At 41.3% G+C, this 72089-nt stretch overlaps 2 protein-coding genes and 1 pseudogene across 3 annotated transcripts; 1 reads left to right on the forward strand and 2 right to left on the reverse strand.

Annotated features, from left to right (window-relative positions):
• Positions 1-1749: 1749 nt before the first annotated feature.
• Positions 1750-17736, forward strand: Mcts1 (MCTS1 re-initiation and release factor). 2 transcript variants are annotated; one of them, XM_004653927.3, is made up of 6 exons: positions 1750-2084; positions 3450-3602; positions 4249-4346; positions 10154-10287; positions 16391-16458; positions 17530-17736. In XM_004653927.3, the coding sequence occupies exons 1-6, from the start codon at positions 2074-2076 to the stop codon at positions 17609-17611; spliced, it is 546 nt and encodes a 181-aa protein (XP_004653984.1). In that variant the 5' UTR covers positions 1750-2073; the 3' UTR covers positions 17612-17736. The 2 variants fall into 2 exon arrangements, with proteins under 2 accessions (XP_004653984.1, XP_044996504.1); XM_045140569.1 differs by having other exon boundaries at positions 1750-1988.
• Positions 17737-33336: 15600 nt separating this feature from the next.
• C1galt1c1 (C1GALT1 specific chaperone 1) lies at positions 33337-37715 on the reverse strand. The gene is made up of 2 exons (XM_004653928.3): positions 37549-37715; positions 33337-34704 (listed from the first exon to the last, which is right to left on the reverse strand). Exon 2 carries the CDS (start codon positions 34697-34699, stop codon positions 33746-33748), a length of 954 nt encoding a protein of 317 aa, XP_004653985.1. The 5' UTR covers positions 34700-34704; positions 37549-37715; the 3' UTR covers positions 33337-33745.
• A 5721-nt stretch (positions 37716-43436) lies between these two features.
• Positions 43437-43829, reverse strand: LOC123456678 (annotated as a pseudogene).
• Positions 43830-72089: the final 28260 nt, after the last annotated feature.

The raw sequence follows: 72089 nt of genomic DNA on the forward strand, positions 1-72089 counted from the left end.
ACCTTTTGCATCTGGCTTTACATGGTTCCTGGGGAATTGAACCTGGGTCCTTTGGCTTTACAGGCAAGCATCTTAATCACTTAGCCATCTCTCCAGCCCCTTATTTTGTTTTTTTTCTGAGGTAGGGGTTTGCTGTAGCCCAGACTAACCTGGAATTCCCTATGTAGTCTCAGAGTGGCCTTGAACTCATGGCAATCCTCCTACTTCCCTACTGCTGGGATTAAAGGGGTGCACCACCACACCTGCCTTATTTTTGTTTGTTTTGTTTTGTTTTTCAAGGTAGGTTTTCACTCTAGTCCAGGCTGACCTAGAATTAACTATGTAGCCTCAGGGTAGCCTCAAACTCACGGTGATCCTCCTACCTCTGCCTCCTGAGTGCTGGGATTAAAGGCCATGCCTGGCTTTCATTTCATATTTTGAAGTAGTGTCTGTTCAGGCTTCTAAAAGTTTTCTTTAAAATGATTTCTTTAGGTCAGGCATGGTGGTGCATGCCTTTAATCCCAGCACTTGGAAGGCAGAAATAGGAGGATCATAGTGAATTCAAGACCAGCCTGAGACTATATAGTGAATATCAGGTCAGTCTGGACTAGAGTGAGACCCTACCTCAAAAGAATCAAAAAGAAAATAAAATGGTTTCAAAGCTGAAGAGATGGCTTAGCGGTCAAGGTGCTTGCCTGCAAGCCAAAGTACCCAGGTTGGATTCCCCAGGACCCACCTAAGCCAGATGCACAAGGTGGCGCATATGTCTGGAATTCATTTGTAGTGGCTAGAGGCTCTGGCACATCCATTCCTTCTCTCTCTCAAATAGCTAAATAAAAATTAAAAAAAATAAAATAAAATGGTTTGATGATAAAAACCTTTAAATGGATTAATTTTGTTTGCTAGCACCTCTCTTTTTAAGAATAAACTGCATAAGTAAAACATATTTAACTCGTCAGTCAGATTATGACTTAGTATTGCTTGTCCAGGGATTATTATATCTTTAAGGAATTTACGCCTGGTGCGGTGGTACACACCTTTAATCCCAGCCCTCAGGAGGCAGAGGTAGAAGGATCACCGTGAGTTCGAAGCCACCCTGAGATTACATAGTGAAGTCCAGGTCAGCCTGAGCTAGAGTAAGACCCTACCTCGAAAAACCGAAAAAAAAGTGGGGGGGAATTTACTTTCCTTTTTTTTAAAAAAAAGGTTTGGTTTTAGTCTCAAATCTTTTTCTTCAGCCTCACAGTGCTGTGATTACAGGCATGCACCACTAGGCCTGGCTGAAAATGACACTGTTGATTTATAGTTCAAGTTGCAAGTATCGCAATGAAGCAGAGGACTGAAACCTAGAGACTTATTTAAAAATCCCACAGGGTCACCTTATTATGGCCAATGAATAGTTACCAGATGAAAAACAGGACGCTCAATTAAATTCAAACAAATATGGTTTATTTTTTTAGCGCATGTATGCCCAAAATATTATTGAGGTATATTTAAACAGAAGTGTTTCACTTTATTTGAAATTCAAGTTTTACTGTCTTGGATTTTTATTTGCTGAGCCTGACAACTCGTTAGGACATTAACATGAAAATATGATGTTCTGTATGCATCAATTTACTCGGTTGCTTCATAGAAGAAACAAAGACCATTCCATAACAAACTATTTAGAATAATTGGTACAACAAAGACTGAATAATCTTGACCCTTTGAGGGACCCGTAACTGACGAAACTACCATATATATAGCTTTGATTGATACTCCGCCTTTCTATTCTTCCCATCCCGCAAATAGAAAGAACGGCTCTATCGCTTCTTCCTTCTGAAGTCCCGCCTTTTCGCTGCCCCCAACGGAGAGGAATCGGTTACGAAAAAGGAGCCGGCAGCAGCGGCGACGTGGAGTTCAGAGGAGCGGAAGTAGTCAGATTTCACCCAGGGCCGTAAAGTGCGGGTGGCTGTCTCACCTTCCGGATAACGACAACATCTCTGACTGTCAGTGCCGGCCTTCCTCGTGTAAGGGGACCTGCCTGACCCCTCTTAATTCACTTTCTTTCCCATTCTAGGCCCATCCCCATCGTCGCCCCCTTCACCTTGGATCATGTTCAAGAAGTAAGGACATGCTGTGGCCTCCCTTGGCTGCTCACAAAGGCGGTGGGGTGGGGGTGGGGCCGAGGGTGAGAGCAAAGATCCTCTTTCCTCTCTCCCCCGCCCCTGCCATCCTGACTCCCTAAGGTTTTCTATAGTACTATGCTCTCACTCGGAACTTGCAACACTTTTTAGAAAAAGTTTTCCATCCCTAATCTTTAAGCGGGTTCGATTCTCCCACTGCCGTTTCTTTTTTTGTTATCCTTTTCTTCTGCCCTGTTCCGCAATCCTGTATCTATTCCTAGGGTTCTACCAATCACGTCCTTGCACTGTGCTTTAGGGGTATATCCTCTTTAGCTGAGAGGGGAACCCTGCACTCGCTGCCATATGTTTATTACTTATGAACTGAGTAAGAGAAGGCTTGACTTCCTGGGTCATGGGAGTGAAGGCGTCTGGGTGACAGGAAGCAAGCGGCCTGTCATGCCTATTGCCTAGCTGCCAGATTAACCTTGTCTTGAAAATAACGTGATTGCCCCATATACTGTTGTAAGTGTAAGGAAAAACCTACTTAATGGGTTTACCTTCCAGGTTTGGTCGATGCAAAAAAAAAAAAAAAAAAAAAAAAAAAAAAAAGCAAAGGGGGAACATGGGCAAAGGAAGGAGGGTTTGTTCTTGAACATTTGAGTAAAACTGCATCTAGAGAAATGTCACCCCCATCTCTTAAAAATGACAGCAGGTTATATAGTCAGACAGGGGGCGATTATATTTCTTGCTATGCTTGTGTTGATCTTGTTGATGCTTGTTGCTTAAGTTTTTTTTAAAAAAATTGTTTATTTTTATTTATTTGAGAGCGACAGACAGAGAAAGAGACAGAGAGAGGGAGAGAATTGGCACGCCAGGGCCTCCAGTCACTGCGAACGAACTCCAGATGCATGTACCCCCTTGTGCATATGGCTAACATGGGTTCTGGGGAATCGAGCCTCGAACCGGGGTCTTTAGGCTTCACAAGGCAAGCCCTTAACCGCTAAGCCATCTCTCCAGCTTGAGGTTTTATTTTTTTTTAAACACACTTTATTATTGGTGGAAGTCTATTCTTTGAATAAGTTTTCAGGAGAGGCATTTGTGTAACTGATAACAAATTCTGTCATAGACTATAGCTTGTTTTTCTCCCCAATAATTGTTGTATACACAACAGTTTATTTTAGTATTATTTTGGAGTGTTCATCTTACATTGGGTAGGCTAGCAGAAAACTGGGATTTAAAAATCACAATTACTTTAAGCATTTAACTACTTTTTTGAGAATAGATGATAAATTAGAGCAATACTTTCGGGTTTTCAAATATTTCTGCTTAGTAATTCCTTTTTTCCTTGCAAAAATCACTTGACAGATTTGATGAAAAAGAAAATGTGTCTAACTGCATCCAGTTGAAAACCTCGGTTATTAAAGGTATTAAAAATCAGTTGATAGAGCAATTTCCAGGTATAGAACCATGGCTTAATCAGATCATGCCTAAGAAAGATCCTGTCAAAATTGTCCGATGGTAAGTACTTTTTTTCCATGTAAAGCTTAGGGTAGTTGAATATTAGAGATTAGATTACATTCATTCTAAATGAAATTATTTCCACATTAGTGATTGATAGGTTACTGATGGGGATAGACTGAATAGCTCTAAAACTTATCCATATTTGTATTTCAAACATTTATGTGCATGAAAATGTGGCCTTGAGTATTGTTTATTAAAGAGTTAAGTGATTTTTTTTCAGAATTTCAGTTATTTAGAGATTTGTTTTATTGTTATGTAACAATGGAATTAAAATGAAATGTAAAAGCCAGATGTGGTGGCACATAGCTTTAATCCCAGCACGTGGGTGGTAGAGGTGGGAGGATTTCTGGGACTTCAAGGCCACCTTGAGACTCCATAGTTCAGGTCTAGCAGAAGACCCTATCTTGGAAAAAAAAAGATCAATGAAATGAAATTGGTTGTAGTGGGTCACATCTCTCTTGTTCTCTGTTGAATTGGTGTGATAAGAAAACAAAATATAAACTAGGTTTTGGTCAGGATCTTTACTGGAAAAAAAGGTTAATGTATATGTATGCTTCGTATTATAAATTTAAAGGATATTTGGCTTATGTTCATTTCTGAAGGAAAATATCTAACTTGATACTTTGTGACATTTGTTTTACAGCCATGAACATATAGAAATCCTTACAGTAAATGGAGAATTACTATTTTTTAGACAAAGAGAAGGCCCTTTTTATCCAACTCTAAGATTACTTCACAAATGTAAGTCTTCTTAGAAATCTATTTTGGGTATATAAAAAGGAGTTAAAAACACAAAAAGAGTTTTATTTATTTATTTTTTTGGTTTTTCGAGGTAGGGTCTCACTCTAGCTCATACTAACCTGGAATTAACTATGTAGTCTCAGGGTGGCCACGAACTTATGGCGATCCTCCTACCTCTGCCTCCTAAGTGCTGGGATTAAAAGTGCACGCCACTACGCCCGGCCCCAAAAGGGTTTTAATTAACTTCTGATAGTTGTTATTTGTGAAAGATAATAAGGAATGTAAAACTTAAGTGAATGCCCATCTTGTGGTAAGTCTGAAAAATGCAAATTCTCTCATTATGCAATCCAGAAAGCTCAAGATTCATTTATTCAACAAAAGCTCATGCCTAAAATCTGAGCATTTAGGAAGTTGGAGAATTGCCACATGCTCAGTCAGCTGAGTTGCAGAGTGATACCCTGATTCAAAACAGAAACACACACAAAAAATCCATTCTGCCGGGCGTGGTGGCGCACGCCTTTAATCCCAGCACTCGGGAGGCAGAGGTAGGAGGATTGCCGTGAGTTCAAGGCCACCCTGAGACTACAGAGTTAATTCCAGGTCAGCCTGGACCAGAGTGAGACCCTACCTCGAAAAACCAAAAAAAAAAAAAAAAAAAAAAAAAAAAAATCCATTCTGAGGCTGGACAGATGGCTTGGCAGTTAAGGCATTTGCCTACAAAGCCAAAGGACCCAGTTTCAATTCCCCAAGACCCACATAAGTCAGATGCACAAGGTCGTGCATGGGTCTGGAGTCTGTTTTCAATGGCTGGAGGCCCTGGTCTCCAATTCGTTCTCTCTCTCTGTCTCTCTCCCTATCTGCCTCTTTTTCTCTCAAATAAATAAATTTAAAAAATAAAATATTAAAAACATCCATTCAGTAATTGTTTGGTAAGCATTATATGCCAGGCGCTGAACTGTGTACTGAAAATCTACTTGGAAACACAGACAGACATGGCCCCTGTCCTTTTTGAAGTCTGGCTGGGAGAATAGATAACAATTATGAAATATAAAAATATGTATTGACAGCCAGGCATGGTGGTGCACACCTTTGATCTCAGCACTCGGGAGGCAGAGGTAGGAGGATCAACGTGAGTTTGAGGCCACCCTGATACTACATAGTGAATTCCAGATCAGCCTGAGCTACAGTAAGACCCTACCTTGACCCCCCCCACCAAAAAAAATGTATTGTAGCTGGGCATGGTGTTGCACACCTTTAATTCCAGCACTGGGGAGGCAGAAGTAGGAGAATTGCCACAAGTTCAAGGCCACCCTGAGACTACAGAGTGAATTCCAGGTCAGCCTGAGCTAGAGTGAGATCCTACCTCAAAAAAAAATGTATTGATAAATTGATAAAGGATTTGAGTATTTTCAACTTTTAAATATTGTTTTTAAATTCAATTTTAGTTTTGTAAAGGTTATACTATTGTATTCCCTGTCTCTCACCCCCATTCCATTGAGGGTCCTCCTCACTGGGGTTATTGGTTTTCACTGGGGGATCCTGAAGGCCTCAGGCAATCTCTGTAGGGGAGGCTTAGAGGGGAACCTTGCCTCAGGAGACTCATACCCACACACCCTGTGGCTCTTACCATCTTTCCACTCCTTTTTCCTCAGTGTTCCTTGATCCTTGGTTGGCACATTAGAAATCTGATTTAGCGTTGAATTCTCTGTAGCCTTTGGATTTTGGTTTTGATATTATTTGAGTGACCACAGTGTCTGTTGCCATCTCTGTTGGACTGGTTCTCATGGTTAGTCTGAAAACTTTAAATTATTTTTATTTATTTATGAGAGAAAGAGACAGAATATGGCACTTATTTGTGAGGTAGAGAGTATGGTTGTACCAGGGTCTCTTGCTGCTGCAGGTGAACTCTAGATGGATGTGCCACTTTGTGCATCTGGCTTTATGTGGATGCTGGGCAAGCAGGCTTTGCAAGTAAGGGTCTTAAACTGCTGAGCCATATCCCCAGCCCTCGACTTTTAAATTTGTAAGTAGATTTCCCTAACAGAGATAATTCTGCATATGGTAAAAACATTGGTTAAATGTAAGAGTCCTTATGAGCCAGGCATGGGGGTTGCAAGCAGTTTGAGGACACCCTGAGACTCCATAGTGAATGCCAGGTCAGCCTGGGCTACAGTGAGACCTTATCCTGAAAAGCAAAACAAAACAAACAAAAAAGGGTCCCTTTTATTACTAACTGAGCGTTGAGGTCAAGATATTTATTGGTTTTTTTGAGGTAGGGTCTCACTCTAGTGCAGGCTGACCTGGCATTCACTATGGAGTCTCAGGGTGGCCTCAAACTCACAGGGATCCTCCTGCCTCTACCTCCCGAGTGCTGGGATTAAAGATGTGTGCTACCATGCCTGACCCTGTTGTCAGTTTATTTTTATTTATTTATTTTTAAGCAGAGAGAGAGGGAGGGAGGGAGGGAGGGAGATGGAGAAAGAGAGAATGGGAGTGTACCAGAGCCTTTAGCCAATGTAGGCGAACTCCAGATGTATGTACCACTTTGTACATCTGGCTTTATGTGGGTACTGGGGAATCAAACGCAGGTCATTAGGCTTTGTAGGCAAGCACTTTAACTGCTGAGCCATTTCTCCAGCTCCAGTTTTTGTAAAACCAAATGTTTCGTATATAAATTTATAGGTTGTTACATTAAATATATTACCAAACAATCTAAGGAAAGTATAATTCCAGTGGGTAAGAAAGTTTCAAATGAGAATAAAATTTATGCCTGTCTGTCTGGTATTTATTTATTTTTGCTTTTGCAAGGTAGTACCTCGCTCTACCTCAGGCTGACCTGGAATTCACTATGTAGTCTCAGGGTGGCCTCAAACTCTCTGCAATCCTCCTACCTCAGCCTCCCCAATGCTGATATTAAAGGCATGTGCCACCATGCCTGGCTGTCTGGTTTTCTTTCTTTTTTTAAATTTGTTTATTTATTTATTTGAGAGCAACAGACAGAGTGAGAAAGAGGCAGAGAGACAGAGAGAGAATGGGCGTGGCAGGGCCTCCAGCCACTGCAAATGAACTCCAGATGTGCGCGTCCCCTTGAGCATCTGGCTAACGTGGGTCCTGGGGAATCGAGCCTTGAACTGGGGTCCTTAGGCTTCACAGGCAAGTGCTTAACCGCTAAGCCATCTCTCCAGCCCCTGTCTGGTTTTCTTAAGAAGATGTTAGGTCTGATGCAATAAGAATAGTTTTTTAGGTTTTTGTAAACATACTCCCTATATAGCTGAAGCTGGCCTTGAATTTCTGCTCTTCTGTTTCTAGTGGTAGGATTATAGAAGTGTCCCACCTGGTTTGGGAGTAAGTCCTTTTTTTTTTTTTTGTTTTGTTTTTTGTTTTGTTTTGTTTTGTTTTGTTTTTCGAGGTAGGGTCTCCCTCTAGCCCAGGCTGACCTGGAATTCACTATGGAATCTCAGGGTGGCCTCGAACTCACGGCGATCCTCCTACCTCTGCTTCCCAAGTGCTGGGATTAAAGGTGTGCACCAACACGCCCGACTTGGGAGTAAGTCTTAAATGAAGTTTTGGTGACATTAAGACTTTTTTTTTTTCCTTCACTTTTTTTTTTCCTTCAAAGTAGAGTCTCATTTCTGCCAAGGCTGACCTGGAAGTCACTCAGTCTGTAGTCCCAGGCTGATCCTCTTACTTCTGCCTCTCTAGTTCTGGGATTAAAGATGTGTACTTCCATACCTGTCCCTTGTCATTATTTCTGCAGAGCCTCAAGAAGCTTCAAAAAGTTTATCCCAGAGTCATTGCTTGAAATACATTAGCATTCTTTGTTTTGAGTTTTTAGTATACACACACATGCTTCCTTTAATGATTACTAAAGGAGTATGTATATACATCTGGAAAATAACAGAAATAGGAAATTTATCACTTGTATTTCCAAGGCCAAGTTAAAAACGCTGTATTGGTATATATCATTATATATACATCCAGTTTTTTCTGTGAGATATATATATATATATATATATATATATATATATATATATATATATATATATATATACACATACATATATATATATATATATGATTTTTTTTTTGTTTTTTGAGATAAAGTCTCACTCTAGCCCAGGCTGACTTGGAATTTCCTATGTAGTCTCAAGCTGGCCTGGAACTCACAGCAGTCCTCCTTAGTGCTGGGATTAAAGGCATGCACCAACACGCCCAGCCCATAAATGATTTTTTTTTCAAGGTAGGGGCTCTTTCTAGCTCAGTCTGACCTGGAATTCACCATTTAGTCTCAGGGTGGCCTCAAACTCACGGTGCTCCTCCTACCTCTGTCTCCCTAGTGCTGGGATTTAAAGGCATACGCTACCACGACTGATCATAAATAATTTTTGTCTGGGTATTGACCCTGGATTTTGTATGCTAAATATGCACTGTGTAGCTAAGCTACACCCTAGCCTTTTTTTTGTCCTTTTGTAATTATGCAGTCTACTGGTATTATTAAAATACTACTACAGTTATTAAAATCTTGATTTGGAGACCAGGAAGACAGCTCAGTAGATGAAATACTTACCTTGCAAACATGGGGACCTGAGTTCCATCGTAGAAACCCATGTTCAAAACAATATGGGCTTAAGCCAGGCGTGGTGGTGCACGCCTTTAATCCTAGCACTGGAGAGGCAGAGGTAGGAGGATCGCTGTGAGTTTGATGAGGCCACCCTGAGACTACAGAGTGAATTCCAGGTCAGCCTGAGCTAGTGTGAGACCCTACCTCGAAAAACCAAAAAAGCAAACAAACAAAAAAGGGCTTGGTGGTGTGAGATTGTAATACCAGCTTTGGGGAGACCGACACAAACTTACCTCTTAGGTTCCCCGGCCAGCTAGTATAGCCTAATAAGGTGAGTGCCAGACTAATGAAGAGACCATCTCTCAAAAGAGGTGGGTAGCATCTGAAGGAACAACACTCAATGTTGTCCTTTGCCCTCTATATACATACACATACATGTGCACCCACACACATGAACATATACACACACAGTCTTGCATTGTTACTTGTTACAGTTGGTGAGCCAGTACTAGTATATTATTGTTCATGAAGGTTCCTGTTGTACACTTGTGTGGGCTTTCCCAGATACTTAGCATCAACTATCCGCTCTTACAGAATCATATGGAATAATTTTACTGCCTTCAAGTCCTCTGTGCTTTACCTGTTCACCCTTCCTCATGTGTTCCTGCCCTAGTAACTGCCTATCTTTTTGATAGTTGTTTCTGCTTTTTTTCACTTTGTGCTATCTTGTGAACATTTCCCAAGGCATTAAGTATTTTCTAAAAGCCTGGTTTTATTATGGACATGCTTAACTCATACAGACATACTTAGGGACATTTATCTCTTACATTATTTTTATTGATCTCAGTATATTTCCATCAGTAGTGTTTAGTGCTGCAATGAGTATTTTTCCTACCTGATGTACATGCCATTTTTCCTTAGGATAAAATCTTAAAAGTAGAGTTACTGAGTCAAAAAGTATACGCCTTTCCAAGGCTCTCCTTGTACATCACTTAGTAGTCCTAAAGAATGTTTATATTTTTGCAAGCCTTACAGAAGTATATAAGAATGTCAGTATCTACATAATTGTTAGCACCAGCAGTTATTTTTCTTAAAAATATTTACCAAGTTTCTTAGCACAAAATAGTGGTTTGGTTTTATTTGCAGTATTGTCAGAGTACTGTAGTTTTGGAAAATATTTGTTTAAGTTCTTTGCCTTTCTCTTTGAGGTGTCAGTAACTTACCTACTTTATTTCTTTTCTTCTAGATCCTTTTATCTTGCCACACCAGCAGGTTGATAAAGGAGCCATCAAATTTGTCCTAAGTGGAGCAAATATCATGTGTCCAGGCTTAACTTCTCCTGGGGCTAAGCTTTACCCTGCTGCAGCAGATACTATTGTTGTATCCTTCCCAGTGAAAAGTGTATTTACTGTATTCTTGTCATTACTAAACAACCTGTCATCCAGTAGAACATTAGGTGTGCTATTTCTGGAGGTCACTATTACTCCATACCTTTCTGGTTCAATTTCAGTTTTATTTTATTAATTTTTTGGAGTCTAAAGTCTCACTATGTAGCCCACACTGGCTTTGAACATTTTTTTTAGTATTTTTTTATAGTTTATGTATTTGAGAGAGAGAGAGAGGGAAAGAGAGGAAGAGAGGAAGAGGCAGATAGAGAGAAAGAGAGGATGGGCAAGCCAGGGCCTCTAGCTACTGCAAACGAACTCCAGGCGCATGCGCTCATTTGTGCATCTGGACTACATGGGTCTTGGGGAATCAAACTGGTGTCCTTAGGCTTTACAGACAAATGCCTTAACTGCTAAGCCATTTATTCAGCCCTGGGTTTGAATCTTTTTTTTTTTCTTCAAGGTAGGGTCTCACTCTAGCTCAGGCTGACCTGGAATTCACTCTGCATTCTCAGGGTGCCCTCAAACTCAGAGATCCTCCTACTTCTGCCTCCCGAGTGCTGGGATTAAAGGCGTGTGCCACCACGCCCAGCTTTGAAACTTTTTTTTTTCCTGTGGGAAAGAAGCTAATTTATGCAGTTTTTGTGGGAAATTATTATTATTATTTTGCTTTGAACTTTTGATTCCCCTGCTTCAGTCTCCTGAATAGTAGGATTCTAGGCATTTGCCACCATTCCCAGATGAAGGAGACTTGTATTATTTTTATTATATTTTAGTAATTTATTTATTAGAGAGAAGGAAGCAGGTAGAAAGATAGAATGGTGTTCCAGGGCCTCAGACTTAAAGCAATCTACCTGTTTCAGTCTCCCAAGTGCTAGGATTACAAGCATGTGCCTCTGCACCTGACTGAAGGAGACTTGCTTTGGGCCAACACTAGAAGTGAGAGAGAAAGTCACACCCAACCAACCATTTTCAGTTCTTTGTTTAGTTTTATATTTTTAAGGCTTCTAGAAACTTTATTAGATTAAGAGAAGGAAAACAGAGCAAGTATAGAGAGTTCCTGCCATAAGGGAGGCAGCAGGTGTGTGTGGGGGGATGGGGGTAAAGCCCCTGTTTTTTTTATTTATGAAACAAGGTGTTGTGTCACATAGCCCAGGATGGCTTCACATTTGGTATGCAGGCAAAGCTGGCCTTGACCTCATGATACTTCTGCAGACATGTTGCCAGCCTACCCAATTCGTGGTTTTTTTTTTTTTTCCTTTCTTGAGGATAAATTGTGTATGTTCCGAAATAGTTTCATAGAAAATTGTTGAAAAGTTATAAAACAATTCCAATTGCATTGCAGACTAGTTGGGACCTCAGGTTCTCAGACACAAGAAGCAATCTGAAATTTGATTACTAATAGGATAGGGATAACATGACTGGACCAAGTTTTTGTGCAGCAGTATACCGCTTTTGAGTTTAGTCTGACTTGCCCAGAAACAGTAGAGTAAAAGCACTCAGAAAGGAAAATAATTTAGGCAGCAAATGGTGGCTTATGCAACTGGTGTTTGTTCACAGTGGCTAGAGGCACATACCTTTAACCCCAGCACTTGGGAGGCAGAGGTAGGAGGATCACCATAGTTCTAGGTCAGCCTGAGACTACGTAGTGAATTACAGGTCATCCTGGGCTAATCTTGAAAAACCAAAACAAACAAATAACAACACCCCCCCCCCACAATTTTGTATTAGGAATGAGAGTTATTGGGAGTATCTCAAAATTATTTTTAAAATTCCCTTTTCATTTTTTCTTTTTTTTTTAGAAAAATAAATGTATTATTTATTTGAGAGAGAGAAAGAGACAGAAAGAGAATGGACATGTCAGGGCCTCCAGCCACTGCAAACAAACTCCAGACGCATGCTGCGCTCCCTTGTGCATCTGGCTTACATGGTTCTTGGGTAATCGAACCATGGTTCTTAGGCTTCACAGGCAAATGCCTTAACTGCTAAGCCATTTGTCAACCCCCCCCCTTCTTTTTTTTTGAGGTAGGTTTTCTCTGTAGCCAAGGCTGACTTGGAACTCCCTATGTAGTCTCAGGCTGGCCTCAAACTCACAGCAATCCTCCTATCTCTGCCTTTTTATTTATTTATTTATTTATTTATTTATTTATTTATTTTTAGATTTTTATTAACATTTTCCATGATTATAAAAAATATCCCATGTTAATTCCCTCCCTCCCCCCACACTTTCTCCTTTGAAATTCCATTCTCCATCATATTACCTTCCCATAACAATCATTGTACTTATATATATACAATATCAACCTATTAAGCACCCTCCTCCCTTCCTTTCTCTTCCCTTTAGGTCTCCTTTTTAACTTACTGGCTTCTGCTACTAAGTATTTTCATTCTCACGCAGAAGCCCAGTCATCTGTAGCTAGGATCCACATATGAGAGAGAACATGTGGAAATCATGTTTTATAAAGAGGTTTCATTATATAGTCCAGGCTGGCCTGAAACTCATCATATAGCCAAAGCTGGCTTCAAACTTGTGAAGATCTAACTCAGCCTCCCAATGTTCAGGTAACAAGTGTGCACCAACCATGCCCACCCTAAAATCTTACCTTTAAGGAAGTTATTTGGACCTCAGAATGTGTTTTCTCTAAAGGAAATGTATATTTCAATTTATTTGCATATGTATATTTGTTTTTTTGAGGTAGGGTTTTGCTCTAGCCCAGGCAGACCTAGGATTCACTATATAGTCTCAGGGTAGCCTCGAACTCAACAGCAATCTTCCTACCTCTGCCTTTCAAGTGCTGGTATTAAAGGCATGTGCTACCACACTCAGGTTATTTTAATATTTTTCTTTATTTATTTATTCTCAATTTTTATTAACATTTTCCATGATTATAAAAAAGATCCCATGGTAATACCCTCCCTCTCCCCCTCACTTTCCCCTTTGAAATTCCATTCTCTATCATATCCCCTCCCCATCTCAATCAGTCTCTCTTATTTTGATATCATGATCTTTTCCTCCTCTTATGATGGTCTTGTGTAGGTAGTGTCAGGCACGGTGAGGTCATGGATATGCAGGCCATTTTGTGTCTGGGGGAGCATGTTTTAAGGAGTCCTACCCTTCCTTTGGCTCTTACATTCTTTCTGCCACCTCTTCCGCATTAGACCCTGAGCCTTGGAAGGTGTGATCGAGATGTTTCTCAGTACTTCAGTCACTTCTTTCCAGCACTATGATACCTTATGAGTCATCCCAAGGTCACTGTCATCTGTAAAGAGAAGATTGTCTACCCAAAGTGAGAGTAGCATTAATATAAATATTAAGAGAAGTGCTTACTGGACAGTTTGATAAGCATAGTGTGTATATATATATATATATATATATATATATATGTATGTATGTATGTATGTATATTTACCCAGACATCAGAGGATGTTATACCGCTAGGGCTCATGACTACCCCTGTTTTAAGTTTTCAGTATCAGAGATGTATTCCCCCCCATGGAGCAGGCCTCCAGTCCAATTGGAGGGCAGTTGGTTTCCACCATGACAGACGTGCCACTATTGCACCCATTGGCTCATTTGGCCTGGTTGGCCAATTATAATGCTTGCATTGTCCACTGTTGAGTATCTTCATTGGTGGTATTTCTTTCTCCCATTGAACTACATGTAGAATGGCTTCTTCCAGCTTTCTGTCAGCTGGTCTACATGGAGGAGGTCATCAGCTCAGTTCCAGCAGGATTTTTCTGTGGGCTTGCAGCCCAAGTATGTGGAGTCTTCAGCAATATTTTTATTTATTTTTGAGCGAGATAGGGGAGAGAGAGAGGGAAAGAATGGGCATAACAGGGCCTCTAGCTACTGCATATGAACTCCAGACACATGTGCCACCCTGCACATCTGGCTTTACTTGGGTACTAAGGAAATGAACCTGGGTCCTTTGGCTTTGCAGGCAAGGGCATTAACTGCTAAGCTCTCCCTCCAACCTTGTTTTTGTTTGTTTGCTTGTTTTGCTGTTAAGACAGTGTGTCTGTGTATTAGTCTGGTTTCAAACTCAGTCTCATGAGTAGCTAAGTATTTGTGTATCCCACCATACCTGACTACTATATAAAATATTTTTTTTCCTATTTTGTAAAATATTTTTATTTATTTATTTGAAAGAGAGAGAGAGAGACAAAGAGGCAGTGAGAGAGAGAGAATGGGCACGCCAGGGCCTCCAGCCACTGAAAATGAACTCCACATGCATGTGCCACCTTGTGTATCTGGCTTGTGTGGGTACTGGGGAATTGAGCCTCGAACCCGGGTCCTTAGGCTTCACAGGCAGGCGCTTAACCACTAAGTCTCTCTCCAGCCCCATTTTTCCTATTTATTTATTTACTTTTGTTTTTCAAGATAGGGTTTCACTCTAGCTCAGGCTGACCTGGAATTCACTATGTATTCTCAAGGTGGCCTCGAACTCATGGTGATCCTCTTACCTCTGCCTACTAAGTACTGGGAATAAAGGCATGCACCACCATGCCCGGCCATTTTTCCCATTTTTAATGTTAATTTTATTTTTTGGTTTTATGAGGTTGGGTCTCAGTCTAGCCCAGGCTGACCTGAAATTCACTATCTAGTCTTAGGTTGGCCTTGAACTCTTTGCAATCCTCCTACCTCTGCCTCCTGCATGCTGGGATTAAAGGTGTGTGTCACCATGCCTGGCTCGTATTTGACCCTTTAAAAGTATACACTGTAGGGCTGGAGAGATGGCTTAGTGGTTAAGCACTTGCCTGTGAAGCCTAAGGACCCCATTCGAGGCTCAATTCCCCAGGACCCACGTTAGCCAGATGCACAAGGGGGCGCAATGCATCTGGAGTTCATTAGCAGTGGCTGGAAGCCCTGGTGCACCCATTCTCTCTCTCTGTCTCACACTCAAATAAATAAAAATGAACAAAAAAATTAAAAAAATAAAAGTATACACTGTAGCCAGATGTGGTAGCACGTGAGCATAAGATAGGAGGATCATTGTGATTTTGAGGCCAGCCTATGTCCACAGAGTGAGTTTCAGGTCAGCCTTGGCTAGAGTGAGGCCCTACCTTAAAAAAACTTTTGCCGAGTATGGTGGTGCACACCTTTACTCCCAGCACTTGGGAGGTAGAGGTAGGAGGATCGCCATGAGTTTGAGGCCACCCTGAGACTACATAGTGAATTCCAGGTCAGGCTAGGGTAGAGTGAAACCCTACCTCAAAAAAACAACACACACATATATATTTGAGAGAGAGACTGAAAGAGGCAGACTAAAAGAGAGTGAGTATATGGGTTCCAGGGCTTCCTGCCACTGTAAACGAACTCCAGATGCATGATCCTCTTTGTGCATCTGTCTGGGCACTGCAGAATTGAACCTGGGCCACCAGGCGTTGCAGGCAAGCACTTTTAACAGCTGAGCTATCTCTCTAGCACAATTCCTATTTTAATGTGTCTTGTACATAAAGTCACCATTTGTAGGTCAACATAGCTAAACAATTGGCATTTATTTCACAGCTTGTATTATTTTTTTGTTTTTTTTTTTATCTTGGTTTTTTGTGTATTATTTTTAATGTAAAATTTTAATGTAAAATTACTCTGCCCTGCCAGGTGTGGTGGCACACGCCTTTAATCCCAGCACTAGGAGGCAGAGGTAGGAGGATCACCGTGAGTTTGAGGCCACCCTGAGACTACGTAGTGAATTCTAGGTCAGCCTAGTCTAGAGTGAAACCCTACCTCAAAAAATAAAATAAATGCTCTGCCTACTTGCCAGATTGCTAAAATCACTTCATTAATTTATTGTTTTTGAGACAGTCTCATGTAACTCAGGGTGTAGCTGAGGATGTTTTTTTTTTTTTTCTTGTTTTGTTCATAAGGGATTATAATATTGACTTTTAGCTTGAAACTAAATTATTAGATTGGTTCATTTAGTAATTATGAAATAATGACAGTGTCCCCACAGACTGCTAGGCCTCTGCTCCTAAGGAGTCAGTAGTCTAGGATAGGACACAAGGTGGGTTCAAAGTGGTGCCACAGCCATTGTTTGATGCCTTTCCCTTTCCCCAAGCTATTTTGAACGAAATTGTTTTCTTAGCTATGTTTTCAGGCAATCATGGCAGAAGGAAAACGGCATGCTTTATGTGTTGGAGTCATGAAGATGTCTGCAGAAGATATGTAAGTCTCACGTTAGGGTCCCTTAAGTTTTGAAATAAGGGTAACAGCCCAGGAAGCATCAGAGTTACAGGTGAAGTTTGCTCTCATACCACATCTTATAAATACCTAAGCACCATTGGAACCTATTATGTCTTCTGGGTTACATTCTTTCTTAAGCATTTTCAAGTGAGACCTTGTGACAGCTATTTCATGTATGTATGTATGTATGTATGTATGTATGTATGTATGTATGTATGTATGTATGTAGTATTTCAGGAATTGTGTTTTTAGATTTAAATTGGGGATGGAGATATATTTTGCTCCTAGTTTTTAAAACCCTTGACATAGCTGAGTATGGTGGTATGTGCTTATAATCCTAGCCACTTGTGAGTTAAAGCAGGATTATGAGTTTGAGGTCAGCTGGGACTGTATAGCAAGATCCTCTCTCTCAGTAACATAGTTTACCACCATATAATATGCATATTATTATCTGGTGATATAAGAAATATAGAATACTGCCAAAATATAAATAAATATATATTACCAAATTAGTCCTGTTTGGGGGTTTAGTATGTTATTTATCTAGTCTATTGATACCATTACTCTGCCTGCTTGTCTGGTTGCTAAAATCACTTCTATTTATTGTTTTTGAGACAGGGTCTCATGTAATTCAGGCTAGCCAGGAACTCATTGTGTAGCTGGGGATGGCCTTACACTTTTGATCCTACACCTCTACCTCTCACATGCTGGAATTATAGGCATGTGTCATTATGGCCCAGCTTTAAAATTTAAAGCATGAATTGCAGGGGTCGAGATGTGCCTCAGAGGTAGGGTGCTTGGCTAGTATGCATGAGACCCTGGGTTTGATTGATCCCCAGCATCACAACCACAAACCAAACAAACAAAAATACCATGAAGTGCAGCAGAGTACTGTAATCCAATATAAACAATAATATAACTATGATAACAATAAATTCCCTACATGTAGCTCAATAATTACAAAATAACAAGTTACTTTGAATTGTTTACCATGAATAAGTAAAACTATAAAATCCATAAAAAAACATGTTTATGTATTTTTCCCTTCTACAGTGAGAAAGTCAACAAAGGAATTGGCATTGAAAATATCCATTATTTAAATGATGGGCTGTGGCATATGAAGACATATAAATGAGCCTCAGAAGGAATGTGCTTGGGCTAACTATGGATATTGTGCTGTATCTGTGTTTGTGTCTGTGTGTGACAGCATGAAGACAATGCCTCTGTGGTTATGCCGAATAAATTCTGCAGATGCTAAAATTCTGTTAGCTTCAAAAATTATTTTAAGTTTTAAATGCAAGTTATAATTGGGTGGCAAACTTGGACATTAAAAGGTATCTGGTAAGTAACTAAACAGAAAATTTTTATGTCCTATTTAGGCAGTGATATAAGATGACTTGGTAAATGTGCTTGCCAGTTTATGGTGACTCTTAAGATCATTTGTCTAAGTATGAGGCTGGAAGATAGACTTAGAACTTTATTCCATTATCCAACGGCACCCAGTAGTGCCCCTTTTCTTTTGTGTGTGTGTGTGTGTGTGTGTGTTTCAAAAGTTTTCATTATGGAAAGTTCCAAATATATTCACAAGGATGGGGACTAGTATAATGGACCTTCCTTTATTTATCACCTACTTTCAATGTATGGCCAATCTTCTTTCATGCACACCTCAGTTTTCTTCTCCATACCTACAGTGTTTTGAAACAAATTTCAGACATCCTATTACCTCATCTGTAACTACTTGAATGTCTATCTTTCAAAGATAAATGTTCTTTAAAAAATAACCATAATACTATATCACACCTAAAAAGTTATTTCCTAATATGATCAATTATCTAGACTTGTTAAATTCCCTCAATTCTCTCTTTTTCAACTTTATAAACTATTGATTTGCTTGACTTAGGCACCAGTCAAGATCCTATGGTGCATTTAGGTGATATTTGTCTCTTAATTTATTAATTTATTTTTTTTCTTTAAATTATTTAAAAAATATAGTTGTTATGCCTTACTGTTCCCACACACATTATGACTTTTGTTGATTGTATTCATCACTATGAACTTACTTAACTTATTTTTATTCCCCCTGTATATTTTGTAAACAGCTTTGATCAGTTTAAGTGTCAGTTTTTTTTAACTGACTGACCTTGAATCAGATCATAGCATAAGGTGCCTGGATTTCTAAATTTGCACTCCACTATATCCCCTCCAAAATGTTTATCTCCTATCATAGGTACATGGGCCTGCTTTAGTCAGAACAGTAATCTGATTGGGAGTTAAAGGGGTGGTTGTGAACTTGGTTATAAAGTCCTTTCTTTCTAACAACCTTGTTATTGTGCAAGTGTCTCAGCCATCTTATTTGGTTGGTTATCAATCGTTGACATGTGATTTTATTTTTCAGATGGATACAGACATTTACAAGATTGTGGTGACCTGTGTTACAGTTATAAGTTGGTGAGAAAGGTGAGGGTGGATAGTGAAAAGAGAGATTATTCAGCTGGCTGTTCCAGCTGGGCCTCCCAGGAAGTAACATAGTTGAATAGAGATACAGGGCCTGATCCTCAGCTTGTCAATTGAGTTCCCACGGATGAAACTTGTAAGACTTGGGGATTTCTCAGTTAGAATCTCAATGTGTTAATTTATATGATAGGTCTATATAGGGTAAATGGTTAATAAACAAGAAGTTTCTTGGTGAACATGGAGAATAAATATAACTTGGAATACTATCTCATCTGGGCTGGCATAAGACTTGGAGAACTTTTCTTGCGTCTTCATGAGTTAGAATGCTTATCTCTGCCAAAATCTTATCTTTTCCTATCCTGGAGATATGTCCTCATTGTTTACTTCTTATATCCTTTTCAAGTTCTATGTCTAATATTTTCCTTTTGTTGTGAGTTATATTCTATAGCTTGCCATATTGTTTTAGTTTTCTACTTATTCCTGGTAGATGAAAGTATAAATGTTCTCCTCAGTATTATATTTAGAAATCATACTTTAGAAGAGCTTTTCATCAACCAATAGTTTCTCTTTTTTTTTTGAGGTAGGGTCTCACTGTAGCCCAGACTGGCCTTGAGCTCACAGAGATTTTCCTATCTCTGCCTCCCAAGTGCTGGGACTAAAGGTGTGTGCCATCATGCCTGGCTAGTCTCATTTTATATTGATTTTAGATTCATGTATTCCCATTTGGGAAGGTAGCACCCTTTTTGAGTTATTTATTCTTTTTTTTTTTTTTTTGGTTTTTCGAGGCAGGGTCTAACTCTGGCTCAGGCTGACCTGGAATTCACTATGTAGTCTCAGGGTGGCCTCGAACTCACGGCGATCCTCCTACCTCTGCCTCCCGAGTGCTGGGATTAAAGGTGTGCGCCACCACGCCCGGCTTTATTCTTAACATATATACATATATATACATACATCATTCCTGTAAAAAAACAAAGTTTGAGCTTTTATTTTTGATGCTAAAGTAAGGTTAATTGACCAAAATTGCTGAGGGAAGTGTTAACAATGAATAACATAGTACATACAAATACACCTTAGTGAAGCTAAAACTCATTGGCTGCTTTCTAGAATAACTTACCCTTGCATCTAACCACTATTACAGTGGATGTAGAGAACACTTTCAATATTCAACACCAACATCTGTGCTTGTTTTTCTACTATGCTGAGGTACCCTTTCTGTTGCCTTGGTGATGTGGACTGAATATGTTCCGTGCTTCCCCTGGGTCTGAGACCTCAGCTCACCAATTTTAATCAAGGGTGTCATTCTATATGTGCAAGCCTTTTCAGTTTCTAAACATTAGGTCATTCATGAAAACCAATTTGAGGATGTTGAGCATGCAGATATATTAGCTCCTTTTTGCACTATGCTTGACAGAAACTTGCTTATCCATGTCTTGAGAGTAGGAACATACAGAGAGCCTGTTATTTCTCATGCAGTGTGGCTTCTGAAAATTAATTCAGTGGTAAACCCAACCTACAAATCCTATGTTTTTGGCTGACTTTTATTCAGCCAAGGTTAATTGAGTTCAGTACATATCTATGTGAAATGGCACCAACATGAACAACACACAGTTAGCTCATACTCTTAAGGAACTCACAGTGAGTACAGAATTTATATTAAGTAAAATTGGGTAATGCTGGGCCCGGTGTGGTGGCACACACCTTTAATCCCAGCACTTGGGAGGCAGAGGTAGGAGGATCACAGAGAATTAGAGACTATCCTGAGACTATATAGTGAATTCCAGGTCAGCCTGAGCTAAAGTGAGACCCTACCTCAAAAAACAACAACAAAAAAAGGGTAATGGTGTGAGTCCAAAACTGCTTTATAAAGTCTGGAAATTTCTACTGCTTTTAAGTCACCAAAATTTGCAAATTACACATAAGTTAAATGTAAACATACCCATTAAATTGTACCCAATGTAAAGATTAAAAAAAAAAAAACATGAAAGTTTTGGAGCCATTATAATCCAGTGTCCAAATTTAATGGTTGTATATTGGCATAAGGGCTTGACCAGCCCTCTCCTAGCAGACAGTTAAAATTGGTTAATAGTGTGTTCCCTTAGCAGCTGTATTTCTCTCTCTCTCCTTTTGGTTTTTCACTCTAGTCTCAGGGTGGCCTCAAACTCACTGTGCTCCTCCTACCTATGCCTCCTGAGTTCTGGGATTAAAGGCGTGCACCACCATGCCTGGGCAGTTGTATTTTTCAATTTTTTTTTTAAATATTTAAGAGCAATAGACAGAGAGAGAAAGAGGCAGAGTGAGAGAGAGAATGGGCACACCAGGGCCTTCAGCCGCTGCAAACAAACTCCAGACTCGTGCGCCCCCTTGTGCATCTGGCTAATGTGGGTCCTGGGGAATCGAGCCTTGAACTGGGGTCCTTAGGCTTCACAGGCAAGTGCTTAACCGCTAAGCCATCTCTCCAGCCCTGTATTTTTCAATTTTTTTAAAAAAATATTGCCCAGTAGCTACATTTTTCTTAATTTTTTTTCATTACTAATGATTGAACCTAGGACTTTGTATATGCTAGGCAAGCTCTTTACCATGGTATTCCCAACCACTTTTTTATTTTGCCTGCCTGCCTCCCATTTTTTAAATTTTTTTTAAACTTTTTATTTATTTGAGAGCGACAGACAGAGAGAAAGAGGCAGAGTGAGAGGGAGAGGATGGGCGCACCAGGGCCTCCAGCCACTGCAAACGAACTCCAGATGCATGTGCCCCCTTGTGCATCTGGCTAACGTGGGTCCTGGGGAATGGAGCCTCGAACCGGGGTCCTTAGGCTTCACAGGCAAGTGCTTAACCACTAACCCATCCCTCCAGCCCTTTTTTAAATTTTTATTTCAAGGTAGGGTCTCACTTTAGCCCAGGCTGACATGGAACTCACTCTGTAGTTCCGGGCTGCTCTCAAATGCACAGTAATCTTCCTACCTCTGCCTCCTGAGTGCTGGGATTTAATGCATGTGGCACCATTTCTTGCATTCCATCCATCCACTATCATCCTCCTTTCCTTTCTCTCTTCTCTCCTTTTCTCCCTCCCTTCATTACCTCATTCCTTCTTTCTTTTCTGAGCTTTTGGAGGTAGGGGTCTCACTGTAGCCCAGGCTGACTCTGTAGTCCTAGGCTGGTCCTGAACTCACAGTGATCCTCCTACCTCTGCTTCCCAAATGCTGGCATTAAAGGCATGCACCGCCATGCCCAGCTTCTTTGTATTTTGAGATAGAGTTTCACTAGCTTATCAATTCACTTTGAAACCCAAACAGTCCTTGAACTTGTGATCCTTCTTCCTCATCCTCCCAAGAGCTGGGATTATGCCTTTATCACCATCTCCATCCCATTTTTCTCTTATGTCTTTATTATTTTTAACCCCAAACAAAAGCTACCAGGGGCTAGAGAGATGGCTTAGGAGTTAAGGTGCTTGCCTGTGAAGCCTAAGAACTCATGTTCAAATCTTCAGGTCCCACGTAAGCCACACGCCTAGTGATGCAAGTGCGTGTTGTCACACAAGGTGGCACATGCATCTGGAGTTTATTTGCAGTGGTTGAAGGCCCTGGTGTGCCCATGCTCTCTTTCTCTGCTTTCTTTCTTTCTTTCTTTCTTTCTTTCTTTCTTTCTTTCTTTCTTTCTTTCTTTCTTTCTTTCTTTCTTTCTTTCTTTCTCTCTCTCTCTCTCTCTCTCTCTCTCTCTCTCTCTCTCTCTCTCTCTCTCTCTCTCTCTCTCTCTCAAACAAAAAAAGAAAGAAAGAAAAGAAAAGAAAAAAGCAGCTTCACTTAACCCAGGACTAGTTATTAACATTTCCAAATTGAGGGATTTAGTATTCTTCCCAAAGTAAGTCATAAGACGTTTACCAAATAATGATTCTATGTAGTCAAGTTCCCCTCTATTCACACAGCAAGTGAGGTGTGGTATTTCTATGTATAGTACTAAGGAAGAAGATATAATAATGACAATTTGCTACATTTGCAGATATTTTATTATTATTATTTTGATTTTTCGAGGTAGGGTTTCACACTAGCCCAGGCTGACCTGGAACTCACTATGTAGTCTCCAGATGGCCTCGAACTCACAGTGAGCCTCCTACCTCTGCCTCCCAAGTGCTGTGATTAAAGGTATGCACCACCATGCCCGGCTATTTTTCATTTTCTGTTGGTTGTAGTAGTATGAATGTATCAATTATGTATTAAAAACATAAAATTAATACATGCTGAAACAAAACATGGTAAATATTTTAACGTTTCATATAGGTTTCTTTAATATTGAAAAGGTATAACTCTGGCTGGAGAGATGGCTTAGCAGTTAAGGTGCTTGTTTGTGAAGGCTAAGGACCCAGGCTCAATTCCCCAGTACACATGTAAGCCAGATGCACACAGTGGTGCATGTGTCTGGAGTTTGTCTACAGTGGCTAGAGAATATATCTTGCAAGACTTTTCAGGAAAATCAAAAGTGACTCCAATTTCTAAAGGAATATTTTACTAAAACTGATTTGTATTGAAAGAAAATAGTGAAAATGTATGCAGCATATGACAATATAACCATCACTTCTGAGGTCTCATGAAATCAGAAACTTTAAAAAAAATATTTATTTAGTGTTCTCTACATCCACTGTAACAAGCCAAGTGTATGCCTGCAACCTCAGCACTGGGGAGTCAGTGACAGGAGAATCTCTGTGACTTTAAGGCCAATGTGTTCTACATTTGCAAGCAAGTGCCTTTGACCATTGAGTAATCTTCCCAGCCCTTTGTTCTATATTTAAATTCCAGTTCAGCCAGGGCTACATGGTGAAACCCTTCCTCAAAAAAAAAATTTTAAGTAGGCTAGAGAGATGGATTAGTGGTTAAGGCACTTCCTTGTGAAGTTTAAGGACCCAGGTTCAATAATCCAGAACCCACATAAGCCAGGTGCACAAGGTGGCACATGCATTTGGAGTTCATTTGCAGTGACTAGAGACCCAGGTGCACACATTCTCTCTCTTTCTTTCTCCATCCCTCCTTCCCTCCCTCTCCCCTCTTTCTCAGATAAGTAAATAAATAAATATTTTTAAAAAGATTATGAGGCAGGTTTGTCTATGAAGCTAACTTCTTAGTGAATATAGTTTATTGTAAAAAGAAATAAGGAAGATAACTCAGTGAATTTCTTCTAGTAGTATTTATTATGAACAGGTCATTAATCTTAGATGATAGTGAATTCTAGGCCAGTCTTGGCTACATAGTGAAATACAAAAAATCAGGTCAAAGGGAAGAAATTAGTCTTTGTCTCTTAGAGTCAAAATGAAAGAATTCCAAATTTTATCCTTGAATACTCTGAGAAATAAAAATACATAATAAAATAATTTCTACTTAAATCCTAATTACAAAGCATGACATGGCTCATTAATGTTCAGTTCTAAATTGGTTTTGTTGGTAGTTAGTATGTTTGTGAAACACAGAAAACAGAAATAGGACAAGAACTGATGCTTCAAGTAGATGAAAGGACTTGATTAGAGGAAAGAAGGGAAAGAGGTTTTACCATTAAAAATGATCACTTGAGCCAGGTGTGGTGGCACACACCTTTAATCCCAGCTCTGGGGAGGCAGAGGTAGGAGGGTTGCTGTGAGCTTGAGGCCACCCTGAGACTACATAGTGAATTCCAGGTCAGCCTGGGCTACAGTGAGACCCTACCTCAAAAAAAAAAAAAAAAATCCTGCTGGGCATGGTGGCACACATCTTTAATTCCAGTACTTGGAGGCAGAGGTAGGAATATCACCATGAATTCAAGGCCACCCTGAGACTACATAGTGAGTTTCAGGCCAGCCTGTACTAGAGTGAAACCCTACCTCGAAAAACAACAACAAAAACTTTATTTGAGAGAAGGGCAGATAGAGAATGGGCATGCCAGGGCCTCTAGCCACTGCAAACGAACTCTAGGTGCATATATCACCTTCAATATCTGGCTTACATTGGTTCTGAGGAATCAAATCTAGGTCCTTAGGCCTTGTAGGAAAGTGCCTTAATTGCTAAGTCATCTCTCCAGGCCCTATAGCTGACTTCTTAATATCATCATGTTCTAAATTGCCTTTGCTTTATTTATTTATTTATTTTTCGAGGGAGGGTCTCATATTAGTCCAGGCTAACATGGAACTCACTCAGTAGTCTCAGGCTGGCCTGGAACTCACAGAAATCCTTCTACCTCTGTCTCCCAAGTGCTAGGATTAAAGGCATGTGCCACCATGCCTGCCTTGGCTTTTCTTTTAAACAAAAATAAAAGGTGGAAAAAATGCTATCAAACCACCCAAACACTTTTTTGGTGTGGTGTGAGAACATGTGTGCATGCATGTTTGTATGTGTGTGGGTGCATATGTGTGTGTCAGAGGTTGATGTTAGGTGTCTTCCTTAACTGCTTACCACCTCATTTTTTTGGGACAAGGCCTCGTGCTGAACCTGGAGCTCACCGATTCAGCTAGATTAGCCCTAGGAAAGCTGCCTGTCTCCGCTTCCAGAGGTGGGATTATGGGCGTGCGTCACTATGCTGGCATTTTACGTGGGTATTGGGAATCCAAATTGAGCTCATCATGCTTTACCCACTGTGCCATCTCCTCAGTCCCTACCCAAACATTTTACAGATTGTTTCCCCTTTCCCCATGCCCCTTGGACCCGTTTAGGATTCCCTGAAATTCTCTTCCTCACTGGTCTCCTGAGGGCTGAGATCACAGGTATGCACCACCACATCCAGTTCTTCAAATATTTTTTTTTCTGTTGTTAGTGGTGTTTTGAGGTAGGGTAGGACTTAATTGTAGCCCAGGTTGACCTGGAATTCACTATGTAGTCTCAGGGTGGCTTTGAATTCATGGCAATCCTCCTATCTCTGCCTCCTGAGGTGCTGGGATTAAAGGTGTTTGCCACTATGCCTGGCACTTCTTCAACTATTTTAATTTTAATCCATGTGTGAATATGGGCAACAATAAATGACAGAGCATAAATTATTCCCCTCCATTTCACTGCAAGTATTTAGAATCTCATCATAGGAAAAACACTTAGATTTAAAAGATACAAAGCTTTACTTTTTCTTAATTTTAATCATAAACTTGATTGCCAGTGATAACCATTAATTTTCATTTAATCTCCCATGGTGTAATTAAGCAATTTCTGGTTTTAACAACTATGCAAGCAAGACTTGATCTTTAGTAGGAAGTCATTGGTTCTAACTAAGCACTTGGAGAAAATGCTTTTTCTCCAAAGCTAAGTCTTACAAACAAATTTAGCAGGGGAAGCCATACTGGAGGGTCTTCTGAGATCTGGCAACCCATTTTTCTTTTTACTATTTCTGTTTGGAAAACAGGACACTTTTTGTCTTTGTCTTCAACGACAGGGTTGCATTATGCTGATGCCCTGAGGCTTGGGAACATGCAAACTAGTAAGATGATTGCCTAATGAAACTGCATGTTGGTTTTGGCCATGTCTCTTAACAGTCCTTGAGTCTTTAAATTAGGAAATATTTTGATGGTGTGGGGGAATCAGCTCAGGGTCTCCACCGGGGCCTCACATATGCTAGCAAATATACCATCACTGAGATTCATATCCAGCACCAAGGCAACTTTATTGAGATAGAATGTTATGTAGCTCAAGGTAACCTTGATCTTTCAAGCCTTCTGCCTCCAAAGTGCTGAGATTACAGCCTGGAGCCACCTCACTCATCCTGTGGCAGATTTCAAAAGCAGTGTGTGTGTGTGTGTGTCTACTTTTGCTTCCTCATCCATTAGGGGCATAAAATGTCTTTTTGCATACTGGCATTTTAAAAATTGTCTCCTCACGATCTGAAGATTTTGAAGTTCTTAGCCTGGATAATGTTTTTATCAGTTCAAATGCAGCTCCATTCAAAATTAATTTTTTTTAAATTTTTTTATTTGAGAGCGACAGACACAGAGAGAAAGACAGATAGAGGAAGAGAGAGAGAATGGGCGCGCCAGGGCTTCTAGCCTCTGCAAACGAACTCCAGACGTGTGCGCCCCCTTGTGCATCTGGCTAACGTGGGACCTGGGGAACCGAGCCTCGAACCGGGGTCCTTAGGCTTCACAGGCAAGCGCTTAACCGCTAAGCCATCTCTCCAGCCCCAAAATTAATTTTTAAAGCTAAAATTCTCTTCACTTACACATCTGGTCTGGTTTGGTCAGGGTAAATCTTTTGGTCCTACAGATTATGGACAGCTTGCTTGGAGTTCATTTATTCAGAATTAGAACATATCCTTTTTTTTTTTTTTTACCAAGTATGTATCTCTTTTGTTTTTTTGGGGGGTGGTTTTTTTGAGGTAGGGCCTTCCAGCCCAGGCTGACCTGGAACTCACTTTGTAGCTTCAGGCTTGCCTGGAACTCATGGTGATTCTTCTACCTCAGGCCAGGATTAAAGGTGAGTGCCATCACACCTGGGCCTTCTTTCTTTGTTGTTTTGGTTTTGTTTTTTCAAAATAGGGTCTCACTCTAGCCTAGGCTGACCTGGAATTTGCTCTGTTCTCTCAGGGTGGCCTTGAACTCATGGTGCTCCTACTACCTTTGCCTCCCCCCAAGTGCTGGGATTAAAGGCGTGCTCCATCATGCCCGGCTTGGGCCTTCTTTTTTTTTGGGGGGGGCTTCTTTTTAAAAAAAATATTGTTACTTATTTTCAAGCAGAGAGAGGGAGAGAATATGAATGGAACTGATTTGTGGAATGAATGTGGAAGGATTTGAAACCTTGGCCTAAAAAATACCTTGAAGTGCTGTAAGTACAGCTTGATGGACTATTCTGGTCAGAGCTGAAAGACCTAAGTGCAGTAAGATTTGTGGACTGTGAGGTTTGGCTTAACAGGTTGAGAAAGAACTTTCTTGAACTAAGGTAGAAGCAGTTCAGGTGAGTGGCTTGCTATGTTCTGCCTGCCCTGAGAATTTATATGGGGTTGCATTGACTGGTATGAACACATGGATATAGCACAGAAAGAAGTGACATTTTCAGGCCCAAATTGCTGCAGGGTCATCTGCAATTATTTGAGATATTACAGCTGTTGAAATTGGGCCAGCTGATCTGCATTAGGACAGCAGGAAGAACACAGACTCTTTTTGAAAGTAAGGGACCTAAATGTTGAAGGAGTGTCTTGCTCTTCAAAGATGGCTTTACTTCCCACTGGATGTTCAGTTTGGTAACCTACCTAGTATTATGTAGTATAGCAGATATAGGAAGGAAATAGTCATTGGATATGCAATACAGCTTTGTTTTTTGGAAATGGACTTGGGCAGAGTAAAGCAGGCTTGTTGAAGGAGCTGTGTGGAGGCCTGAAGGAACCATGAGGATGAACTGTGGGTTGCAGTGGAAACCCCATGGAGATGCCAGGACCATGGCATGATTCCAAGGAGAGCTGCTGGCTAGAGATTCATCATTCCCCAATCTGTGAGGAGCCCAGCTGGCGGAGTGAATTAGAACTTAAGATTTATCACTGGTTAGAATTACCATATTTGACAACTTGTCACTGGTTAGAGTTGTCAGACTTGGAATTACAGATGTTTGATGTTTGCCCTGTTTTTTTTTTTTAATCTTGTTCAATTTTCTTTTGCTTGTCCAATGTCATCTTTTGCAGTGTGAATGTTTATTCTGTGCCATTCTATTTTTGGTGTTATTATGGCTCAGTTAAGAGGCCTTGGACTATGGGGATGTTAAATAGAATTGGGATTAAAAAAAAACATGAGGACTTTTAAACTCATTCTGAATGCATTGCATATCCTGTATGGTTATCAGTGTATGGAGCCAGGGGTGGGTGGGATATGATGGTTTGATTCAGGTGTGCCCCAAATACTGGGCCCCTAGCTGATGACAATTTTGGAATTGGAACCTTGTTGGAGGTGTGTTGTTGAGGGCAGGCTTATGGGTGTTAAAGCCAGCTTCTTCTTGCCAGTGTTTGGCATACTCTCCTGCCTCTGTTGTCCACCTGATGTTGGCCAGGAGGTGATGTCTAGCCTCTACTCATTTCATGGTTTATTCTGTCATCATGGATCTTCCCCTGGAATCAGTAAGCCAAGATAAACCCTTTTCTCCCATTAGCTGCTTTTGTTCATGTGCCTTGTGTCAGCAACTTGAAGCTAACTGAAACACTGGGGTGTGTGGTGGCCCACACTTGTAATCCCAGCACTCAATAGATTGAGATGGAGGTTCTCTCCAAGTCCAGCCAAGCTATGTAGGGAGATCCTGTCTTATAAAGGAGGTAATCAGAGTAGAGTATAATGTGCCTTGGGCAGGCCTAATGGTTACTTTAAAGGTAGTTGGGGGAGAATATTAGTGAATGTTAATGATGAGCAGTTTGGGTTCAGTTTTAATTTAAGGGGAAGATCTAAGATTACTATATATTTCTGCAAATAACCATGATTTAATTTATTTTTTATGAGTGATAGGGACAGAGAATTGGCATGCCAGGGCCTCCAGCCACTGTGATCGAACTGCTAATGTGTGCGCCACCTTGTGCGTCTGGCTTATGTGGGATCTGGAAAGTCAAACATAGTTCCTTAGGCTTTCCAGGCAAGTGCCTTAACCACTAAGCCATTTCCAGCCCTGATTTCTTTCTTCCTTTCTTCTTTTTTTCATATTTATTTGCAAGGAGAGAGAGTAGATAGAAAGATAATGGGTGTACCAGGGCCTCTAGCCACTGCAAATGAACTCCAGATGCATGAGCTCCCTTGTACATCTGGTTTATGTGGATACTAGGGAATTGAACCCAGGTCCTTTGGCTTTGCAGGCAGTTGCCTTAACTGCTAAGCCATCTCTCCAGGCCCCTCTTTCTTTCTTTACTTATTTTGAGGTAGGGTCTTTATCCCAGGCTGACCTAGAACTCACTCTGTAGTCCCAGGTTGGCCTCAAACTCCCAGTAGTTCTCTTACCTCTGCCTCTCTACTGCGGGGATTAAAAGCCTGCTACAGTGGTTTAATTTTGAGAAAGAGGATCCAGTGATTGAACTCATGTAAGATGGCTTGGGGCCTGCTAAATTAGTCAGGTTTCAATTACCATTTAAGACAACCCAAAATAAACTTTTGGAAGAAATCTTTAAGCTGTTTCCCGTTCCCGTGTAACCCTGAGGATCTCTCATATGTCTGGAATGTTTTAGACCTATGCTGTGCAATAGTCACGGAGCTCTGTGTGGGTACTGAGCACTTGAAATGTGACAAGTCTGAATTAAGATGTGTTATAATTGTAAAATTTACACCACATTTCAAAGACTTACTAAAAAAGAATGTCAATTGTCCAAAATTTTCCTGTTGGTATGTTGAAATGACAGTATTTTAGATATATTGAGTTAAATAAAATATTATTTAAAGTGATTTCACATATGTGTTTTTTTTTAACTTTTGACTGGCTACTAAAATTTCTAAATTATATATGTGGCCCACATGTTTAATAGCTGGGCAGCAGATAATGAAAAGGCAATGCTTCTTGAATCTTCTTCCAAGACAACACTTTAGAGCCTGTAAGAGTTTTTCTTCCTCTCTGCTGATTCTTCCTCAAATGGTACTCTGCTGCTGTTTTTGATTCAGTATTTTTATTTATTTGAAAGTGAGTATGGGCACGGCAAGGTTTTCTGCCACTGAAAATGAAATCCAGATGCATGTGCCACTTTGTGGCTTGGTGTGGGTACTGGGGAATTGAACCCAGGTTGTTAGGCTTTGCAGGCAAGTACCTTAACCACTGAACCATCTCTTTAGCCCCAGATGAAACCTTGAAATAAATTGCTGACAAGGGTAAGAAACTGGATTGTTTTTTTTTTTTTTTTTTTCAGAGTAGGGTCTCATTCTAGCCCAGGCTGATCACCAGAGGCCTTGAACTCACTGTAATCTTCTTACTTCTGCTTCCCAAGTGCTGGGATTAAAGACGTGCACCACCAAGCCCAGCAAAAACAGAAAAAAATTAAATATATTGTTAGGGGCAGTGTGTCACACTTAAGAGGTTATTAGTGTATGCACACTGTACCACCACATGACTTGTTCTGTAGTAATTGCATCTGAGATCATAATTGGGTGCTTAATAATGAGGTTTTATGATTCTACAAAATTAATGTTTCACCTTAACTAGAAGTCCCAATGAAAACCAGAGTATTTTCTTTTTTTTCCCAAATTTTTATTAACAACTTCCATGATTATAAAAAATACTCCATGATAATACCCTCCCCCCCCCACTTTACCCTTTGAAACTCCATTCTCCATCATATCCCCTCCACATCTCAATCAGTCTCTCTTTTAATTTTGATGTTATAATCTTTTCCTCCTCTGATGGTCTTGGGCATGTAGTATCAGGCACTGTGAGGCCATGGATATCCAGGCCATTTTGTGTCTGGAGGGTGCACGTTGTATGGAGTCCTACCTTTCCTTTGGCTCTTACATTCTTTCCGCTACCTCTTCCGCAGTAAACCCTGAGCCTTGGAAGGTGTGATAGAGATATTGCAGTACTGAGCACTGCGGTCCAGCACCATGATACCTTCTGAGTCGTCCCAAGGTCACTGCCATCTGAAAAGAGAAGATTCTCTACCAAAAATGAGAGTAGCATTAATATAAGGGTATGAATATTAACAGAAGTACTTACTGGGCAGTTTGATAAGCATAGTATATGCATTTAGCCAGACAACAGCAGACGTTACACCCCTAGGGCTCATGATTACCCGTTTTATGTTTTCAGTATCAGGGATGTATTCCCTCCCATAGAGCAGGTCTCCAGTCCAATTAGAGGGCAGCTGGTTTCCACCATGATAGACATGCCACTATTGCACCCGTTGGCTCATTTGGTCTGGCTGGCCAAATATAAGGCTTGCAGTGTCCACTGTTCTTTTTTCGTTTTTCAGAGGATTTAAAACAAAGGTCTGACACTACTCTAAGGATCAATAATTTGAAGCTCAAAGTCTTCCTGAGGAAATTCTCTTTTGGGTGTGCTAAAGCAAATTAGCATCTTGAGGCCAATTGCAAAAGCTAAAAGTAGTTTCTTGCCCCATTAAGGCGTATGGATTTGACTTTTACTACATCACTGCCCAGATTTTATGGCACATCAATTCCAGGTATGTCATACATTTGAAAGCATAGGTAGATTTTGGGTAGCCAATGAAATTACCAAATGGTATGGTAATCCAACATGGATGGTTATGGCCTATACACCCAACATGAATACACACACACACACACACACACACACAAGTTATGTATGGTGCAACCACGAACCGGAACCTGGGAAAAAAGTCTCAGGATTTGTACAGGTAACCAAAAAGAAACAAAACTCATCCAGGCATGGTGGTGCACACCTTTAGTCCCAGCACTTGGGAGCCAGTGGTAGGAGTACTGCCATGAGTTTGAGGCCACCGTGAAACTACACAGTGATTCCAGATCAGCCTGCCCTAGAGATCCTCAAAAAAACAACAAAAAAAGCCAGGCGTGGTGGTGCATGCCTTTAATCCCAGCACTTGGGAGGCAGAAGTAGGAGGATCATCCTGAGTTCAAGGCCACCTTGAGACTACATAGTGAATTCCAGGTCAGCCTGAGCTGGAATGAGACACTACCTCGAAAAACCAAAATAAATAAATAAATAAATAAAATAAAATAAAGAGAAACAAAACCCCAGATGCAACTTAGGTAAATGAAACTGCCAGATGGCCAAAATAAGTTCTTCAAAGGAGATCTGTACACAGCTCATTTACACAGCAAGAACAAATAAATCACATGTGGTATATTTTTATCCAAGTTGTAACTGTGAGCTTAATTGGGAAACTAAGTGAAAATGGCATTACATTCTTCTGTGCCACCACACTAAATGCATTATCTCCACACTGAAGTACACAGCCAAATGGAAAATGTGTACACTGAGGGATTCCAAGAAATGAGCTCCCAAGAAAATTACTAAATTACTTAACCTTTTAAAATAATTTTCACTTTTTCTCTCAAGGAAAGAAATCAAGCTTCCTTTTAAGTCGGTTTCTTTACCACTTCCTTAATTGCTTGGTTGTGTATTTTGAGAAGGCAAACCCACTGCCATTGAGAGGCTTATTAGAGTATAATTCTACATTAGAAGTATAGGAAACAAGTCAGACGTGGTGGCGCAAGCCTTTAATCCCAGCATTCAGGAATCTGAGGTAGGAGGATCGCCATGACTTTGAGGCTACCCTGAGACTACATAGTGAGTGCCAGGTCAGCCTGAGCTAGAGTGAGACCTTGCCTCGAAAAAATCAAACAAAAGAAAAAAAAAAAGTATAGGAAACATCTGGGTTTGGCGCCATATGCCTGTAACCCCAACCCCATCACCCAGAAGACTGAGGCAGGAGGACTCCTAATTCCAGGCAAACCTGTGCTACATAGTAAGACCCTGGCCAATCTTTGCTACTCCCTCACCCTTGGCTGAAAAATAAAGGAAACAGAACTAAAAGTATTATTTTATTCACAAACTCACTACTAGAGATTTCACTTGCATATATCAGAAGCTAAAAAGACATGTTACATTTTAAATCAAAGATGTGGAACAAATTTTTAATGTTTATAATTTAGTATTTATCACATAAATATAATATTTATAAATACATCCTTTATTTGCAAAATTGTTATTATTAAAACAATCAGTTCCCACACGTTTAAATTCTACACAAGTGTGTTAAAGGAAAAAAAAAAAACCATCCTATTTGAAAACTTACAAGTAAACTTTAATGCATAATTTATACCAGTGCCACCAGATTAGAAAAGAAAAAAACGTACCACCGTGCTGAATATATCATTATTGCAAATAACAACAACACAGCCTAAGTGGTGTTCAAATACATGCTTTTGATTCCCTTCTCAGTCATTTTCAGAACCATTTGGAGGTAAGAAAACCAATGCATCACTGAAAACATGTCCAAATGCCCTAAGACGGTACACCCCATACATCATCACATGCATCTGGTTAGGAGTCAGTCCATTAAAAGTAACAGCCATGTCTGAACAACATCCTTCTACCACCTGGTTTGGGTGATTAGTCATTGCCTCTTTAATAGAAAGCCCAACAGATTTTGTATTAAACACATCTTTTCCATCAGCATCTTCTGCATTTTCTGCAAACACGCCAGCATATTTCAGGCAGACTGCTAGCTGCTTATCTTCAGATAACTTCCAAATCATCCCACCCTGTTCAGGGCACTTTTCAGGAACATTGAGAAGGCTGTTAAGTCTTTTCATTGATTCTATACTCAAGACAATTCCTCCTTCCACACTCACATATTCAAGTTCTCCAGATTTTATAGTGTGGCCCAGATAGAAAGGTTGTGATGGATCCTTTTTTAACAAAAAATACTTTAGGTTTTCAATAACAGCAAACGTAGTAGGGCGTGCAAGGAAGAACCAGTTGTACTGATCACTATATTTATCGAAGGCGTATTTGTAAGCTTTCCTCATCATCAGCCACATGTCATCCGTATCCATATTAATTGACTCAAACACCTTAACATTTTCAGAACTGAAGAACTCTGCTTTGTCACAGTGTTTAGTCCAAGTCTCCTTCACTGCAGCCCAAAGACTCACATCTTTGGGCTTTACTAGGATGATACAGTACACCCGAAAGCTCTTACTGAGCTCTAAGCGCTCATCCTCTGAAATTTTCAAAATATCTTCTTTGTTAGGTGCCTGTAGGTGGTGATGCTCATGGTGCATTCTGCTTCCGTGACCAATCCTAACATGTCCTAGCATAGTGATCAAAGCACAGAAAACACTTCCAAGCATCACACCTTTCAAAAATGAACTGCTTTCAGAGAGCATTTTTCCTATAAAGAAGAAAAAGACTCTTAAGAGTTATTCTGGTAATTTGATTTGATATTCCTTCTATATTTACATTTTGCTGGTAATTTTTTTTTTACAAGATTCAAGTCTGAACTTGAGTTAGTTGCATAGAGTAACAAATATTCAGAATCTATACCTTCTAATGGTGTCACAGTTTGGTATAAACTAGAACCTTACAGAAACTCCACGATGGAACAGAATTTTCTGTGTGCAGAAGGCCATTACGATAATTCAATGTTTAATTAACCAAGTGCTATATGGAAACATTGCCCTAGAAACCAATATTATAGATTTGTCTTTCTATAAGGAGTCATCTTTTGTTTGTTTGTTTGTTTTTTGAGGTAGGGTCTCACTTTAGCTCGGGCTGACCTGGAATTCACTATGTAGTCTCAGGGTGGCCTTGAACTCATGGTGATCCTCCTACCTCTGCCTCCCAAGTGCTGGGACTAAAGGTGTGCACCACCACACCCGGCCATTGTAGGATTTTTTTTTAAATTTTTATTAACATTTTCTATGATTATAAAATATATCCCATGGTAATTCCCTCCCTCCCCACCCCCACACTTTCCCATTTGAAATTCCATTCTCCATCATATTACCTCCCCATTACAATCATTGTAATTACATATATATAATATCATTGTAGGATTTTTGTATAACAAGTTTACACTATGTGATTAAGTATCTCTGATGATACAAACATATTTATTTTAAAATATTTTATTTTTATTTATTTGAGACAGACAGAAAGAGGCAGAGAGAGACAGAGAGACAGAGAGAGAGGGAGAGAGAGAGGGAGAGAGAGAGGGAATGGGTATGCCAGGGATTCCAGCCACTGCAAAAGAACTCCAGATGCACACACTGCCTTGTGAATCTGGCTTATATGGGTCCTGGGGAATTGAATGAACCTGGGTCCTTTGGCTTTGCACACAAGTGCCTTAATTGCTAAGCCATCTCTCTAGCCCTTTTAAAAGATATATTTTATTTTTATTTATTACATTTTTTAAGGTAAGAGAGATTGAGAACAAGGTAGAAGAGAAAGAGGAAAATATGTAGAGACTTTCTGGGTTTGAGCTCAGAGAAGCAGGCAGGCTCAGCAGTGAGGAACTTCGAGCAACTGCCATGATGGAATTTTAAATATTTTTATTTATTTATTTACAAGCAGAGAAAGACAATGGGCGCACCCGGGCCTCTAGCCACTGCAAATGAACTCCAGATGCATGTGCCACTTTGTGCATCTGGCTTTATGTGGTTACTGGGGAATCAAACCCGGGTCTTGAGGCTTTGCAGGCAAGTGCGTTAACCACTGCACCATCTCTCTGCCCCCCCCCCCACTTTTTTTGAGGTTGGGTCTTACTTTAGCCCAGGCTGACCTGGAATTCACTCTGTATTTCCAGGGTGGCCTAGAACTCATGGCAATACTACCTGTGCCTCCTGAGTGCTGAGATTAAAGACGTGTGTCACCACGCCCAGCTATGGTTTTCTTTATTATTATAATTGTTGGAGGCACACTATCACTCTTTAGCCGCAGCTGGCCTGGAACCTTGTGGTTCCCCTGCCTCATCCTCTCATGTGCTGGTATTCCGGGTTTGTAGTGCCATGCCTGGTTCCCCATGACTTTCTGCTTCAAAAATTTTTAACTATTTATTTGTGTATTTGCACACCTCAGGGTCTCTTGCTGCTGCCAGATACTTGGGCAAGTTTTTGCAGCTAGCTTTATGTAGGTGGCATCTGAATTGAACCGAGGCTGGAAGGCTTTGCAGGCATGTGCCTTCAACTGTTGAGCCATCTGTCCAGCACCACCCCATGGTTTTCTTACAAGGAAAATTGACTTTAACTGCTTGATACAATTTGTGTGTGGTGTGTGATAAGGGGAATTGGGAGAAGTGGGGTGGTGTTTTTCCCTTGTAACTCGTAGAACTTAGCAATATAACAGTTCCAAGAAGAAAAGGGAAGCAGTGGAAAAGCTCAGCCTAATAACAGAATTGCTAGGTGTACTTTAAAGTTAATTCTAATATCAGCTCATATTACACCATTTTCATTAATTTCTGGCAAATACAGGCAATTTTCTTGACTTCTGGCATATTATGTGTCAAGAGTTTTTCCTGACAGGAATAATTCTACTGGCAATAAAAAAAAAAAAATCGATCAAAACTCAAGAAGCCTGCAAATTTTACACAAACTCATTTGCACAAATGATTCCAAGATTTTCTTTTCCCCATTTAGGGAGTTAAAAAAAAAGTTAATACTGGGTGGGGAGATGGCTCAGCAGTTAAAGGCACTTCCACTGTCAAGCCAGATGCACAAATTGGCACATGCATCTAGAGTTTTTTGCAAGAGGCTGGGGTGCCCATTTTCTCTGTTTCTCGGTCTCTATGTCTCTCTCTTCACAAATAAATTTTAAAACGAATATTTATATGTTATACTGGGGTTCACATAATATTTTGTACAGAGCAGAATAGATACTTTAAAACAACACCTGCAAGGAAAAAATGCGCACCGAAACAAGGCAGAAACTCTCAGTGGTGAGGTGAACTTTGTTTTAGAAGGTGAAGGTGGATGGAGAGGATTGTGGAAAGGGGGAAAGGACGAAATGGACAATGGGATAACAGGGAGGACTTGATTATTTCCAGACCCCACTGAGGGGCCAAGGGGGCGCCTCTAAGAAGGCGATTCACTATCTCTCGCTCAGTTCTCCCCCAGAACCTGTCAGGGCATCCCACGTGAAGCATGCTGGGAATTGGCTAGGGCCCAGACCTTCCTGGGGGAGGGGAGGGGAAGCGGTTCCGGGTAGCGCTTGGACTGGGGGGTCTGGCCTTGGCACTCACCCACGTCTAGAAAGGCTCGGCGATAGGAAAGTGGAGTCGAGCAAGGCTTTCCTCTCACGTTCACCAGCCACTCGGTTAAGCTTCTCACCGGGCTGCTCTAGATGCAGGCGGTGTCCTCTCGTTGGTCTCAGTGAAGGTGGGGAGAGGCAGGAAGCTGGCTCCGGGAAGGCGGGGGTAGCGGGGCGGGGCCGGAGAGGTCCGGGCCCGGCGGAGATTGTCATTGGCGGGCTAGGACGCGGGGAGGCCCGCGCGCTCTCCGCGCACCGGCTCTCCTCGCCCCGCGCCGATCCTGAGAAGCGCGCCGTGCTGATGTCAGCTGCTGACACGTCCATACAGAACGAGGCCCCCGAAGAAGCGCGTGGGTACGACTCGCTCAAACCCTTCCCCTGTTCCTAGATAGGGAAACTTCCAGTGTGAGAATATGTGAAGAGATGAGTCGTTATCTCGCTAAAACACCGTAGGTTGTTTATACCCTTCTGACCAGAGGCCCGAGGCTAAAAATGCAAACCAGTTGGACGCTCGAATTTGGGAGCACAAGTTCACTGTGGGGATTGGAATGGGTTTTGAAGCCACACTGCCTGAAATCTACTCTTGAGTTTTGCCAAGCCATTGATATTCTGGGAAAGTTAACTTCACTATGCCTCGATTCCTCCTTTGGCAAATTTAGGGATATATCAGGGTGGTGCTTATCTCACGTACGACTATTAAGATCAATGTACAAAAAAATTTCCTTTAGCATAAGTTCAACTGTAGAGTAAGCATTTAGTAAATATTGATTCTCGCTATTCAATTCTATATTGCCAGCACTTAACCTAGGGCAAGCAGGCAATGGACAAATATTTGTTGAGTTAATAAATGTTAGAGTCGCATTAGGACCCAGACCCAGAAAGGATAAGTAACTTTTTTGTTTGTTCGAGGCAGTATCTCACTCTAGCCCAGGCTGACGTGGAACACACAGGCTTTGACTCCTATTTCTGCCTGCAGAGTGCTGGGATTAAATGCCTATACCATCGCACCTGGCTAAGGAACTTTTCTATGTCAGGTGTTTTATCACAAAGATGAAAAGTCTAACACATGTCTAAAAAACCAAGTTTTGCTGGGGCTGGAGATGTAGCTCAGTCTGTCGAATACTTGCTTAGCATTCACAAAGCCCTGGGTTTGATTGTCCAGCATGGCACCACAACGAGACACGGCGGCTTATCCGTGAAATCCTAGCATTCAGGAGGTGGATGCAGGAAGACCAGGAGTTGTCAAACCTATACTCAGCTATATAACAAGAGGCCAGCTTGGGCTACATGAGACTTTGTCTCAAACAATAATAATGACATGAAAACAAGTTTAGTTTTCTCTAGGAGTTGAAGACCAATGATGGAATTACTCTCAAATAAACCAGCAGAAAGGAATTTTTGCCACATCTGCAGTATGCTGAGTAAATATAGTCTCACAATATTTCTGTCCTATAATTTCATAGTTGAAAGGATTAGATCACTTAGCTGGGAGGAATGCTAGTTGCAGGCCAGGAATGGGAAGGGAAGGGAGTAAACAGTGAGTTAGTTAAAGAAGGAAACTCTGGGAATGGGGATGCTTTTAGACTCTAGCTCTAGAAATGTTACATGGATAATAGCTTTTTCTTTAATTTCAAAAGAAAATTTATTCATTGTTTATTTATTTGCACACAGAAAGAGACAGAAGAAAGAGTAAAAATGGGCACACCAGGGTCTCTAGCCACTCAAATGAACTTCTGATGTATGTGCCACTTTGTGCATCTGGCTTTATGTAGGTATTGAGGAGCCAAATCCAGGTTTTTAGGCTTTGCAGGCAGTTGCCTTGACCACTGAGCAATCTTTCCAGCCTGATAATTGCATTACATAAAGTGAATCTAACTATGTTCCTAGGTAAAACATAGCTTTCAAAATTTCTAAACCATGAAATAAAATGTTCCCTCTACCCACCGGTCCATCTCTGTGGGGGGAGGAGGTGCCTCTGGATACTCCTTTTCACCATGTGGCTCTTAAATAATCTTTCTATCCCTTATACTTCAGTGTTCCCTGAGTTTTAGAGGGCTCTTTTAATGTTAAGCTCTCAGAAGCCTCCAATTTTCTGTTTTGATGAGTTTTGAGTCTCTTCAGTATTTACCATTATTTCTCTGGAGAAGGTTCTCAAGTTAACAGTGAGAGCAGCACTCATTGAATCTGCCACTTCCCCTGTAATATCTCCTAGGACTTAGCAGATGTGATAGACATGACTTTACTTGTGCTAAGCAGTCAGCTTTCTTTTCCTTGGCATACTTATAGGTCTTGGGTCTCCCCAGTATTTTCTGGCATCTGTACAAAGCAAATTCTCTAATCAAGTGTGAGAGCAGCATGGACCAAAGGGGTTAAGCATATACACTTAGAAGACATTTTTAGAAACATTTTTTTTTATTTATTAGAGAGAGGGAGAGAGAGAGATAGAAGGAGAATGGACACTTCAGGGCCTCTAGCCACTGCAAACAAACTCCAGATGCATGCACCACTATGTGCATCTGGCTTATGTAGGACCTGGAGAATCAAACCTGGGTCCTTAGGCTTCTCAGACATGTACCTTAACCACTAAGCCATCTCTCCATCCCCCAACATTTTGACAGGCATATATATCCTCTCATTTTTTTTTCTTTTTATTTTTGAGGTAGGATCTTGTTCTAGTTCAGGTTGACCTGGAATTCACTATGTAGTCTCAGGCTGGCTTTGAACTAACGGTGATCCTCCTACATCTGCTTCCCAAGTTCTGGGATTAAAGGCTTGCACCACCATGACAAGCCCATATACTCTCATTTTAGCCTACAAACAGTGGAAGCTTCCCTTTAGGGTCTATGACCTTCCAAGCCATAGGCTTCTGACTTGGTTCTCAGTGCCTGGTATGAATGCTATCCCACTGAGCAGTTCTCATATCCAGTCAGAGAACAGTTGATTACTCCCATAACCTATATACCACTATTGCACATGTGTGTACATCTTACCTGACTAGTTTATTTTGTAGATTGTAGGGTTCTTGCTTGTTAATGCTATTGGTGTCCATAATCCGCCAGCAGCTCGCATAGCACTTTCTAGCCCTATGATGGTTAGCCAGCAGGAAGCTGACTTCCTTCTCAGTGCCAGCATGATCTCTCATTGTCGTATAAGCACAGCCTGTGTTGTCTTCAACAATAGGGTCTTACCATTTAGCTCTGGCAGGTAACCAAGTACTTTGGCAATGTCCTACATTGTTTTGGGGCTTCATAAGCATTCCTGACTAACAGCTCACTGAGGGGGTGGGGGTGGATAACCCAGTTCTGAACTGGGATTTACAAACAAGAGCCTATGGTTTTAGGGTTAAATTTTCTCTACCCACTACAAGGTACTTCTGTCAGGACAAATCTCCCCCTTTTATTAAAAGTTATCTTTTAATTAGCTAGTCATGAAGAAGATTTCTATGGTATTGATTTATACTATCCTCAGTTTTGTGTGTTTCCCCCTCCAACTTTCCCTTACCCCAGTTGCCCCCAAGATCTGTCTACCCTCTGTATTCTATTCCTTCACTTGCCTATCAAGTATGTACTTCTCTCATCCCTCTCTGCTTCCCATATCTGCAAACCTCATTCTAGTTTCTTGCCAATACTACTGATGCTTACTACAGCTTACAGACAAATCATGCTAGGAACCACATATAAGTGAGAACATATGGCATTAATGTGTCTTTCTGAGCCTGCATAACCTCACTTAGTATGATTTTTTTCAAGTCCATCCATTTTCCTGCAAATTTAATTTTCATTACTGCTGAGTGGAATTCTATTGTGTATATGTGCCACATCTTCATTATCCATTGTCAGCTGATGGGCATCTGGGCTGATACCAGTTCCTAGCTGTTGTGAATAGAACAGCAACAAATGTGGCTGAGCAAGTATCTCTGAAGTAAAGAGTAGTCTTGCTGGGCGTGGTGGCACATGCCTTTAATCCCAGCACTTGGGAGGGAGAGGTAGGAGGATCGCCATGAGTTTGAGGCCACCCTGAGATTACATAGTGAATTCCAGGTAACCCTGGGCTAGAAAGAGACCCTACCTCAAACTCCCCCCACCAAAAACAAACAAACAAACAAACAAAAAAGAGTAGAGTCTTGGGCTGGAGAGATGGCTTAGTGGTTAAGGATCTTGCAGGCAAAGCCGAAGGACCCAGGTTCAATTTCCCAGTACCCACTTAAAACCAGAGGCACATGCATCTGGTGTTTGTTTGCAGTGGCTAGAGGCCATGGCATGCCCATTCCCTATTTGCCTCTCTCTCAAACAAACAAATAAATAAATAAAATATTTAGAGAAAAAAAGAGTAGAAACATTAGGGTATATGCTTAGGAGTGGTATACCTGGATGAAATGGTAGATGGATTTTTAGACTTTTGCGGAGGGGGGGATTTCGAGGGTAGGGTCTTGCTCTAGCCTAGGCTGACTTGGAATTCCCTATGTAGTCTCAGGGTAGATTCAAACTCATTGTAATCCACCTACCTTTGCCTCCCAAGTACTGAGATTAAAGAAAGGTGTGTGCCTCCATGCCCAGCGTATTTTTAGACTTTTGAGGAACCTCTATACTGATTTCTATAGTGGATGTATAAGTTTTTACTCTCACCAACAGTGGAAGAGAAAGAACTAGGAATTATTATTTTTGTTTTTGTTTATTTTTTCAAGGTAGCGTCTCTATCTAGCCCAGGCTGACTGGGATTTTACTATGTAGTCTCAGGCTAGCCTTGAACGCACAGAAATCCTCTACCCTCTGCCTCCTGAGTGCTGGAATTAAAGACATGCGCCACCACACATGACAGAACTAGGAATTTTGACTGCCATATCAGAAAAGCTGGAAGAGTGGCTGGAGAAATGGCTTAGCAGTTAAGGTGCTTGTCTGTGAAACCTAAGGATCCAGGTTCAGTTCCCCAGGACCCACGTAAGCCAGATGCACAAAGTGGTACATGCTTCTGGAGTTCATTTACAGTGGCTGGAGGCCCTGATATGCCCATTCTCTCCCTCTCCCTCTCCCTCTCCCTCTCCCTCTCCCTCTCCCTCTCCCTCTCCCTCTCCCTCTCCCTCTCCCTCTCCCTCTCCCTCTCCCTCTCCCTCTCCCTCTCCCTCTCCCTCTCCCTCTCCCTCTCTCTCTCTCTCTCTCTCTCTATATATATATATATATATATATGTATGTATGTATGTATGTATGTATGTATGTATGTATGTATATCTGCCTCTCTTTCTCTCTCTCTCTCTGATAAATTTTTTTAAAGAAAAGAAAAGCTAGTAGAAGATATCTGAGCCTCCAAAGTCATTAGAAGAAATTCGATGAGATTTACGATGTCTATCCAGTTCACTGATTTTTTTTTTTTTTTGAGGTAGGGTTTCACTGTAGCCCAGGCTGACTTGGAAGTCAAATTCACTATGTAGCTGATCCAGACTCAGAGCTTGTTTGGAGGTTTTAGCAGGGGAGTGCAGCTACTTGTATACCCTTGACCAAAGACCGGGGAAGGTTGTCTTCTTTGACAGAGTATGATGCTTTGGGAGGGACACACATAGAGTGAGGGAGGAAGGAGATACCCACCAAATCAACCCTGGCAGTCAATGGGGTGACAAATCGCCCTCACATCCTGATGCTGGCTTTAAAATCCTGATTCCCCTGCTGTGATTAAGAGGTTTGTACCACCATAGTCAGCTTTCAGCACCGTTTTAAAGGAATTAGCATTATTATAGGAGTTTTTCATGGCAAAAACTGCTTTATTGGTGAAAGTTAGTACAAGTCAGTAAGTATTGATTCCCAACAGAGAGTTCAGTTATTTGTCCAAAGACTGGTCCATGGAATGCTGAATGAAACTGAACTCAGGGATGACAGGGAGGAGCTAAAGTCACTCCTGCCTCTTGGGAAATGAACCCATAGCCAACTGATATATAGTATATGCTGTTCTACCAAGTATAAGAACCATGATGGATCTATGCAGGAGGACACCGGGATTCTATCATCTTCATGAAATAGCTTTTGTTTCTCTGGAACTTTACTTTTTAATTGTTTTTTTGAGGTAGGGTCTTGCTCTAGCCCAGGCTGACCTGGAATTCACTCAGTAGTCTCAGGGTGTCCTTGAATTCATGGTGATCCTCCTACTTCTGGCTCCCAAGTGATGGGATTAAAGGAGTGCTCACTAAATTAAGTTGCCCTGCGGGAACTTTATTTTAATATGCCTGCAAGCAACAGAGCTGATGGTGTTCTGTGCAATCTGACCAAGAGCTGGCAGATTCCACATGATACTGGCTCAGATACCATCTCCAAATCACAACAAACAAATGATCTCATTATAGGATTTTGTTTCTCTACTCTGAATAGATATTGGTTTAGTAATAGGAAACTCTAAATAGATATGATACCTCAAATATTCTAAAAAGAATATAACAGGAAACAAAGATAAGCAAAAAAAAGCTAGTCGATGGAAATAAGCTATAAGGAAATCTTATGGGCATGGGTCTAGGTAACATTCACTGATAGTAATGAAGATTGATTGTAATTGTGACTCTGAGTTGTGAATCTTTTCAAAGAAATTCATTTTTTAATTTTTTTATTGACAACTTCCATAATTATAGACAATAAACCATGGTTATTCCCCCCACTTTCCCTTTGCAACTACACTCTTTATCATATCCCTTCCCCCTTTCAATCATTCTGTCTTTTATTTTGATGTCATCATCTTTTCCTCCTATTATGAGGGTCTTGTGTAGGTAGTATCAGGCACTGCAAGGTCTTAGATACCCAGGACATTTTGTGTCTGGAGGAACATGTGGTAAGGAGTCCTACCTTTCCTTTTGCTCTTACTTTCTTTCTGCCACCTCTTCCACAATGGACCCTGAGCCTTGGCAGGTGTGATAGAGATGTTTCAGTGTTGAATACTCCTCTGTCACTTCTTTTCAGCACTGTGGTGCTTTTTGAGTCATCCCAAGGTCACCACCATCTGAAAAGAGAAGCTTCTCTAACCAAAAGGAGAGTAGCATTAATACATGGGTAATTAATTAATTAATTAATTAATTAATACATTAAGAGAAGTGATTAGTGGACAGTTTGGTGAGCATAGTATATATAATTAACCAAACATGGGTAGATGTTACACCACTAGGGTGTACTTCCCCCATTATAGGTTTTCAATATCAGGCATGTATTCCCTCCAGTGGAGTGGGCCTCCAATCCAATTAGAGAGCAGTTGGTTTCCCCCATAACAGACGTGCCACTGTTGCACCTGTTCGCTCATTTGGCCTGTCTGGCTAAACTTAAGGCTTGCAGTATCCACTGTTATTTATCTCCACTGGTGATTTCTTTCTCTCCCATGGAACTGCATGTAGCATAGCTATTTCCAGCTTTCTATCAGCTGATCTACTCAGACGAGGTTTTTAGCTCAGCTCCAACAGGAGTTCTCAGTGACCTTGCAGCCCAAAAATGTGGAGTCTTCAGCAATAGGATCTTACCATTTATTCCTGGTGGGAAACCAAGAGCCTTGACAATGGCCTGTAATGTTTTGGCAACATCAGGGACCTCCCTGGCCAACAACTCACTGGAAGGTATCCTGTCCTTGACACCAAAAATTTTCTAGGAATAATCTGTGAATTCTAGGTCTGCCATTATACAAAAAAGTACGTTTCCATGTGACTTATTTATACCTTCTTAGATTTTTTTGTTTTGTTTTTATTGACAATGTCCATAATTGTAAACAATATCCCATGGTAATTCCCTCCCTCCCCTCACTTTCCCCTTTGAAACTCCACTCTACATCATAACCCTTCCCCTTCTCAATCAGTTTCTTTTGTTTTGATGTCCTGATCTTTTTCTTGTATTATGGTCTTGTGTAGGTAGTGTCAAGTACTGTGAGGTCATGGATATCCAGGTCATTTTGTGCCTGGAGGAACACGTGGTAAGGAATCCTACCCTTCCTTTGGCTTTTCTTTCCGCCACTTCTTCCTCAATGGACCCTGAGCCTTGGAAGGTGTGATCGAGATGTTTCAGTGTTGAGCATTCCTCTGTCACTTCTTCTCAGCACCATGGTGCCTTCTGAGTCATCCCAAGGTCACTGGCAACTGAAAAGACCCTTTTAGATTTTGATTAGCCCTTGCTCCACCTTTCCTTTACTCAGTCTCTTCCCCTAACCTCACTTAGGCCTTTTTCCCCCATTAATCTCTCCTTCTACTTACATATCTATAATACCATCCTCTTAAGGCCCCCACTCTCCATCTCTTTCTATTTCCTTTATAACCCCTTTCTAGCTTACTGGCCTCTGCTACTGTGTTTTATTCCAACTCACATAGAAGTCCCATTATTTATATCTGGGATCCACATATGAGAGAGAACATGAGATGTTTGGTTTTCTGGGCCTGGGTTACCTCACTAAGTATAATTCTTTCCAGATCCATCCATTTTCCTGCAAATTTCATTATTTCATGTTTCTTTACCACTGAGTAGAAGTCATTGTATAAATACACCACATCTTCATTATGTACTTATCAGTTGAGGGATATCTAGGCTGGTTCCATTTCCTAGCTGTTGTGAATAGAGTGGCTATAACCATGGTTGAGCAGGTATCTCTTAGGTAGCGAGATGAATCCTTAGGCTATATGCCTAGGAGTGGTATAGCTAGGTCATAGGGTAAATCTATTTTTAGCTGTCTCAGGAACCCCCACATGGATTTCCATAATGGCTCTACTGGATTTCATTCACACCAACTGAGTAGAAGTGTTCCTCTTTTTCTGCATCCTTGCCAGCATTTGTCATTCATGATGATAGCCATTCTGACAGGAATCTCAAAGTAGTTTTAATTTGCATTTTCCTGATGGCTAATGTGGTGGTTTGTTCAGTTGTCCCTCATAAACTTAGGTGTTCTGAATGCTAGGTTCCCAGCTGATGGAGATTTGGGAACTAACGCCTCCTGCAGGCAATGTATTATTGGGACTGGGCTTATGGATATAGCCAGTTTCTCCTTGCCAGTGTTTGGCACACTCTCCTGTTGCTATGGTCCACCTTATGTTGGCCAGGGAGTGATTTCCACCCTCTGTTCATACCATCGTTTTCCCCTGCCATCATGGAGCTTCCACTCGAGTCTGTAAGCCAAAATAAACTTTTTTTTTCCCCCAAAAAAGCAACTCTTGGTCAGGTGATTTCTGCCAGCAATGTGAACCTGACTGTAACAGCTAAGGATGTAGACCATTTTTTTTAGATGTTTATATGTGATCTGTATTTCTTTTGAGAATTCTCTATTTAGTTCCATAGCCCATTTTGTAATTGGATTGCTTGATTTCTTATTTAGTTTTTTTTTTTTTTTTTTGAGTTCTCTCTCAAAGATCTTTTATGAGGGCTGGAGAGATGGCTTAGTGGTTAAGCGCTTGCCTGTGAAGCCTAAGGACCTCGGTTCGAGGCTTGGCTCCCCAGGACCCACATTAGCCAGATGCACAAAGGGGTGCATGCATCTGGAGTTCATTTGCAGTGGCTGGAGGCCCTGGCACGCCCATTCTCTCTCACTCTCCCTCTTTCTCTCTGTCTGTCACTCTCAAATAAATAAATAAAGTAAAATATTTTAAAAAAAGATCTTTCATGGCAAGTCCTACAATAAAGTTCAATATTAAATGACCTGTAGATCATTTGGACGTTTAAATTTAGTGACATGTAAATGAAATAGCATAGTGGTTCAGGTTGATGGTAGGAGTCCAGGAAAAATATATTTTCTCCTGCTAGAAGGACTTGCATTTGGAAGATATGGAGAAACTATCTAATATAGTCATCTTTTGGGACGTTTGTGGATACAAAAATCTAAGGATTCTTACGTGCTCTATATATAATTGTATTTTCTTTGCATACTAACTACAAAATCTCCCTATGTACTTGATTTAAAAAAAAATCTTTTTAGAGAGAGAGAGAGGTAGATATATATACAGAGAATGGATATGTCAGGGACTCTAGCCACTGCAAATGAACTCCAGACACATGCACCACCTTTTGCATCTGGTTTTCTTGGGTTCTGGGGAATTGAACCTGGGTCCTTTGGTGTTTCCAGTAAGCACCTTAATTGCTAAGCCATCTCTCAAGCCCTAAACATTTTTATATTAATTTATTTATATGGAAGGGAGAGGAAATGGATATGTCAGAGCCTCTAGGTGCTTCAAACAAATTCCAAGTGCATGTGCCACTTTGTGCATCTGGCTTTTTGTGGATAATGGGGAATTGAACTTGGGTCATTCTGCTTTGCAGACAAGTGCCATAGCCTCTGAGCCATCTAAGTAGTCTCTGAATTACTTATGATAAATAATACAATGTAAATAGTTGCTCTGTATTATTTAGGGACTAAAGATGGGGGGAGGGGAAGTTGCTACATCTGATGTTCCATTTATTCCAAGTATTTTTGTCATCAATTGGTTTGATACATTGTTGCAGTTACTTTCTCATTGCTGGAGAAACACCCCACCAGAAGGAGCTTATGGGATGAAAGGGTTTAATTTAGGCTTATAGATTCCAGGCAAAACTCCATCTTGGTGAAATAAGCTGGCTCACTTGTACAGATTTATAGCAGAGGGACACCATCAACATGCCAAAAAAACAAAACAAAAAAACAAAAAATCTCCAACCACCAGAGCTCCAACTGCTCTGAACTCTTAGGATTGGGTTACCAGTTCTTCCCTCAGTGACACCTTCTCCAGCAGGGCTTTGTGTACTGGAGTTCCCAGTTGCAAGCTTGATCAAAAATACCTTAGGTGGGCTGGAGAGATGGCTTAGCAGTTAAGGCACATGCCTGCAAAGCCTAAGGACTCAGGTTCAATTCTCCAGGTCCCATGTAAGCTAGATGCACATGGTGGCACATGTGTCCGGAGTTCATTTGCAGTGGCTAGTCTCTCTATTTCCTTGCCTCTAATAAATAAAAATAAATAATAAATCTTTAAAAAAATACCTTAGGCTATGGGGGACATACATTTACATTCAAACTATCACATACATGAATATAGAACCATGGACACAGAGGGCTGATTATATGAGCACTTACCTATAACATATCTTGTCAGTGGCTGAGGGTGTGAAACTAAACCCTAGTGGAGAGAAAAAAATAGTCCATCCTTACAGGTTTTCCATCCCCTCCCATGGGATGGTTCAAAGGGTCACAATTCAAAAAGAAGAAGAAGAAGAAGAAGAAGAAGAAGAAGAAAGCCGGCCATGGTAGTATACGCCTTTAATCCCAGCACTTGGGAGGCAGAGGTAGGAGGATTGTCATGAGTTCAAGGCCACCCTGAGAATACATAGTTAATTCCAGGTCAGCCTGAGCTAGCGTGGGACAAAAAGAAGAAGGAGGAGGAGAAGGAGGCGGGGGAGGAGGAGGAGGAGAAGGAGAAGAAGAAGAAGAAGAAAGTCAGAAGTGTTTCTTTTTCTCTCTCTCAGATTTTTTCAAAGTAGGCCTCACTCCACCTCAGGCTGAGATGGAACATACTCTGTAGTCCCAGGCTTGCCTTGAACTCATAGCAATACTCCTATCGGTGCCTCCCAAGTGCTGGGATTAAAGGTTTGTGCCACCATGCTTTTTTCTACATACATATGTTGACACATATTCATAGAATTCCTTTATTCCTGGTTTTTTGGGGGGTTCTTTTGAGGAAGGATCGTACCCTAGCCCATGCTGATCTGGCACTCACTGTGTAGCTCCCGGCTGGCCTCAAATTTAGAGGGATCTTCTGCCTCCCAAGTGCTGGGAGTAAAGACGTGTGCCACTATGCCTGGCTTAATCCTGTTTTGATGTTACATGTTTTTTTGTTTTGTTTTTGGAGGTAAGTTCTCACGCTAGCTCAGGCTGACCTGGAGTTCACTATGTAGTCTCAGTCTGGCCTTGAACTCACAGTGATCCTCCTACCTCTGCCTCCCAAGTGCTGGGATTAAAGGCGTGCACCAACATGCCTGGCGATATTTTTAAGTGTTTTAGAATCCATAATGGTTGTGCCAGTTCACACTCCCACTAATAGTGAATAAGGGGTGGTCTGGTGTGTAGTGATATAACACTTTCTAGTATGTGTGAGGTTCTGGGGTCCATGTTCACCAGTATAAAAAGGGGGAGTTGGAGTGTATTGCATAGTCTCTTCTGTATCCTTACTACCTTTTGGTGCTAGTGAGATAGCTCAGAAGTTAAAGTCACTGTTCAAAGGCTTCAGTGACATGACATGACCCACATGCAGCCTGCCCCCAAAGTAGCCCACATATGTGTCCTCCCTATGAGGCAATGGTAAGCAGAGCCTGGAGAATTAGTAAGCTGTAAAGCAGCAGTGGCAAGAAAGACTCTGTCTCAAGAAGGTAGAGGGAGAGGAAGAATATCCTGAGGTTGTCCTTTGACCTTCACACATGCATAGTGGCATGTGAATATTATGCACACATGCAGGTGTACACACACGTAAATAATTAAACTTTGAAGGACGTCTGTCTACATTTAATAGAGCTTTCCATGTAAGTGAGTATAAGCCATTTCAATCCCATGTTCCATTTAATCGAAGTCCAGTCTTAGGTGTCTGTGGAGTTTTGATTTTTTAAAAATTTTTTAAATTATTTTTACTTATTTATTTGAGAGTGATAGAGAGAGAAAGAGGCACATAGAGAGAGAGAGAGAGAATGGGCGCGCCAGGGCCTCCAGCCACTGCAAACGAACTCCAGACGCGTGTGCCCCCTTGTGCATCTGGCTAACGTGGGTCCTGGGGAATCGACCTCGAACCAGGGTCCTTAGGGTTCACAGGCAAGTGCTTAACCGCTAAGCCATCTCTCCAGCCCGAGTTTTGCTTTTCTTTCATTACTGTTAATGATGCGTATTGAATAGCAAATCTGAGTGAGGATTGTATCAGTCCATCGGTGTGGAACACTACCCGGAGTTCTTGGCAAGAAGCAAACTCCTTATAGAAGTGTTACTTTTATATGTGCTTGTTCACACATGTGCAGGTGCATGTGTGTATGTACATACATGTGTATGTGAGTGGAGACCAGAAGACAACCCGGAATGTTGTTCATTAGGTGTGTCCACCTTTTTTGGCCTGGAACTCTCCATGTAGCCTGGACTGGCTGGCCAGTGAGCCCCAGAGATCTGCTTGTCTCTGCCTACCAGCACTCCACTTACACGCATGTACCACTATGCTCAGTTGTGTGTGGGTGTGGGTGGGGGTTCTGGAGATGGAACTCAGGGCCTCATGGTTGTAATGAAAACACTTTACTGACTGAGCTATTTCCCCAGCTGTTTTCTTACTTGCAATTCCATGCAGATACTTGGGCCATATGCCAAACTCGTTTTTATCTGGATTATAAAGAGTAACATAGATGTTATTTTTACCAGAAGAAGAGAATGTAGATTTTCTTTGACACCAAATGAATCAAAGCCCTGGAACCTCTCCCTTGTATGGGCCTTTCTGTGCTCTGGGAAGGTCCTATGAGTGAACTTGTTGTATATATATATTTGGTTTTTCGAGGTAAGGTCTCACTCTAACTCAGGCTGACCTGGAATTAACTACGGAGTCTCAGTGTGACCTCAAACTCTTGGTGATCCTCCTACCTCTGCCTCCCAAGTGCTGGGATTCAAGGTGTGTGCCACCAGGCCCGGCTTGATGATATGTTTTTATAAATTTTGTGGAAGTAACTAGTAAATGCAGCTAGTTAAGTGATTCTCTGGTCTCCATTCCCCACAGGACTGGAGTCACAGGCATGCATGACCATGCATGGGTGCTGGGAAATCAAACTGAACCCAAATCAGGTTCTCTCAAACCCTTATTGCTTGCACAGTAAGCACTCTTACCTGCTGAGCCAACTCTGCAGCCTCCTTCCCCCACAAATTATAACACAATGCCAAGAGGAGCCATATGTTTCGTGTGCCTCCTGTAAATGCTAGTCAGCATTCTTTCCTCCATGGCTTTTGCTCCCATCCTCTGAGGGTGACCTTGGTTGCACATGTGTGGTGTTCCTAGTAGAAGAGCAGCTTCACTATGACCTACTGAGGAACTTTCTGGCCTTTTCTTTGGGGATGGGGCTATAATTGTCAGTGAAGGTCCACAGGTGAATGTCTTGACACTCAACTTGCTTTTCACTTCCTTCCTGTCACCCATTCTGCTTTTGACAGCACTACCACCCTTTACAGTGGTTTACTTTTCATTAAGTAGGATTGTCAGACCCGGGCTGCCGCTGTTAGATGCTGTCTCCAGGGCAGGCATCTGGCTCCTGCTGCTTCTCACCTCCTTTCACAGGAAACTTAGAAGAGTAAAGGGACCTCTTGATCACAGCTTTTCTATGTTCCAATATAAAATTTCAATATGCCTCTTTCAGTATGGTAAGCTGAAGTTGAAAGAAGCTATTTTCTGCTGTGTGGTGGGGATGAAACTGAGGGGCTCAAACAGGCTAGACAACCCCTTTCCATTGAGCTATAATCCAGCCCTGAAATTAGCATACTTACGGTCTGTGAAAAAAAGTATGATGATGGAGAATGGAATTTCAAAGGGGAAAGTGGGGCTGGGGGAGGGAATTACCATGGGATATTTTTTTTATAATCATAGAAAATGCTAATAAAAATTAAAAAACAAAGTATGAAGCGGGGATCATCTTCTTGAGATTATAGTTTATCTGACACCCAGCAAGCAAAAAGAAAACATTTTGCAGTTGTCTTTTTAATTTCAGAGCCTGTCCTTCCTTTACCCCTACCTCCCCACAATTCCTGCCCACCCTGTTTTTGTTTTTATTTTTTTTTAAGGTAGGGTCTCACTCTAGTCCATGCTGATCTGGAACTCATTCTGTAGTTCCAAGATGGCTTCAAATTTACAGTGATCTGGGCTGGAGAGATGGCTTAGCGGTTAAGCGCTTGCCTGTGAAGCCTACAGACCCCGGTTCGAGGCTCGGTTCCCCAGGTCCCATGTTAGCCAGATGCACAAGGGGGCACACACGTCTGGAGTTCGTTTGCAGTGGCTGGAAGCCCTGGCACACCCATTCTCTCTCTCTCCCTCTATGTGTCTTTCTCTCTGTGTCTGTAGCTCTCAAATAAATAAATGAATGAACAAAAAAAAATTTAAAAAAATTTTACAGCGATCCTCCTACCTCTGCTTCCCAAGTACTGGGATTAAAGGCATGTACCACCATGCCCAGCTCCCACCCAATACTTCGACTCTGCAAAGTAAAGGTGATGCCCCTTTTTTAAAAAAAAAATATTTATTTTTGTTTATTTATTTGAGACAGGTAAAGAGGCAGAGTGAGAGACAGAGAATGGGCACTCCAGGGCTTTAACCACTGCAAATGAACTCCAGATGCATGTGCCATCTTGTGGATCTGGCTTACGTGGGTACTGGGGAATTGAACCGACGTCCTTTAGCTTTGCAGGCAAGCACCTTAACTGCTAAGCATCTCTCCAGCCTGAGATGCCCTTCTTCAAACAAGCATCCCAAACTGATGGTACCCTCCACCCAGGTTAACATATACCTGTGGATGTTCTGTGCAATTATCCACTTTTATTTTACAGTCTTTAAAACAAAACTTTGAAAAAGAAACCCTAAAACTTTGGTGTTTTGAGATTATGTTGCTATAGGTAGCCGAGGATGGCCTGCCTCATTCTCCTTAGTGCCAGTATATGCTGCCAAACTTTTTCTTTTTTTTGCAGGTGTATATGTGTGTGGTGTTCATGTGTGTATGCATGTGAACATGTGTGTGCAGGTGTGCATGTGGAGGCCAGAGGCTGATGTTGGATGTCTTCTTCAGTTGCTTTCTACTGTATTTTTTGACACAGTGTACCTTATTGAACCCAGACCTCACTGATTAGGCTAGACAAGCTGCCCACCTTTTCCTACCTCTGCCTCCTCACTGCTGAGATTACAGGTGCATGCCACCCTTGCCCAGTACTTTGTGTGGTTGTTAGGGATATGTACTCAGGGTCTCATGTTTGTGCAGCAAGCACTTTATCTGCTGAGCCAACTCTCTGGCCCAAATTTTTCAATTAGATCCCAAGATTCACCAAGATGACAGGTTCTTATTGGCAAAGGCTTATTTTTCTCCTGTCTTTATGACATAGCACAATCCCTATGGCATTAAAACTGATTTCAGCATCTTTAAATTAAAAATACATTACTTATATTAATGTTCCATGTATTGTTATTTTAAAATGAAATAGTAAATAATAAACAGTTGAAATGTTAATTTACTTTTATATTTTCAGTGCCACAAGCACTTCTCTTGACTGCCAAGCTATGGATTTTCTTTTGGTAACAGTCATTAAACCTTGGCACATATATTAGATGAGTGCTCTACCACTGAGCTATGTCTCCAGTCTTTTAAAAAACTTAATTGAAAATTTCTGTACATATAGACAATATTTTGTGATCACAATCTCCTCCCATTATCCTCCTGTGGCTCTTGGAGGGTGTGATAGGGATGTTTCAGTGCTGTACACCCCTCTGTCCCTTCTCAGCACTGTGTTGCCTTCCAGCAATACCTTCACAAGACCTTCATAACAGGAGAAAAAGATGATGACAGACAAACGGAGGGAGGGAGGGCTATGAGAGAGAGCAGAGTTGTGAAGGGGAAAGTGGGGGAGGGAAGGGAAATATCATGGTTTATTGAAAGAATTCTCATGTAGTTCTTTAACCATGACATGCAAAATGTTTCGCCTCATCAAATAAGAGTAGAATTTAGTCCCCCCCCCCCCCCACCTTTTCTTTCTGCTGAGGACTGAACTCAGGGCCTTGCGTTTGCTAGGCAAGAGCTCATCCACTGAGCTAAATCCTCAATCCCAAGAGTAGAATTTAGGCCCCATGTGGTGATGCACATCTTTAATCCCAGCACTCCAGAGGCTGAGGCAGGAGGATCGCTGGGAGTTCGAGGCCAGCCTGAGACTACATAGTGAATTCCAGGTCACCCTAGGCTACAGTGAGACCCTACCTCAAAAAACCAAAACCAAGTAAACAAAAGAGTAGAACTTACTTTTTCAGGAATCTGGTTTAGAAAACTACACCTTGGAACTTAGCTCAACTTTACTACAATTACTCCTTTCGCTTCTCATGCTTTTGCAGCAGCTGCTGTTACCCACTGAGCTATATCCTCAGTCCACCATTTGGTATGATTTTTTTTAGGAGCAAAATTTTGGGGCAAAGATCATGTAAAAACTTTAAATCTTTTGCTAAAATTTAGCTAAATTGCTTGCAAAAAATGTTTTTATTTATTTATTTATTTATTTTCCCTTGGGGGCAGGATGTATGTTTCAGCATATGGACCAGGCTGGTTTAGAACTGGTGATTGTCCTGCCTCAGCCTCCCAGGTGTTAGGATTACTGCTCTTTGCCAGAAAGTTTGTATCAATGGTCCATCTATTTTTTAAAGTTCTCTCTCTCTCTCTCTCTCTCTGTCTCTGTATGTGTGTGTGTGTTTTGTGCGTTTTTAAGTGTGGGTCTGTGGGTGCCATGGCACATGTGTGGAGGTCAGAGGACAACCTCAGATGTTGGTCCAGGTTAGCTGCTGCGACCATCTGGGGCTTCTTTTGTCTCTGCTTCCTGTTTGCTACAAGAGCACTGGGATCACTCACGCCTGGATTACTGTGTCTAGCTTTGTGTGGGTGCTAGGGATCTGAACTCAGGCCTCATGCTTGCACAGAAAGCGCTTTTTTGACTGAGCCATCTCAGCTCTCCACCTATGTTTGGCTTTCCCAGAGAACATTCTTTTCATGTTTTATTATATTTGCAAGCAAAGAGAGATAGGATAGTGGAGAGGCAGACAGAGAGAATGGGTGCACCAGGGCCTCAAGCCACTGCAAATGAACTCCAGATGCATATGCCACTTTGTAGATCTGGCTCTGTGTGGGCACTGAGGAGTTGAACTCTGGTCAATAGGTTCTGTAAGCAAGTACCTTAACCATTGCACCATCTTTCTAGAACCCCCCCTTTTCTATTTTTTATGTCTTTTTCTTGTTCTTTTCAGTGATTTTCATTATGATTGCATATAGGAGTATGGGCGAGGGGTTGTTTACAGGAGGAGGGACAATTTACCAGGGCTATGTCATTGAATAAACTGACTTTTCTCTATCCACCACTAACTGCATATACATCTTGAGGTAGGAGTGTTACCCCATCAGCTCCTTGCTGATGATCTATGACAGGATGTTGATGAACCTACTCTTGTGCAGATCTTGGGCAGGTAATCACAACAGCTGTGAGTGAGTTCAAGAGTGCACCAGCCACGTCATACATGGAAGTCAGTACTCCATACCACATGTTCTTCTTCCTCTAGCTCTTACATTGTTTCTGTCCCTTTTTGGGTTGTTCCCCGAGCTTTGGAGGGGATGATATAGATGTCTCATTTATGACTGAGCAGTCAGCAGTCACTTGTTCTGAGCACTTTGACCGGTCATGAGTTTCTTTCAGTTTCAGTTATGTGTTCCTACAGTAGTTACTGCTGACCACTGTAAAATAGCTTCTCAAATCAATGCTGACAGCAGCACTAGTCTATGGGTGCAAACATAATTATTTAGAAGGCACTTTGATGAACACATGGTGTTCACTTAGCCCAGCAACAGAGGCAGCTTCCTCACTAGGGTCTACACCTCCCTAGACATGAGCTTTTTTTTTTTTTTTTCTGTCCATAGTACTGCCAGAGCACATCCTTTTTTTCCTTTTTTTTTTTAGAGTGACAGACACAGAGAGAAAGACAGATAGAAGGAGAGAGAGAGAATGGGCGTGCCAAGGCTTCCAGCCTCTGCAAACGAACTCCAGACGCGTGCACCCCTTGTGCATCTGGCTAACGTGGGACCTGGGGAACCGAGCCTCGCACCGGGGTCCTTAGGCTTCACAGGCAAGCTCTTAACCACTAAGCCATCTCTCCAGCCCTTTTTTTTTTTTTAAACTGATATCACCAACAAAGCTGTGTAGATCCACTGTGGCAAATCTGTTCTTTCATGCATGTTACAAGGTCTAGTTCAATGCTGGGTACACTAGGCTCCCAGAAATAGAATTATTTGTTGATTTGATGTCATTTGTCATGTATATTTTTAAAATTAATTCATTGTTTATTTATGACACATGTGCCACCTTGTGCTTCTGGTTTATGTGGGTCCTGGGGAATTGAACCTGGGTCCTTTGGCTCTGTGGGCAAGTGCCTTAACTGCAATCCCCCTAGCCCCTATCATGTATCTTTTGCCCAAGACAGGATCTTATGTACTTCAGGCTGGCCTTCCACTTTCTATGTAGCTGAGAATGACTTTGAACTATTTTTGTTTAATGAAGAAAGGGTTTTATTTAGCTCAGAGATTTAAAGATTAAAAGGCCAACTGAAGCCTTCATTACCCTGAAGTGATTGCCATAATCCTACTGAGGAGCCCCCCTCCACGGGTAATGGGTGTTGGAGTGAGGGGTAGTAATGTATAACCTGTTATCATATATGTGAAATAAAATTTTAAAATATTTTTGTTCAGTTTTATTTATTTGAGAGTGACAGAGAGAGAGAGAGAAAGAGGCAGATAGAGAGACAGAGATGGGGGGGGGGGGCTTGCCAGGGCCTCCAGCCACTGCAAACAAACTCCAGACGCGTGCGCCCCCTTGTGCATCTGGCTAACGTGGTGGGTCCTGGGAAATCGAGCCTCAAACGGGGGGTCCTTAGGCTTCACAGGCAAGTGCTTAACCTCTAAGCCATCTCTCCAGTCCTGAAATAAAATTTTAAAAATGAAAAAACAGGATTCTAAAGAGCCTCAGAGTGGGTAAGAATAGCCTGAGCCACCGTGTCCTTTTCCCCTTGCAGAGACTGACTGATGCTGTGTGGTCCCCACAACAAATACTAATAATCCCACCAAGGAAGAATTCAGCAGAATTGGGGTGGGGGAGAAGGAAAATAAGAGTACAATATTTGTATAAAAACCAATAATCAAATAAAAAATAAATAAAAATTGAAAAAAAAGTCCAGTATGGAGCTGCTAACAAAATCACTTTTAGCTGGGCATGGTGGCACACACCTTTAATCCCAGCACTCAGAAGGATGAGGTAGGACGATCACTATGAGTTCAAGGCCAGCATAACACTACATAGTGAATTCCAGGTCAGCTTGGGCTAAAGCAAGAACCTACCTTGAAAACAAAACCAAACCAAACACTTTCTTAAGATGCACACATATGTATACACACTTACACACTGAGGCCATGCCCAGCCTATAAGACTAGCCTGTATTCATTTCATTTGTTTGTTGCAAAGTAGTTCCGCACCATCAAATATCTTAGCACCATTAAACTTTTTTTTTATTTTTTATTAAGGACTTTAATGTATGATAACCCAGTAACTTGGCCATATTCCTTTCATGTTATACTCTTATTTGCACTCTCCCCTGCCTCCATTCCACTTAGAACCCTCCTCTTTCTTTTTTTTTTAATGTTTTTATTTATTTATTTATTTGAGAGCGACAGACAGAGAGAGGGAGAAAGAGAGAGAGAATGGGCACGCCAGGGCTTCCAGCCTCTGCAAACGAACTCCAGACACGTGCGCCCCCTTGTGCATCTGGCTAGCGTGGGACCTGGGGAACCGAGCCTTGAACTGGGGTCCTTAGGCTTCACAGGCAAGCGCTTAACCACTACGCCATCTCTTCAGCCCAGAACCCTGCTCTTTCAAGGCCATCCTTTTTCTGTTTTGTTTTCTCATTCTTTTTGCCCAACTCCATCTTCTACGTCAAAGTATTTATGGGCTCAGTATAGTGCAAGTCTTGTGGGGGCATCAGGGAACACTGTGGTGTCATGAATACACCAGTTGGTACCTTTAGTTTTGAACTCTTGATAGCTTTCTATTTTCTGCTTTGATGAATTTTAAGTCTCCACAGTGTCTATTGCTATCTTTGTGGAGAAGGTTCTCTGACTAGCAGTGAAAGCAGCACTTACATTCAGTCTGGCACTTCCTTTGTAATGTTGCCTGACCCCTGTTGGGTGTGATAGAGATAACTTGTCCAGTGCTAAGCATTAGGCTTTCATTTTTTCTTTTTCTTCTTCTTATTTTATTTTATTTTTTTTGAGGTAGGGTTTCACTACAGCTCAGGCTGACCTGGAATTCACTGTGTAGTCTCAGGGTGGCCTCGAACTCACAGCGATCCTCCTACCTCTGCCTCCCAAGTGCTGGGATTAAAGGCATGCACCACCATGCCTGGCCTTATTATTTTATTTTGAGAGAGAGTGAAGGAGAGAGAATGGGCATGCCAGGGCCTTTCAGCCACTGCGAAGAATTCTAGATGCATGCACCCCCTTGTATGCATATACAACATTGTACACATGCATCACTGTGCATCTGGCTATGTGGGACCTGGAGATTTGAACATGCATTCTTAGGCTTTGCAGGCAAGCACCCTCACTGCTAAGCCATCTCTTTAGTCCTAGGCTTTCTCTTCTTGTTATCTTGATAAGTGTTGGATCTTCTCAGTATTTGTTGCTATCTGTAAAAGGAAGGTTCTTTAACCAAAAGTGAGAGCAACATTAATCAATGAGGATAAATATATACATTTAGAAGGGTTTTTTTTTTTTTTTGATGGGCATTACTCCTCCAATTAGCCAAAGAACAGTGGTAGCTTCCCTCTAAGGCCTGTGACTTTCCAAGCCATATTTTGTTTTGTTTTTGTTTTTGGTTTTTCAGGGTAGGGTCTTACTCCAGCTCAGGCTGACCTGGAATTCACTGTGTAGTCTTAGGGTGGCCTTGAACTCATGGAGATCCTCCTACTTCTGCCTCATGAGTGCTGGGATTAAAGGTGTGTGCCACCATGTCCAGTTTAGCCATGGGCTTTTTTTGAAAAAAGTACTTTTAAATTTATTTATTTATTTATTTATTTGAGAGAGAGAGAGAGAGAGAGAGACAGAGAGAGTGTGAATGGGCACACCAGGGCCTCCAGCCACTACAAATGAACTCTAGATGCATGCACCATCTTGTGCATCTGGCTTACATGGGTACTGGGGAAATGAACCTGGGTCCTTAGGCTTTGCAGGCAAGTGCCATAATCTTTAAGCCATTTCTCCAGCCCCCCCACCAAGCCATAGACTTTTGACTTAGTGCTCAGTACCAGTTAGGAGTTCCCTTCCACTGAGAGGGCCTCATCTCCAATCAGAGAGTAGTCAATTACCCCTATAATTTATGTGCCATTATTGCACTCATGGGTGCATCTTGCCTGGATGGTTGATTTTGGAATTTGCAGGACCCACTGCTTGTTGACATTGTTAATGACTTTTCTCCCCTAGCAGCTTTCATAGCACTTTCCAGCATTATGACAGCTAGCAAAAACAGATAACTTCTATCTCAGTTCTAGCTTGATTTCTGTGTGTCCTGTGACCACAGCCTATGGTGTCTTCAGCAATAGGGTCTTACCATTTAGTTCTGATGAGTAACCAAGTGCATTGGCTTGCTTTGTTTTGGGTGCCTCATTGGCCTCCCTGATCAACAGCTCACTGTGGGGGCTATCCTATCTCTGGCACTGGGGTTTATCTGCAACTATCTATGGCTTCAGAGTCAAGGTTTCTTGCCAGGCGTGGTGGTGCATGCTTTTAATCTCAGCACTCAGGAGGCTGAGGTAGGAGGATCGCTACAAGTTTGAGGCCACCCTGGACTACATAGTTAATTCCAGGTCAGCATGGGAAAGACCCCACCTCAAAAATAAAAACCACAAAAAATAGCCGGGCGTGGCACACACCTTTAATCCCAGCACTTGGGAGGCAGAGGTAGGAGGATCACTATGAATTTGAGGCCACCCGGAGAATAGTTAATTCTAGGTCAGCCTGAGCCAGAGTGAAACCCTACCTTGAAAAACTAAAACTAAAAATACAAAACAAAACAGAGTAAAGCTTTCTTCACTCCAACAGGGTACTTCTGCTCAAACTCTCCATTTTATTTTTTTTTACTTATTTAAAATATTTTAATTTTTAATTTTTTCTTTATTTGAGAAAGAGGCAGATAGAGAGGGAGAGAATGTGTGCACTAGGGCTTCTAGCCACTGCAAACAAACTCCAGCCACATGTGCCCCCTTGTGCATCTGGCTTACATGGGTATTGGGAAATTGAACCTGGGTCACTAGGCTTTGCAGGCACACACCTTAAACTGCTAAACCATCTCTCTACCCTGCTCTCTCTCTCTCTCTCTCTCTCTCTCTCTTTTTAAAATTATTTATTTATTTATTTGAGAGCGACAGACACAGAGAGGAAGTCAGATAGAGGGAGAGAGAGAGAGAATGGGCGCGCCAGGGCTTCCAGCCTCTGCAAACGAACTCCAGACGTGTGCGCCCCCTTGTGCATCTGGCTAACGTGGGACCTGGGGAACCGAGCCTCGAACCGGGGTCCTTAGGCTTCACAGGCAAGCGCTTAACTGCTAAGCCATCTCTCCAGCCCTCTCTCTCTCTCTTTAAAGGAAATTATATCTAATTAGCGAATGAAGAAGTAGCTTTCTATAGTACTTATTCTGTCCTTAGCTTTTGAGCATGAACTCTTCTTTTAAATTTAATTTACCTTTTTTTTTTGTTTGTTTGGATTTTCGAGGTCAGGCTGACTAAGAATTCACTATGTAGTACCACGGTGGCCTCAAACTCACAGCAATCCTCCTATCTCTGCCTTCCAAGTGCTGGAATTAAAGGCGTGTGCCACTATGCCTGGCTTAATTTTACTTTTTAAAAAATCTTAAATTTTATTTATTTATTTATATGAGAGAGAGAAAGAGAGAAGGAGGGCTGGAGCGATGGATCAGTGGTTAAGGCATTTGCCTGTGAAGCCTAACCACCAGAGTTCAATTCCCCAGTGCCCATATGGAGTCAGATGCAGGAATTGGCACATTTGCCATGGCTGGAAGCTCTGGTGCATCCATTCTCTCTGCCTCTCTTCTGTCTCTCTCTGCTTAAAAATTTAAAAAAAAAAATTTAAAAAAAGAGAGAGAAGGAGACAATGGGCACACCAGGGCCTCCAGCCACTGCAAACGAACTCCAGATGCATGCGTCCCCTTGTGCATCTGTCTAACGTGGGTCCTGGAAAATCGAACCGGGATCCTTTGGCTTTGCAGGCAAGTGCCTTAACCGCTAAGCCATTTCTCCAGTGCTATTTTATTTTATTTTTGAGAGAGATAGAAAGAGAAAGAGGGAGGGAGAGAGAGATAGAGAGAGAGAGAGAGAGAGGGTGAGAATGGGCATACCAGGGCCTTTCAGCTGCTGTGAACAAACTCTAGATGTGTGTGCCCCTTTGTGGCACATGTACGACACTGCACACTTGCATCACTGTGTCTGGTTTACGTGGGACCTGGAGTTTCGAACATGCAGTTTTAGGCTTGGCAGGCAAGCGCCTTGACTACTAAGCCATCTCTCCAGTCCTATTTATTTATTTACTGTTTTTCTTTTTTTATTGAGGTAGAGTTTCACTCTCTAGCCCAGGCTGAACTAGAATTCACTATGTAGTCTTAAGGTGGCCTCAAACTCACAGACATCCACCTACCTCTGCCTCCCAAATTCTGGGATTAAAGGTGTGCAACCTGGCTCTTATTTTTATTTATTTGAGAAAGAGGTGTATATATGTATGTATGGAGAGAGAGTGGGGGGGAGAGAATGTGCATCTGGCTTATGTGGGTCCTGGGGAATCTAACATAGATCCTTTGGCTTTGTGGGCAAGTATCTTAACTGCTAAGCTATCTCTCCAGCCCTGTACCTTGAACTCTTGATCACCTGCCTCCACCTCCCAATTTGCTGGAATTACAGCCATGACTCACCACACCAAGTTCTTAGTGTTTTCTTTGAAATTCCTAGATGGAACAGGTGGGAACAAAATACCTGGATTATGTCACTGACACAGTAAAGATCAAGACATTGAGGGAAGTGGATAGGCGAGGAAAGTATAAAGTAGGAAGATGAAACAGTCTGAGACTTCTGGCTAGTAGACTTAGATGGTTTGCAAAGAGGAAAGGGGGTACTCTTGGGAAGTTCACATCCTCCAGTAGTTTGCTGGAAAGGGTGGCAATGTCTGAGCATGACGCTAGTTGTTGGGAGGTGTGGGAGAGGCAAGCTTTTGCCTGTTCCCTACTTCCTGCTCTTCCACTCCTTTGAACACTCACGATAATAAATGGCCTGGCAATCTTTATGTAAATATGTCTAGTGTGCATTGCTTATTTCAGCAGAACTCTGGACAGGATTATGCTTTGGATTTATTATTATTGTCTTTTGAGATAGTGTCACAGGTAGCTCAGACTGACCTCAAACTTGCTATGTAGGTAAAGCTGGCCTTGACCTCTTGGTCCTCCTGCCTCTACTTCTTGGGTTCTGTGATTACAGGTGTGTGGCATGATGCATAACACTTTAAAAATAATTCTTTGAGACAGAGTCTTGCTATGAAACCCAGCCTAGGCTTGGAACTTATGTTGTGGCCCAAGATAGCCTTAAGTCACAGTGATCCTCCTGCCATAGCACCCCATGTGCTGGGATTATAGGTGTGAACCCCACATCCAACTTGTTTTCTTTTTAATTTATGGGGAACTAAAAGTATAGGTTTTGGGCTGAAGAGATGTGCTAGTGGTTAAGGTGCTTGTAAGGAAAGTTAAAGGACCTGGGTTTGAGTCCCCAGTACCCATGAAAGCCAGATGCACAAGGTAGAGCATGCCTCTGGAGTCTGAGAAAAAAGAGAAAAATAAATAAATAAGGTACTTTTATCCAGGTGTGGTGGCCCATGCCTTTAATCCCAGCACTTGCGCTTGGGAGGCAGAGGTAGGAGGATTGCTGTGAGTTCAAGGCCACCCTGAGATTACATAGTTAATTCCAGGTCAGTTTGGGCTAGAGCAAACCCTACCACAAAAACCCATAAATAAATAAAATAAATGAATAAATAAATGTATAGATTTTATTTGTCTTGCCAAGTTTTCCACATTGTTTTGTATAAGACTGTTTCCAGTTCAGTGAGTCCAGTGGTCTGAGGCCTGGCTTTGTCATTTGCCTCTCCTGCTTTCTACCTGAAATATTAAAAGGGCAGGACCTCACACATGCCCCAAGTCTCTCAGGGGAAATACCTACCATGGTTTCATAAAAGAAGCTGAACTGGGGCTATAATTCAGGGGTGGAGTACTTCCCTGACATGTGCAAGGCCCTGGGTTCCTTCCTTAGAACTGGAATAAAAAGGCTGGCCACCGGGTCTGTGTAATCACCAGATGTAATTAAATAATGTAAATATGTGAGAATTCTTTTTTTTTAATTTTATTTATTTATTTGCAAGGAGAGAGAGAGAGAGAGAGAGAGAGAGAGAGAGAGAGAGAAAAGAGTGGCAGACAGAGAGAGAATGGGCACGCCAGAGCCTGTAGCCACTGCAAACAAACTCCAGACGCATGTGCCCCTTGTGCATCTGGCTTATGTGGGTCCTGGAGAATCAAACCTGGGTCCTTTGGCTTCTTAGGCAAGCACCTTAACTGCTAAGCCATTTCGTCAGCCCCATTTTTTTTTTAATTTTAAAACACTACATTTTATTCAGATTTTACAAAGGGGTGTGGAAAGGGGAAGGCTGAGAGTAAGGGGAACAAAGTTGGGAGAAGAGAAGTCCACCACGTGGAGCCCAAAAGCCCATGTGGGCCATGTGTAGCTCAGGTGTCCATGTGACCAGATACAGATCTGGGGTAAAAAAAAAAAAAATAGGCGTGGAAAGAAAAGAGAAAAGAAAGTTTAAGGAGCTATTTCCATGTAGGGAGCTGCAGGAGATGAAGAACCCATGAGAAGAGTAAGGGCTACAGGGAAACCCTCCAGTCTGGGCCTCCTAAGGCCTAGGCTGAGTCCCTACTGGGGCGCATTAGAGGGAACCCAGGTAGATGGAGTTGGATTGTCTCAAGACCATCTGAGCATGAGATGGCTGAGATTTTCTTCCAGACCTGAATATGTTTCCATATGGCTTATAAAACAGAAGAGATATTAGCAGAGTAATCAGAAACATATACACAACATTTAACCTTGATACCATGTTTTGTATAATAGCTTTCCAGAGTATATCTTTTAAAATTTGTCCTGGGGGTAGCCAGGGCCAAAGGTTGGTACCATAGAGCCATTGGGTACCATTAAAGTTGTACAAATACATTTTTGGTCTCAGGACTTACTTAAGGATGTCCTGGCACAAGTTAGAAGAGATTCACTGTTGTTCCCAGTATAAGTATGTATTTTGAAGTAAGTGACCTTTGGTCAGAGTCATATATATATATATATATATATTCTGATTTGAAAAATTTGACATATGTATTTTTTTAATTATAGAATTAGAACTATTAGAGCTGGGAACAACATGTCTTAAGGTCTTCCTTGTTTCCCCTCTTGGAAAGCTCTTGTATTACTTAGTAGGCCATTCATATATTTGAGGTATCTCTTTATCTTTGGTTATACATTTCTCTCTGAGTGTTTAAGACCAAGAAGGTAGCCAAAATTTAATCACGAATTAATTTTAGAGGTCACTAATGGCTCTCCAAAGGAGACTTTAGTGACCCAGGAGTATCCCTATAGCTTACTGGTGTTTTCTGTCTGTTATGATGAATCAGAGCCATGCTGGCCAAGTAATTTTCCACTCTTTGGGAAGCCAGGAGGACTGATTGCTCAATTGTGACTCTCCTGTTTCAGTCTCTGCACTGAGTTTTTGTTTGGGTCTTCATATCCTCCCTGGTCAGGAAGACAGGGGGCCAGTATAGAAGTGTCCCACCATCTCCAGTGGCCTCATGACCTGAGAGCACAGGCCAAAATATTGGCCTTTTTGCTGCAGTGATTCCACTTGGCTTTTGGCTTCTACATAGGTGATTAATACACTTAGAAAGGAAGTTACACCAACCTGGATGTATGCACATATAGAGCACATTTGATTATTGAAACTGATTTAGTTAAAGAATGGCACAAAAGCTTAAAGTCATTTTGTCTAACCTTTTAAAATTTGATTGTCTTGTGGCAGCATAGGCCATATCTGAGGCATAAAATTGTATGACCCATGTCTTAAATTTGATAAAGCTTAGGCAAGCTATCCCAACATATTTTACCTAACAGAAGCATAAAGGTTATAGTGACTGAAGTTAAATCACCTAAACCTAAGTGATTAAACCGATTGATGACCATTCAATAGAATTAGAATAAAACAGAAGCTACCTCTACTTTTAACGTCTTTAGGTATGAGTAACTAATCTTTGGAAATTAAGTACTTATGCATGAAACTTTATCTTAAGAGTCACTTTCTTCAGTAGTTAAAACCTTGATGAAAAGAGGAACCTAATTTACTTTACTGAGAGTCTTAAAGCCAATTAAAAAAAATATGAGAGAGAGAGAGAGAGCATGCCAGGGCCTTCAGCCACTGCAAACAAATTCCATATGCATGTGCCACCTTGAGCATCTGGCTTACATGGGTCTTGGGAATAGAACCAGGGTCCTTAAGCTTTTCAGGCAGTTTCCTTAACTGGTAAGCCATTTCCTCAGCCCTAAAGCCAGTTTTTATAAGCCTTAAACCATAATAAATTAGCATCAGTGAGCTTTTAATGAGTGAGGTCTTAACCATAAGATTCAGTTTTTCTACTGGTTAACACCTTGGCATCAAGTAAACATACTTTAGATTTTATCCAATTAAATGCCCTTCCCTGAGCAAGTTTCATTACTATCATGATGTCCTGGTGATATCTACCCTTTTTTCTTTTTCTCCTTCTCTAGTCCCTCTTTTTTTTTTTTTTCTTGGCGTCCTGATTATAATAAAACAGAAGTTGCCACCTGGAGCAAGTGTTTTAAACTTCTTATCTGGTTTTGTTACCAATTTTTGTAATTTCTAATAAATATCAGATGTTGACTGAGTTAAGAATTTATAACAAGAATCTCCTCCTCCATGGTGTCTGGAGTTACATTAGTATTTTTCTCATTGTCTCTTTAAGTTTCTGGAGAGAAGTAATAGACAATTCTTGTTTTCCCATATATTATCTAAATGAGCCAGGTTTTTCTTTTTGGTCTATTTTTATTTATTTATTTGAGAGCTACAGGCAGAGAGGAAAGAGGGAGAGAGAGAGACAGAGAGAGAGAGAGAGAGAGAGAGAGAGAGAGAGAATGGGTGCGCCAGGGCCTCCAGCCACTGCAAACGAACTCCAGATGCATGCACCCCCTTGTGCATCTGGCTTACGTAGGTCCTGGGGAATTGAGCCTCGAACCAGGTCCTTAGGCTTCACAGGCAAGCACTTAACCGCTAAGCCATCTCTCCAACCTATGAGCCCAGTTTTTAAGTAGACAGGCTAGCAGAGACTTTTTAGCTATCTTGGAAGCCAACTGTTCCATCTAAAAAAAAATGGAGAACAGTGAAGAGTCTAGACCCAGGTTTTGTTCAATCCTGGCTTTCATATTCGAAGAAGGGGGTGGGGGCATTCCCCTGACAAGATTTGGGAGAGGAAATTAGGGCTTTACAGGACTCCATACACAAATTTCCCTGTTTTCTCTCTTATCAAACTGAGACACATAGTGTGGTCTATGTACCTCTGGGAGTTAGGAAGGTCCAGGCCAGGATACCTGTGCTTATCTTCCTGGACTACTCCCAAGCATTCCCTCAGCCCTGCACATGTCTTACATTAGGGCATATAAGCAGTACCAATGATAAGATAGGCCCAAGTGTGAAGACTTCCGCATTTACTCCTGTCTTGACAGCCTATATGCCCTTCTGGGGAAGGGGTTTCCTGGGACTGCTTTCCTTTCTCTGTGCTGTGGGAGCCAGGGATATGGGTCCACCCCATTTGTGAATGTTTCAGAGTGGTCTAGGGACTAAAGATCATTTAAAAGGTAGTCTTTGGTTTTATTGCCTTAAATATAGGGATCCTACCATTTGTCGATATTAGAGAGAGAGAGACAGATGACAGAGTGTGCCAGGGTTTCTAGCGGCTTCAATCAAACTCAAGACACATGTGCCATCATGTGCATCTGGTTTACGTGGGTGCTGGGGAATCGAACCTAGGTCTTTAGGCTTCCCAGGCAAGAACCTTAACCATTAAACCATCATTTTCTTGATGCTTGTTTTTTAGATTTAATTTAATTTTTTTGTTCATTTTTATTTATTTATTTGAGTGTGACAGAGAGAGAAAGAGAGAGAGAGAGAGAGAGAATGGGCGCACCAGGGCTTCCAGCCACTGCTAATGAACTCCAGACACACACGCCCCCTGTGCATCTGGCTAATGTGGGTGGAATCGAGCCTCGAACCAGGGTCCTTAGGCTTCACAGGCAAGTGCTTAACTGCTAAGCCATCTCTCCAGCCCTAAATTTAATTTTATTTATTTTTATTATTTTTTTATTCATTTTTATTTATTTATTTGAAAGCAACAAAGAGAGAAAGAGGCAGATATATATAGAGAGAATGGGTGCGCCAGGGCTTCTAGCCATTGCAAATGAACTCCAGACACGTGCGCCCCCTTGTGCATCTAGCTAACGAGGGGTCCTGGGGAATCGAGCCTCAAACCGGGGTCCTTAGGCTTCACAGGCAAGTGCTTAACCGTTAAGCCATCTCTCCAGCCCATTTGATGCCTTTTTTAAACATCTGTTTATACCCTGATACACATTTTAGGTAAATCTGATGTTTGCCTTATGTAAGGTGTTTGTAACATGATCAAGTACCTTGTTTTCCATAATCTTCTATATAAGTTGAAATTGACCTTGAACATAAATTCACTAAATTATATTTATGATATAATGTAAAAATAAATAAAATAATATAAAATAAAAATGTAAAATAAAATTTTAGTTTACCATAGTCTTTAGTTAAATCTGGCTTTTAAAGACAAAAATCAAATCAAAACAAAACCAAACAAAAACCTTGAAATAAACCAAATGCCAATAAAAACTTTAGGAGAGACATGTTGGACTATTTGAATTAAAAGAGACCAAAAGGTGTCTATCAACAACATCTTTTTTTTTTAATTTTTATTAACATTTTCCATGATTATAAAATATATCCCATGGTAATTCCCTCCCTCCCCACCCCCACACTTTCCCATTTGAAATTCCATTCTCCATCATATTACCTCCCCATTACAATCATTGTAATTACATATATACAATATCAACCTATTAAGTATCCTCCCCTCTTCCTTTCTCTACCCTTTATGTCTCCTTTTTAACTTACTGGCCTCTGCTACTAAGTATTTTCATTCTCACGCAGAAGCCCAGTCATCTGTAGCTAGGATCCACATGTGAGAGAGAACATGTGGCGCTTGGCTTTCTGGGTCTGGGTTACCTCACATAGTATAATACTTTCCAGGTCCATCCATTTTTCTGCGAATTTCATAACTTCATTTTTCTTTACCACTGAGTAGAACTCCATTGTATAAATGTGCCGCATCTTCATTATCCACTCATCTGTTGATGGACATCTAGGCTGGTTCCATTTCCCAGCTATTATAAATTGAGCAGCAATAAACATGGTTGAGCACGTACTTCTAAGGAAATGTGATGAGTCTTTTGGATATATGCCTAGGAGTGCTATAGCTGGGTCATATGGTAGATCAATCTCTAGCTGTTTTAGGAACCTCCACACTGTTTTCCACAATGGCTGGACCAGATTGCATTCCCACCAGCAGTGCAGAAGGGTTCCTTTTTTTCCACATCCCCGCCAACATTTATGATCATTTGTTTTCATGATGGTGGCCAATCTGACAGGAGTGAGATGGAATCTCAATGTAGTTTTAATCTGCATTTCCCTGATGACTAGTGACGTAGAACATTTTTTTAGATGCTTATATGCCATTCGTATTTCTTCCTTTGAGAACTCTCTATTTAGCTCCATAGCCCATTTTTGATTGGCTTGTTTGATTCCTTATTATTTAACTTTTTGAGTTCTTTGTATATCCTAGATATTAATCCTCTATCAGATATATAGCTGGCAAAGATTTTTTCCCATTCTGTAGGTTGCCTCTTTGCTTTTTTCACTGTGTCCTTTGCGGTGCAAAATCTTTGTAATTTCATTAGGTCCCAGTGGTTAATTTGTGGTTTTATTGCCCGAGCAAGTGGGGTTGTATTCAGAAAGTCTTTGCCAAGACCAATATGTTGAAGGGTTTCCCCTACTTTTTCCTCTAGCAGTTTCAGAGTTTCCGGTCTGATGTTAAGGTCTTTAATCCATTTGGACTTAATTCTTGTGCATGGCGAGAGAGAAGAATCTATTTTCATCCTTCTGCAGATATATATCCAGTTTTCAAAACACCATTTGCTGAAGAGGCTGTCTCTTCTCCAATGAGTATTTTTGGCATTTTTATCGAATATCAGGTGGCTATAGCTACTTGGGCTTACATCTGGATCCTCTATTCTGTTCCACTGATCTACATGTCTGTTTTTGTGCCAGTACCATGCTGTTTTTGTTACTATGGTTCTGTAGTATAGGTTAAAATCAGGTATGGTTATACCACCAGCCTTATTTTTGTTGCTCAGTATTATTTTAGATATTCGAGGTTTTTTGTGATTCCAAATGAATTTTTGGATTGTTTTTTCTATTTCCATGAAGAAAGCCTTTGGAATTTTGATAGGAATTGCATTAAATGTGTAGATTGCTTTAGGTAAGATTGCCATTTTCACGATATTGATTCTTCCAATCCAGGAACAAGGGATGTTTCTCCACTTTCTAGTGTCTTCTGCAATTTCTCGCTTGAGTGTTTTAAAGTTCTCATTGTAGAGATTCTTTACTTCCTTGGTTAGGTTTATTCCAAGGTATTTTATTTTTTTTGATGCAATTGTGAATGGGAGTGATTCTCTGATTTCATCCTGTGTGTGTTTCTTGTTAGCATATATGAAGGCGACCGATTTTTGTGTATTTATTTTGTATCCTGCTACATTGCTGTAGGTTTTGATCAGCTCTAACAGCTTGCTAGTAGAGTCTTTAGGATAATAATGATAACTTGATTTTTTCCTTTCCAATTTGTATCCCTTTTATGTGTGTCTCTTGCCTTATTGCTATGGCTAAGACTTCTAAAACTATATTAAATAAAAGTGGGGACAGTGGACACCCTTGTCTTGTTCCTGATTTTAGTGGAAAAGCTTCCAGTTTTTCCATTTAGTAATATGTTGGCTGTAGGCTTATCATAAATAGCCTTTATTATATTGAGATATGTTCCTTCTATTCCCAGTCTCTGTAGGACTTTTATCATGAAGGGATGTTGGATTTTGTCAAATGCTTTCTCTGCGTCTAATGAGATGATCATGTGATTTTTGTCCTTCAACCCGTTTATGTAATGTATTACATTTATAGATTTGCGTATGTTGAACCATCCCTGCATCTCTGGGATAAAGCCTACTTGGTCAGGGTGAATGATCTTTTTGATATATTCTTGTATTCTGTTTGCCAATATTTTGTTGAGAATTTTTGCATCTATGTTCATTCAACAACATCTTATTTGTTTAAAGCCCGAACAAAAGAGGAAATATCAGGCTGGAGAGATGACTTAGCACTTAAGCGCTTGCCTGTGAAGCCTAAGGACCCTGGTTCGAGGCTGGATTCCCCAGGACCCATGTTAGCCAGATGCACAAGGGGGCACATGCATCTGGAGTTCATTTGCAGTGGCTGGAAGCCCTGGCGCACCCATTCTTTCTTTCTCTCTGCCTGTTTCTGTCTGTCGCTCTCAAATAAATAAGAATAAACAAAAAAAAATAAAAAAAGAGGAAATATCAGGCACAATTCAAATTAAAATTATGTACTTATTTTTACCAAGCAATGTAAAAGTCACATGGTTTAAAATGTAAAGTCAAGCTATCACATTGGAACCTTGAATTGGAGATCCTCGTGTCTCAACTTCCCAGGTAGCTAGGGTAATAGGCCTAGCTCATTTTACTCTTTATAATACCTACATGAATAAATGATTTACAGTTATATAAATATATATTTGTCATAGAGCAATTTGGCAGAAAATCATAGCAAGTAATAAGGACCATCCTTCCCACACCCAGTTGGCATAGCCATAGGCCTCAGCTCCATAGCTGGGAGGAGACATGTGATGGAGACCCAGGCCTGTTGAAAATCCTTTCCAGCAAAGTGTTTAGGCTTGGGGCTTGGGGCTTGGCTGGAGCATTTTCAGTTTCCCCTTTATTTAGGCTGCCAGAGACCCATAGTTTCTGGCTGGCAGTGAGGTTTAGGTCTGTGCTGCAGGATGGGCAGAGCCCAGAGCAGGATTTGGAGCTGCATCCTCCCACCCTCCATAGGCAGCCATGTGTCTTGTGGCACAGTGGCTTGTAATGGAAAAAGAAAAAAAAAATAGAAGACATTCAGGCCAGAGGTCTTTGATTCCAGACCTCCATGTGGCCATGAGGCCCCTTCCCCTAAGCTCAGTGGAACCAGTTCACAAACTGGAGGAATTGGGCCTTGGGGTCTGAGCTCAACCCAGTGTATCTCCCTACAAAAGTTGTCATCTTTACAAAAGAGCCCAGCCTGTCACTATACCAGTTTGGCCTCAGGCTATAGTATATTTCAATAGGGCTCCAATCCCAGCAGGGTGGCGCCAACCAGGCCAAGAAGCCATGGCAGAGTTAGTTGAGAGAGAAAGAGAGAGAGAGACAGGGCAAAATGTAAACCATAAATTGGATTTTTGTTACTC

Source organism: Jaculus jaculus, chromosome X, assembly GCF_020740685.1.
Source record: "Jaculus jaculus isolate mJacJac1 chromosome X, mJacJac1.mat.Y.cur, whole genome shotgun sequence".
Lineage (NCBI taxonomy): Eukaryota > Metazoa > Chordata > Mammalia > Rodentia > Dipodidae > Jaculus > Jaculus jaculus.

What these genes read in the sequence shown, in the direction of transcription:
- C1galt1c1 (XM_004653928.3), bottom strand. Translation starts at nt 34,699, where the DNA reads ATGCTCTCTGAAAGCAGTTCATTTTTGAAAGGTGTGATGCTTGGAAGT.
- Mcts1 (XM_004653927.3), top strand. An exon ending in CCTGTCAAAATTGTCCGATG is followed by an intron (nt 3,603 to 4,248) that starts GTAAGTACTTTT and finishes TTTGTTTTACAG; the next exon opens with CCATGAACATATAGAAATCC. An exon ending in AAGATGTCTGCAGAAGATAT is followed by an intron (nt 16,459 to 17,529) that starts GTAAGTCTCACG and finishes TCCCTTCTACAG; the next exon opens with TGAGAAAGTCAACAAAGGAA.